Source organism: Chlorocebus sabaeus, chromosome 16 (genome assembly GCF_047675955.1).
Source record: "Chlorocebus sabaeus isolate Y175 chromosome 16, mChlSab1.0.hap1, whole genome shotgun sequence".
In the NCBI taxonomy this organism is placed as follows: domain Eukaryota; kingdom Metazoa; phylum Chordata; class Mammalia; order Primates; family Cercopithecidae; genus Chlorocebus; species Chlorocebus sabaeus.
In genome coordinates this window covers 15905201-15977289 of record NC_132919.1, presented here as the reverse complement: position 1 = coordinate 15977289, position 72089 = coordinate 15905201, and the positions used below count along the sequence as shown (strand labels likewise).

General features: G+C 40.9%; 1 protein-coding gene and 1 long non-coding RNA gene across 3 annotated transcripts in view; one reads left to right on the top strand and one right to left on the bottom strand.

Annotated features, from left to right (window-relative positions):
- Positions 1–13214, top strand: part of LOC140708606 (uncharacterized) — a 13415-nt gene extending 201 nt beyond the window's left edge. The window contains exons 1-6 of one of the 2 annotated variants that reach the window (XR_012088753.1): positions 1–213; positions 1892–2003; positions 8454–9111; positions 9929–10077; positions 11970–12119; positions 12931–13214. The exon at positions 1–213 is cut by the window's left edge and continues 201 nt beyond it. This is a non-coding gene — a long non-coding RNA (uncharacterized lncRNA). Of the gene's footprint in view, positions 214–838; positions 2004–8453; positions 9112–9928; positions 10078–11969; positions 12120–12930 lie in introns of those variants that run through there. The other variant, XR_012088752.1, reaches the window with a different exon arrangement.
- Positions 13215–16212: 2998 nt separating this feature from the next.
- Positions 16213–63643, bottom strand: LOC119620356 (uncharacterized). Its single transcript, XM_037987911.2, has 6 exons — positions 63562–63643; positions 59113–59201; positions 56790–56855; positions 37007–37133; positions 35929–36024; positions 16213–25873 (listed from the first exon to the last, which is right to left on the bottom strand). Exons 2-6 carry the CDS (start codon positions 59143–59145, stop codon positions 22056–22058), a joined length of 4140 nt encoding a protein of 1379 aa, XP_037843839.2. The 5' UTR covers positions 59146–59201; positions 63562–63643; the 3' UTR covers positions 16213–22055.
- Positions 63644–72089: the final 8446 nt, after the last annotated feature.

The window sequence follows — 72089 nt, the reverse complement described above, 5'->3', positions numbered from 1 at the left end:
CAGAGGGCAAGAGTCAGAGAGGGGACATGCACAGTGTCTCAGCATCTCTTTGCCTGACTTCTGAAGAACACAAGTGTGGACAGACTCCAATTAGTACAAAGAGAGAAAATCACAGCTGACACTACAGCCATCTTCTGGGGTTATAACCGAGAGTGAACTGAAGCAGAGATTCCAGGGCAGCATGCCGCTTATTTGCAAGAGGAAGTTGTACAAGTAAGTGCACTTTTCCATGGGGTTTGACATGGGGCAAAAGAGGGCAGACAGTTTCACGGTACTCAGTAGAGGAAGTGGTTTATGTAGAAAAGTGAAAGTCAAACAACTCTATGTTTCCACAGCTGAGATGTCAGAGAAGCCTAGGAAAAACAAAATTCCCCCAAAGAGGTCACGTTCCAATTGTGTTTTAGTCCAAAGAAAATGACTTAAAATACTCATTGGATTAAAATATCTGGGTAGTGCCAGGCGTGGTAGCTCACACCTGTAATCTCAGCACTTTGGGAGGTTGAGGTAGGCGGATCACTTGAGTTCGGGAGTTTGAGACCAGCCTGGCCAACATGGTGAAATCCTGTCTCTACTACAAATACAAAAGTAGCCGGGTGTGGTGGTGCATGTCTGTAATCCTAGCTACTCGGCAGGCTGAGTACCAACCCAGGGTTACTGGGTAGGATTAAGTAAGCAAATGTAGCAGGAGAATCGCTTGAACCCGGGAGACGAAGGTTGCAGTGAGCTGAGATCGCACCACTGCACTCCAGCTTGGGCAACAGAGTGAGACTGTGTCTCCAAAAATAAATAAATAAATAAATAAATAAATAAATAAATAAATAAAAAATATCTGGGAAGTATGAGGTGAACCCAATTGTGGAAAATGAGGGGAAAAGGAGAGGATTTGTGAGATTTAAAAAGCATGGGGACAGTCTGAAATATTTATGAACCATGGAAAGATGGTTCGATTATCAAGGCATAGTAGGATGCCACATATTTATATTTATTTAGAAACAGCCATTGGGAATTTAGTTGACACTGTAATTAGACTGGGTCAGTAACCTAATCATGTGCTCTGACAGATACAGCCTTGGGGAGGGGAGATATTTGGAGTCATCTGGGGTTGGGCTTGAACAGTGACCTTTCCCTGTGAAGAAATAACATTAGAATTGTTGGCTCTGCCCTGTATGTGCTGAAATGAGTGTCAGTGAAGCTGTGCACTGAAAATAAGGAGAGGTGGGGACTGGTGTTTGGGATGTGGGGTCAAAGCACTGGAGGTCCCCCTGTGGTGGGAGAAAGTGGGCTTGGGGAGTAATTGTGTGAACAGGCTAAAAGAAGCCGGGCTGTGGGAAGAGGCAGTATCTATAATCATTCATCTGAGAGGGGAAATATCCTGGTAAGAGCTGGCTCTGGCACCTACCCCTCAAGATGAGCATGGTTAGGAATCTGAGATTCAGAGAGAACACTAGTTTTAGTTTCAACCTTGTTTATTTTTTAGGCATTTAATTTTGTTATTGAGCCCAGAGTTCCAGACTAGCCTGGGCAACATAGAAAGACCCCATCTCTATAGAAAAGAAAGAAAATTGTGTCTATCTCCAATCCAATGGTGAAATTAGGATGTCTATAATCTCTTCTTAACATCCTGGATCATACATTATTACAGAGCTAGTTTGGTCACATTACTTGTCATGAGGAACCAATCCATAAACAACTGGGTAGGATTAAGTAAGCAAATGCATGTAAATCTCATTTTATATACACTGTTGATTACATTGAGACCTTAGGTAGGGTCTCAATGAATACTACTAGACTTTTTTCTCTTTTTAGGACTTGAGGGTGAAACGGTCATAATGCTGCCTCTGTTCCTGACACATTGTCATTATTTGTCCATGCAATGTCTTTATTGTTTTAGGTGGTCCTCTACAGTTCACACATTTTCATCTGTGTGTGTTATGAGATACAGGGATATTGCTGTGGCTGCTTGTTACTATGCAGAAGTCCAGCTACCATCTCACCAGAACATAGTGAGTCAACCAACCTTCCCTAAACTCTGATTTTATAAGCCTGTCTCCCCTATGGGCCTTGTGGGTCACAACAGCAGCATAATGACATAGGCACCCCTGCTTCTCTTATGTGCTAGATTTATGTCATGAGAATTGCTGAATGTGCAACATGGAATGAGTCATGACACTGTTCCATCCCACCAATAACAGATTCCAGTGTTGCCTGGCCAAGTGTCCAAGGCCATATGGGGCATAGCTAGGATGGAGGTGCTGATGCTGCCTGAATCCCAGAGGTGGAGGGGCCAAGATGACTGAAGGCAGGTTACACAGAGGGTGGGGCGTGGGTACTGCAGGGAGGGGTGGGAGACTCTAAAGGACTGGATGGGTGTTGGAGAACCAGTGCTCATGCACCTAAACAAGAATAAGCAAATGAGAAATTTCAGATGGTATCTGCAGTTGTGGAGTCAGGAATCCCCATGTGACCACTCTGAGGGGTTCCTAGGATTTGGTGTCAGAGGAGGAATGAAATTAATACCTCTGGACACAAGGTCTAATGAGAGTATAAACCCTCTGACTTTCATTTCATTATCTGTAAACTGACTATGTGGCTACCTCCATGTGAGCAGCAGTGGCGGGAGCCTTCTCACCTTTGACCCTGGGAAGGGAGCCCCCTCCCTCACCCCCACTGTGTGTGTGAGATCGCTCTGCATGTGCACATGGGTGGAGATGGGATAGGGTCACTCTCAGGTGAATGTCTGGGGGTTCATGACTGGTGTACCTGAAAAAAGATGGTATTGCATGGTTTTTTGTTTTTTGTTTTCCTCAGCTTCATCTGCTTAGTTATTGAACTGTCCCTGAGTGTGAAAAATAAATCCACTCACTGTTTCTCTTGCTTCATCTTAATTAGAAACGAAGACTAGGCTGGACGCGGTGGCTCACACATGTAGTCCCAGCACTTTGGGAGGCCAAGGCCAAGTGCTGATCACGAGGTCAGGAGTTTGAGACCAGCCTGGCCAATATGGTGAAATAGAGTCTCTACTAAAAATACAAAAATTAGCCGGGTGTGGTGGTGCATACCTGTAGTCCCAGTTACTCGGGAGGCTGAGGCAGAAGAATCGCTTGAACCTGGGAGGTGGAGTTGCAGTGAGCCGAGATCCCGCCACCATATTCCAGCCCGGGCGACAGAGCAAGAGCCCATCTCAAAAACAAACAAACAAAAAGACTAATTTGACCACGGCCTCCTTTTGAGATCATTCTTTTGCCAGACTCCTCTGACATCTCAGGCTGTCTTCAAACCTGTCTACGAACACTCCTTGCTGGTGTCCTGTGCAAAGCCCCCCTGAACAGTATCAGGGAACATTCTGAGACCCAGTCCCTGTCCCCGTGTGCCCCTTTCACTATAGCTGCCTTGGAAACCTCCTGCCTGTCTTCAGTTGCTGCAGCAATTTCTCCTATCATTATCTTGATGATGATGGCATCTGAAAGCTCCATCTAGATTTCATTTGAGGCACAGTCTGTGCGTGTTATAGGCACTTAAGATGTAATACATTTCAAACTGAGGCCCTCAACTTCCTCCCCAAATAAAAAGTTACATGTCCTCTTATCTCCAACTTCAGATAATGGCTCCACTAGGACCCAGTCATGAATCTCTGACATGGCCTCTCAAAACCACTGTCAAGCATAGCTGTGATCTCTACACGGAGCGCCACAATCGTCATTCACTTCCACACCAGCACCCAGACAGTATTCCCACCCCGCACTCACACTGCTCAGTGCCAGTTTAAATGTCAATTTTTCAGATGATACAATAGTTGGCATTTTAAAAACCAAACCAAACAATAATGTCTCAATGTCCAAAACTGACGAACACATTTTGCTTAGTTCTTTCCCAAATGTGGAAGTGGATCTGATATATATTTTCTCCCTCTGCTTCCCAACATGTTCTGATACATAATTTTTAGCGATACCAGTCATAATGGGGGTCCCGCAAAAGAAGTTTTTGTAAGCTGAAATTAATTGACAGCTATTTAAGACTGTCACTGTGCCATGAGGAATTGTTGGACATGTTCAAATGAAAATGAGATAAGCTAAGAAGTGTATTTTAACGATGTTATTGATAAGTTTGCTTTCATTAAAGCCAGGAAGGCAAATGTATTCAAACTTTCCTTTGGTACAAACTAAGGTTAAAATGATGTGAGTTTTAACATACTCACTTTACAGTTTCTTATGTTTTTAAACTACTTTCACGTTGCAGCAAAAACGAACCTTAAAGGCTTCATAGAGGCCGGTCCACGGGAGGGGAACGCCCGTCTCGCGGTCCCGCCGGGCTCACAGGGACGGAGCGGCCTGGGATTCCGCCCACCCCTTCCCGCCGACAGCGCTTCCTCCTCCTGGGAGGGTCTGGGGACTTCTCCCAGAAGCCGCCACCTCGCGCGAGGACACCGGGCGTTCGCCGCTCCCTGCGGCAGGGAACTGGCTTGGGGCCCTGCCGGGCACCGCGCGCGAGTGAGGCAGAAACCCACGCACCATGCAGAAAGCCCAGAAAAATGTCCCTGGAGAAGCCGGGGAACGGCTCCCTCCACAACTGTCAGGGCCCGAACAGGCTGTTTCCTCACGGAGGTCTCCGCCCCAGGTTGTCACGAAGCCGCCACCACGCCTCCCCCGGGTCCTGAGGGAACCCAGCGCTCTGCCTCATTGCACACAAGGCAGTCCGCAGGCGAAACACGCTTGCGCGCCGGCGAGTCCGCCAGGGCGGGTTCGCGCGCCCTCTTGCGGCCCTCTCGGCGCAGTGCAGGGAGCTTTGCGTTTTAGGGACTTGTGCTCCCTCAGGCCATCCTCTATTGTGTTTTGGTATTTTGGTTTGGAACTCCTGACCTCAGGCGATCCACCCGCCTCGGCCTCCCAAAGTGCTGGGATTACAGGCGTGAGCCACCATGCCTGGCCCTGGCCATCCTCTTTAGTTACTGAACTTCAGATTATTCAAAGCCATCATACTCCACTCAAGGGCTTCAGAATATCCTCTAGTATTCTCCAACACACATGGAACACTCTCCAGATTAGACCGTAAATTAGGTCACAAAGCAAGTCTCAATCAGTTTTAAAAGACTGAAGTAATACAATATTTTCTATAATCACAATATAAGGAAACATTAACAGAAGGAAAACTGGAACATTCACAAATATGTGAGAATTAAACAACACTCTTAACCAATGGTCAAAGAAAAAATAACATGGGAAATTGGAAAATACTATGAGACAAATGAAAATGAAGCATAACATACCAAAACTATGAGAATCAGTGAAAGCAGTTTCAAAGGGAAAATTTTACGAGTAAACATTTACCTTTAAAAACCAGAGATACCCGCCAGGCGCGGTGGCTCAAGCCTGTAATCCCAGCACTTTGGGAGGCCGAGGCGGGCGGATCACCAGGTCAGGAGATCAAGACCATCCTGGCTAACGTAGGGAAACCCTGTCTCTACTAAAAATACAAAAAATTAGCTGGGCGTGGTGGTGGGCACCTGTAGTTCCAGCTACTCGGCAGGCTGAGGCAGGAGAATGGTGTGAACCCAGGAGGCGAAGCTTGCAGTGAGCCAAGATCGCGCCACTCACACTCTAGCCTGGCGGACAGAGCAAGACTCCGTCTCAAAAAAAAAAAAAAAAAAAAAGATATCAGGTAAATAACCTAACTTTACACCTTAAAGAGCTGGATAAAGAAGAGAAAACAAAACCCAAAGTTAGGAGAAGGAAATGCCATAGTTTAAATGTGTCCTCCAATGTCCATGTGTGGGAAACTTAATCTCCAGTGTAACAGGGGTAAGAGGTAAGACCTTTAAGAGGTGATTAGGCCATGAGGACTCTGTCCTCATGAGTGGATTAATGCCATTATTAAGGGAGTGTATTCGTTACAAAAGGACAAGTTCAGCACTGTCTTGCTCTCTCTCTTCCCTTTTCTTGACCCTTCTGCCTTGTGCCATGGGATAACATAGCAAGAAGGCCCTCACAAGATGTTGGCACCTTGATCTTGGACTTCTCAGCCTCCAGAACTATAAGAAGATAAATTTCTGATTTTTGAAAAATAAATTATGCAGTCTGTGGTATTTTGTTGTAGAAGCACAAATGGACTAAGACAGAAGGACATAATAAAGATTAGAGCATAGTTAAACAAAATAGGGGATAGAAAAATAGGGAAAAATCAACAAAACCCAAGGCTGGTCCTTTGAAAAGGGCAAGCTCTCTTCTCACCCCACACACCCTTCCCCCAACACATGGGCACATATACAACTGCCACTGTGTCTCAGTCCAACGATATCCACCCGGACTCCAACCCAGGCCGTCCCACCTCTGCGTCAGCCCTCAAAAGGCTTTCAGCACAGGCTTGTTGATCTTGTTAAATGAAAATGTGTTTAACAAACTGGGATTGCAAAATCAGGTTGATTTATAGAGTAAAATGCTACCTGTGGCTAGGACCTTCCAGGGCTTTGTGCACACATGTATGGATGCCACAGCTCCCTGAAGCCACATAGCTGGAGACAAGAGCCAATCAGGTTCATCTGGTCAGGCGGGCAGCAGCAGGTGTTCCTGAAACCCTGCTCCTGAGACTCCTTAGTTCCAACACAGAAAGTCTGGCCAAACTGGTCTACCTTGGATGGAGCCCCTCACCTACTCTGGGTCCTTACTCTCAAGTCCTTCCCAGACCTAGGGTATGAAAGGCCAGAGTCAGACCCAACACCTGCCCTGGTGTGGAGACTGCCCCACCAAGAGGCCCTTCCTTTCCATTCTATACCCTCCACCTTTACAGCAAAGACGCCATTCCTCAGCCGCATAAGCGGCAATGTCCCCACATTCCCAGCCATGGTCAGCTTCTTAAAACACAGGAGCCAACCTTCTCCATAGCCTCAGGGGAGGAGAGCATGCAGGACCCTACAGATGCTCCACTTTAGGGCATGTGACAGAAGGTGATCGGGACAGAGCTCAGCTCTGTACTGATTCTTTGTGAATGGCTTGGTGCTCTCCGTCTGGTGATAAGTGAGTTCTCACACTGTTGGTTCTCATGAGAACTGACTGTTGGAAAGAGCCTGGACCTCCTCGCTAGCCATGTGGTGCCAGCTCCCCGTCTCCTTCTGTCATGAGTGGAAGCAGCCTGAGGCCCTCAGCAGAAGCAGATGCTGGCTCCATGGTCCTTGGAAAGCCTGAAGAGCCATGGGCCAAATAAGTCTCTTTTCTTTATAAATTACCTGCTTCAGACATTCCTTTTTAGCAACACAGACGGACTGCGGGGGGAGAGTGACCCAGCCACACATCCAGGCTTCTCCCCAGCTTGCTTTCCTTCCTTCCTTCCTTCCTTCCTCCCTCCCTCCCTCCCTCTCTCTCTCTCTCTCTCTCTCTTTCTTTCTTTCTTTCTTTCTTTCTTTCTCTCTCTTTCTTTTTCTTTTCTTTCTCAGAGTCTTGCTCTGTTACCCAGGCTGGAGTGCAGTGGTGTGATCTTGGCTCACTGCAACCTCCACCTCTGGGGTTCAAGCAATTCTCTGCCTCAGCCTCCCGAGTAGCTGGGATTACAGGTGCCTACTGCCATGCCTGGCTAATTTTTTTGTATTTTTAGTAGAGACGGGGTTTCACCAAGTTGGCCAGGCTGGCCTTCAATTCCTGACCTCGTGATCCACCTGCCTCTCAAAGTGCTGGGATTATAGGCGTGAGCCACTGCACTCAGCCCTCCCCAGCTTTCTAAAGAGGGACCTGGGCTCCTCCCCTCTGCAGCTGTGGGTATTTAGGCCAGGCATCTTGGCAGGCATTAAACCAGTATCAAACCTATCAGGGGTTTCCCCCATGAGGTTTCAGCCCTTCAAGAGACTTAACACTCATATTGAAATTTAATCCCTAATGCGGCAGTGTTGAGAGGTGGGCCTTTAAGAGGTGATTTGGGTCATGAGGGCTCTGCTTATGAATTAAGGGATTAGTGGGTTAATGGATCAATGGGTTATCATGGGAGTGGCATTAGTGACTTTATAAGGAGGAAGAGAGACCTGAGCTGGCACCATCGGCCCCCTTGCCACGTGATGCCCTGTGCTGTCTCAGGATGCTGCAGAGTCCCCACCAGCAAGAAGTCCCCACCAGCAGCCCCTTGGCCTTGGACTTCTCAGACTCCATAATTTTAAGAAACAAAAGCCTTTTGTTTATAAATTACCTAGCTTCAGGTATTCTGTTACAAGCAACAGAAAACAGACTAAGACAGCCGAACTAGTAAGCACCCAGAATGCTCTGACATCATGGGCCAGCAAGTGTGGCCAGGGGAACCCAGGCACACATTTGGACAGAGCCCAAAGGGACAGAGGATAAAAGATAAAAGGGGCAGGACTCTGAGTTGGAGACAGTCCTGGGGCTGGGCTGACTGACCTCGCTTCATCAAGAGGGCAGGTTCTTGTTGCCTGGAAACTGATTTTAGGGCAACACAGGATTTTCACCCTTTGCCTGCAGGTCACTGCAAGATGAGCGCATCAATAAAGGCTGAAGATCACAACCGGTGCTGAGTTTCTGAATATCAAGCATGTAGACCTCAGGAACCATCGGGTCACCGTCTCAATAGGTTCTTTTAGCATCCAGGGATGTCTTAAAGCCCCTTGGTGCAAGGCAAATGCATTTATTGATTCATAAAATGTGCAGATTAGTACTTTTCAAGAAAGGAACATTTTGAGGAAGAGCCCCTTTTATGGGGTTCTCTGTGCTGTCATGCTGTGCAGTAACTCATCTGCCTGGGGTGAGGGTGGTGGCAGAGTGGAGGAAGCCACTACTGTTATCAGGGACTCGACTCGGGGTCCACTTGATCCTAATCCTGTTGGAGAGAGCCTTGACCTCTGACCTCCCAGGCGGGGTCGGAGGATTCTGGTGAACTAATTCTGTGTAAAACCCTCACAGGCCTGTCCCCGCCCTTTCCCAAAGTGCCCGACTGTGGGAAGGACTCTTCCTGCATCCAAGGAGTGCTGTCCCCTCCTGAAAGGGAGTCTCCACTATCCGTGCTTCAGGCTTTCGCCTTCTACAGTAGAATTTGTGCCCTGGGCTGCACCTCTCCTCTCAGTTGGCCTTTCTGCTTGTGTGGACTCACAAAGAGCGCAGGAAGAAGGACGAGGCCCACCGGGTGTGTTGCAGGGGGGCGGCCTTGCTCTGTGCTCCATCCAGCGCCATGTTCACCCCCAGGCGCCTGGGCGTTTCGGTTTCTTCTGGCTCACATGGGTCATGCAGGGACCGCAGGCTGCTGTTCATTGGATTTGGCAGGAATGTTATCACCCTGGGCTTTGGGGAAACCTCTTCTGCCAGCCCCCTATGGTTGTGCTTTGGCTTCCTGATTTTGCCAGGCCTGTTCCACGCCCACGGCTTTACCATCTGTGCCACCATCTTGGCACAACTATGCAATGACTACCGCCATGAGATGCTGAATCTTACTTACTACCTCTTTGTAAGGCATTTACTTACTACCCCTTACTACCTCTTTGTAAGGCATTTCCTGAGGGCTCAGCTGGGGAAGGGCGGGCAATGTGAGCCCTCGGGCATCCTCAAGTCCTCTCACCCTGGGTTCTGCCCCCAACCCTGGGTTCTGGGTTCTTCTCATCAGAAGTTGGTCTTCTGCTGCCCTTGCTATGAGGCCAGTCAAGGGAGGAGTCTCGGTTCTCCAATCACAGGTGCCTTCTCTTGAACCCCAGTTTCTGAGAGCCTGGACCCATCTTTGGCGAGTCCCAGGGCAATTAGAGCAGTTCGGACCTTTCCAAAGGAGCACCCAGCAGCGCCTGATCCTTGCTGAGCATGGTGGGGAATGGAGGAGTGTGGTAGTGATCTGAGGACCAGAGTTGCTCTGGGGACTCGGCAACTGTCCCATCTCCTCTTTGAGCCTCTGGGGTATGGCGGCCGATTGAGAGCCTCCCATCTCTCTGGCTGACTGCCTCTCTCTGTCTCCACAGAAGAATCATGCCGACCTTGTTGAAACCATCATCCAGGTGCTCTGGAGACAGCACCTGCCTGGACCAGAGCAAGCTCAGCCATGAGCCCAGCCTCCATGGCTCCCTGCTTGGGATCCAAGTGCTTCCACACTGCACCCCTGGTGGTCAAGGTAAAGATGAGGGTGTTCCTCGACTTGGGGAGGGCACTGAAAGGGAAGGCCAAGGGAGCGCTGAGACTCAGCAGTGTGCCCTGTTTAGAGGCAACTGGGGGAACGGCGGTGAAGCACAATGATCTGGTACTGGGCTGGACAGAAGTGTGTGCCCAGCGACAAGGCACTTCTCCTCTGAGCTCCAGCTGCTGCCTCTGGAGGGTACGAGACAGAAGCAAGGTGTGCTGCACTGAGCACACACAGATCATGTATGGGGTTGCAGAGAGTTTTTGAAAGTTTTTCCTTGTTTTGTTTTTGTGAACTGGGGGACTCAAAATTTTTACCTATGGTTTTTACTGGCCATTATTTAGGTGCTTTAATGTTCACCAAAATTCTTGTCTCATTTCCTCCATAAAGCCATTTGCCCATAACTGTTAATGCATTCTTTGGTATCCATTTTTGTTTTCATTTTTAATTTTCTTTGAGAATAAGACTGAAAGTACCTCAAGAGAAAAATATAAAGAAATTTTAAGATGACAGCACCTAAGGATGCATGAACAATAGGATATTATGCAATGCAAAGTTTTCAAGCATAAGAATATTACAGTGGACACTAATATACTCTATAACCAGATTCATCTAGACTGATTTATTATCTGTGCACACTTAAGGTCTCTTTTCCTTTTTTTCTGTCTGTACACAAAGACACACGTACAAACATATATGTGCACATGATATTTTTTCTCCCAACCATTTGAGGCTATTTAAATACTTCAGCATGTTTTTACTAACAATGGAGATATCCTACTACACAACCACTTTACAATTATCAGCTACTATATTAGGGTTCTGCAGAGAGACAGAACTCATAGGATAGAGAGATACAGATAATAGGTATAGATATAGATACATGAAAGGGGATTTATTAGGGGAATTGGCTCACGTGATTATAAGGGCTGAGAAGTCCCACTACAGGCTGTCTTCAAGCGGAGCCCCTGGGATGCCAGAAGCATGGTTCAGTCAAAGGCTAAAAGCCTCAGAACCAGGGAAGCTGATGGTGTAATTCTCAGCCCGAAGTTAAAGTTCTGAGAACCCAGGAGGCTGTTGGTATAAGTCCTAGTGTCCCAAGGCTAGGGAGCCTGGAGTTCTAATGTCCAGGGGCAGGAGACAGAGTGTCCCAAATCATTTTCTTTCCTTTTTGTTTTATCCAGGCCCCAAGTCATTGGATGTTGCCTTCCTACATTCAGGGCAGTCCCTCCCCACTCAGTCCTGTCACCATTCACTGTAGAGGAGTTTAAAAACCGTGGGAATTCCAGGATATCCTGCGGAATTTCTGGGAGCAAGCTCTTGGGAAATTGGACAGAGCTAGCCAAGGGCGGGGCATTTTCTCATCACTTTTCTCTGTGCTCTAGTTTCACTGGTCACATATCCCCAATGGACACAGCGTTCCCAGAGAGTGTGGAAGGAATCAAGAACCCCAACTCTGTGGGCTGGATCCAGCTTCAGCCTGATTTATACTCTAACGTCCTTCCCTCTGACTTGTATCGCTGTGAGCACAGCCACACAGAAAAGCTACCAGGAGGAAGATAGCAGCTTTTTCCTCAGAAAACATAAATCTAGAATCTGCCCAGAAGCTGTTTCTCAGCATTGGAAAAGAATAGTGATCCTGCTACACTGATCCTCCGCTCACATTTCCAGATAGACCTGGATTGTCCTGGGACTCCCACAACCCAGGGAAGTGGAGCATCAGGATTTTCTATGGCAATAATATGGCCGTAAGGGACAGAGTAGTACACTGCTCCTGTGAAAAGGTTAGGAGAAACTGCTGGTGCAGATGGGATGACAGAGTTGGAAAGTTTTGAATCCTGCTTACCTCAATTATCATGAGGTAAAAGCTCATTTTCTTCTTCTAGGGATTTTATATGGAAAGAATAAGCCTCCTCTGATTTCTATGGGATGCAAAAATTCTCAAATATAGAGAAGGCAATGTCAAAATCGCAAGGATGTGATTGCCCAAGGCAGGCAACAGATGTGGGAGCAGGAGGTACTCCCACATGCAGCTGGTGAGTGTGCAAAGGTTTTGGAAGGCTTTGGGCATGTGAATTAAAAAGCCTTATCAATATGTGTCACTTTGCCTAAGAAATTCCATTTTTTATGATCCCATGGAAACAATTAGGTTGTTTGCAAAGACTTTCCTGCAGGGTTATCAAAATTGTATTTATAATAGTGAAAAATTAGAAGCAATTTTAGCTCTTGGTTCCATAAATAAAGTCTAGATTTTTGAGGTATGACAGGTGGGGAAGAACACTCAGGTTGGGTTCCCCAGAAAGTTGTGAGATGGGATTTGTATGGAGGCTTTCACATCACAACCTGCAGGAGAGAAGGAGGTGGGATTGGGTAGAGGGAGAAGGTAGGCTGCTATGCAGTCTCAGTAAGGGCACTAGTTGACCCCAGGAAGAGCTGCAGAACTGAGACAGCCCTTCAAAATTACCCCAACTTTGAGTGGAAGGGCCAGAACTTTGCCCCATGTCAACTAGTCATTGGCTGTGGCTGTCCCAGGAACAAGATGTGTTCCAGGGCAAGGGGATGCTCTTCGGCTGAGGGCTGTCTGCCAGCCACACTCCCAGCAGCTGGAGAACAAATTCCTCTGTTCTGAAAGGGGGTCCTGGGTGGCACCACCTGACAGCCGCTGCAGGCCACACCTTCCACCACTTGGATTCACTTCTTCATATAAGTTTTGGGAGAAACAATTCTAGGATTCTGGTGGGTCTCTTTTTCCAGGAAGAAACTTTAAGAGGCCGAGGGATGGACTACAGCCTCCCATCCCCCCTGCAGTTGACATTGATTGCCGCTCTCCTCTGCTATCCATTCCAGGTGCCCCTCAACCTCCGCTGGCACCTCTGCTGGTCTTGGTGGCTTCCCGGTGGCATGATCCAGACATTCATCCCTGAGCCCCTGGTCACCATGTGCCTCTCAGGCCATGGCTGCTGCACTTATCTATTTATCAAATGTTACTATCAAAATGGGGCAAGGTAGTCCAAGGAGCTTTCCAGTATTAAAGTGCATTACCTGGGTGCCAAACATATTTCTCTCTCCCCCCACTGTGTGTTAATCACCCTACTTCCTTCTAATAATCAGGATCAAATACCCTTGTTGGGATGGTGACTCCTCTGCTTGCTGGCTGGTTCCTTGGCAGCAGCTGTAGTTTACAGCTCAAAAGAACTCTTGATGTGTTTCCCAAGGGAATTGTTTCACCCTCTAAACCTACAGAATGGAGGTTTGTGGGATAGGGAAGTACATAACCCTCAGCTGGGCAGCTGGGAGTGATGGTGGGCAAGGACTCTCCTGTTTACATTCCTTGATTCCCAGGCCGCGGATGCTGCTTATCAGGAACACAACCATGTAAAGGCACGATGTCCTTTGACTTACAATGCAATTACATTCCAATAAACCCGCCTTAAGTTGAAAATAAGTCAAAAATACATTTAGTACCCCAATAAACCATCGTAAGGTTGCAAAATTGTGAGTCAAACCATCATTAGTTGGGGACCATCTGTAGTTGATCAGCGTGATCTACTGGTATTTTAGCTCTCTGCTAAAATAAGACTTAGCTCTATTTAGAGGAAGATAAGTCAGGAATATCTATAATTTTTTCAACTATAATGTTTGTCATCAAATGAAATGTTAGAAGTCATGCAGGGGAAAAGAAATAATCTACTGGCCAGATAGCAACATACCCAAAAGCAATTCATTTATGGCAGTTAACACCCAAGGATTTTAAAATAAATATTATTTAAAATAAATAATATATTCAAAAAAGAAAAAAGAAGGAAGAATTTTAGCAAATAAATAGAATCCATATAAAAGAGTACTAAGATTCCAGAAATAAAACATCTGATTAAAATGAATAATTAAAAATATGGTTTTAATAGATTAAAAACAAGATAATAGCAGAAATACAGGTAAGTGGAAAGTACCCAGGTTGATGCACAGATAGATAAAGAAGAACGGGAGATACAGAAAACTGTAAGAGCCATCTGGAACATGATGAAAAGTCCTAAGCTATCTATAACTGGAAACCTAGAATTAGAGACAGAGAAAACGAGGTAAAGCAATATTTGAAGAAACCCGGGTGAGAATTTCCCCACGCTGATGAAAGACATCATAACACTATCACAAAAAGCTCTACAAACCCTCAGTATGAGTCAAAAGCAAAGAAAACCCCTGCACACACAGGCACATTGCAGTAAAACCTATGACAGCTAACAGCAAAGAGAAAATCTGACAAGCAGCTACAGAAAAAGAAAACAATGGGACTCACAATTCACAACAGCCTTTTTAGTAGAAACTCTGGAAACTGAAGACAATGGGATGTCATTTTATTTTAGATGCTTTAAAAAAAAAAAAAAACCAGCCGGGCTTGGTGTCTCACGCCTGTAATCTCAGCACTTTTTGGGAAGTCAAGGCGGGCAGATCATGAGGTCAGGAGATCGAGCCCATCCTGGCTAACATGGTGAAACCCCGTCTCTACTAAAAATACAAAAAATTAGCAGGGTGTGGTGGCACACACCTGTAGTCCCAGCTACTTGGAAGGCTGAGGCAGAAGAATTGCTTGAGCCCAGGAGGCAGAGGTTGCAGTGAGCCAAGATCTCGCCACTGCACTCCACTCCAGCCTGGGTGAAAGAGTGAGACTCTGTCTCAAACAACAACAACAACAACAACAACAACAACAAAACCTGACAATTCAGTTGGCAAGGCTGAAAGTACCTGAAACAATCATACATTGTTGGTGGGTTGTAAAATGGTACAAATACTTTGGAAAACAACCGGCTGTTTCTTATAAAGTTTTACATATATTTATCATATGAACTAGCAACTCCAAACCTAGAAATTGATGCAATATAAATGAAAAAAATATGTCTACACGAAAAGTTGTATATGACTGTTCATAGCAGATTTATTCATCATAACCCCAAACTGGAAACAACTGTCCATCATCGAGTGAGTTAATCAACTGTGGTCATATATTAATATAATGGTATGCTACTCGGCAATAAGAGAATGAAACACTGACACACACCAAATTAAGGGATCTCAAAACTTTATGCTGAGAGAAAGAAGGCAGACACAGGAGAGTATGCTGTATCATTCCATTTATATGAAAGTCTAGAAAAGATAATTCTAATCTATACTGACAAAAAGTAGATTTATGGTTTCTTGGAGTCAGAGGTGGGAAGTATTGTCTGGGAAAGAATACAGGAAATTTTGGGGTTGATGAAAATGTTGTTTGATTGTGGTGGTGGCTATACAGGTGTATAAGTTTGCCAAAATTTATCAAAATGTAAAGTTAAACTGGGTACAAATTATTATATATAATTTATGTCTCAATAAAGGTGATAAAATCTATTTGATACAGCTAAATAGGTACTTTAAAGAAATGTATAGTGTTAAACACAAATATTAGCAAAAAAGAATTGAACATTGCTTATCTAAGATTTCATTCCAAGAAGCTAGAAAAAAACCCCAATAAATCACACCCAAATAAAATACATAGAAGAAAATAAAGGAGCATAAATTAGTAAAAAAGAAATTAGCTCTATAAAAGTAGGTGGGTTTTTTTTTTAAAAAAATTAAATGTTAAGTCCTAGAAAACCTAATCAAGAAAACAAAAAGAGAGTACATAAATTACCAACACCAGGACTGAAGAAGGGAACATCACTTTAGATCCTAAAGATATTAAAAACAGAACAGATACTATAAACCATTTAAAGCCAGTAATTAGATATTTTGGTGAAATTATATGGACATAATTTTTAAAAGAATTTACCAAAATGTACACGAGATAAAAAATCTGATTAATCCTATGTCTATCAAATCATTGAATACATAGTTAAAATTTTTCCAACAAAAATTTTCCCAGGTGTTACTCTGGTAATTTTTACACACAAAATTATAGCAAATGACACCAAAACCAATAATACCAATCTTACACATCTTACCCACACTCTTCCGGAGGACCAAAAACAAACAAACAAAAAACCAAAAACAAAATAAAGGGAATTCTCAACTCATGTTATGAGTCCATAATTCTGCTACAAAGTCAAACAAGGTTATTACAAGAAAGAAAACACAGAAAATATGGACATAGACACAAAATCCTATACAAAATTTTGACAAATTTAATTCAATAACATATTAAAAATATTACCCACAATGACCAAATGAAATCTATTCCAGGAATGCAAATTGCTTTAATATCTAAAAATCAATTTGTATAGATGAATCTTGAGGACATTATGCTAAGGGAAATAAGCCAGTTACCAAAGGACAAATACTGTATGATTCTACTTATACGAGGTATCTAGAGCAGTCAAATTCATACAGACAGAAAGTAGGATGGTGGTTTCCAGGGTTTAGGGGGTGAAGTGGGGAATGGAGAGTCATTGTTTAATGGGTATTCAGTTTCAGCTTTCTAAGATGAAACAGATTCTGGAGATGGATAGTTGCACAATATGACTTAATAGCACTGAACTGTACACATAATAATGGCTAGGATTATAAATTTTATGTGTATTTTATGACAATTTTTAAATGTTTAAAATCAAACCACATAATTTAAACACATTAACAGAATGAAAAACTATAAGCATCTCAATAGTGGCAAAAAATGTATTTGATGAAATTCTACACCCATCCTGATAACAAACCTCAGAAAAGTAATTTGAGTGATAGAGACTATCTAAAATTTACACTTCAAGTCATACCAAATGGTAAAATGTTTTGTTTTCCTTTAGATTCTGGGAAAAAGGCAAGGATGTCTACAAATCCTATTTCTGGAGGTCCTAGCCAGTGCAATAAAGCAAGAAAAACGTGGTATAAAGATTATAAAGAATGATGTAAAACTGACTTTACCACAGATGACATACTGTGTACACAGAATGTGAAAAAGAATGAACGATTATAAATAAGTGAATTTAGCAAGGTTAATGGATATAAGATCAACTTTAAAAATCTATTCCATATATATATATGATATACCGTATACCTATACTGTGGCAACAATCAGAAAATGAAATTAAAATAATAGCATTTATAGCATCAACATCATCAAATACATAGTACTAATCTAACAAAACTTCTACAATTGAAAAAATACAGTAACTTCTATAATTGAAAAAATTGCAAAACATTGCAAAAATATAAAAATTGGTGAAATTTTGAGGTCAGTTCCGGAGGCGGGTGGATCACTTGAAGTCAGGAGTTCAAGACCAGCCTAGCCAACATGGGGAAATCCCATCTCTACTAAAAAAAAAATACAAAAAATTAGCCAGGCGTGGTGGCAGGCACCTGTAATCCCAGCTACTCAGGAGTCTGAGGTTGCAGTAAGCCGAGATTGTGCCACTGCACTCCAGCCTGGGTGACAAAGCAAGGCTCCATCTCAAAAAAACAAAACCAAAAACAAAAAACAAAACCCCCAAATGTTTAAAGTATCTATATAAATGAAATGTTTTGGAATACTCATAAATCTCTCAGTATTAATGTTCATACATTCATTTTTCCAGAATTAATCTATGTATCTGATGTAATGCCAACAAAATCCTAGCTTTTTGGTATGGGGTAATTGAAAAAAAATCATTCAACAATGTATATGAAAATGCCAAGGACCTAAAATAGTGACAATTTTGAACAAGAACAAAATTAGAAAACATACCGTTGACCCGTGAGCACAGGTTTTAACTGTGTGGGATCACTTATACATGGGTTTACTTCTACCTCTGCCACCTGAGACAGCAAGACCATCCCCTCCTCTTCTTCCTCCACCTTAGCCTGCTCAACGTGAAGACGATGAGGATAAAGATCTTCATGATGATCCACTTCTACCTAATGAATAGTAAATATTATTTTCTCTTCCTTATGATTTTCTTAATCATATTTTTTCTCTAGCTTATGTAAGAATACAGTACATAATACATATACAAAATATGTTAATTGACTGTTTATGTTATTGGTAAGGCTCCTAGTCAAATGTAGGTTATTAGTAGTTAAGTTTTTGAGGTCAAAAGTTGTACAATGATACTTGATTGTGTGAGGGCTCAGTTCCCCTAATCCCCGAATTGTTCAAAGGTCAACTGTACTATCAGTTTTCATTTAAAATACTTGGTATTATTACAACAATAAACGCACAGAACAATGAAACAGAGTATAGTCCAAAAGACCCTAACATGCATGATCATCGGATTTATCATAAATGTTCAACTGCAAAACAAGGGAAAGAGGGAAAGATGGCCTTTTCAATAAATGATGTGGATCCAATTGCTTATTTGTATGAAAAATATTTTGACCTCTACTCCATACCACACATAAATATTAATTTCAGATGGATCATACGCATTAAATAGTAGATATGTGGAAGAGAATGTAGAAAAACATCTTTATGACCTTGAGTTAGGAAAGTATTTCTTAAACTGGGCAAAAAAGCACTAATCAAAAGAAAAGTTATTCTTTATCAAAATTTAGAACTTCTGTTCATCAAAGGACATCATTTGGAGAGTGAAAAGGTAAGCGGCAGATGAGATATTTGGTATTTGTAATACAGACATCTAAAAAACACCCATCTCCAGAATATATAAAGAATCCTACAAATGAGCAAATATCAGTTCCCACTAAAAAATAGCAAAAGTCTTGAGGTACTTCTCAAAGAAGATATTTAAAAAGCCAACACATATCGAAAGGGGGGCTCAACAGCATTATCCACTGAGGAAATGCAAATTAAAGCCATAATGGAACAGCGGCATGCACAAGAGCCAGGCCCTGGGAGCTCACGGTGCCACTGAAACTGCTCTCGTCAGGTTGGTGTGGGTTATCCCCAGCCCCTTACCCAGTGGATACTTTTCAGTTCTTTTGTCATTTGAACCTGCTGACCATGTTCCTCTTCTTGAAGCGCTTCCCTCTAAGGCAGGAATGGGAGGAAGGGTTTAGATGTAGTGAGGATTTGGAGGCAGAATGGAGGGACCAACAGAGTTGCATTATGCCATGTCAACTCTGTGACAGCAGAGCTTCTTAAAGGTCTCTCAAACTTTTCACTCAGAAAGTGGCACATTAACTATCCTCAATGAGGACGGGTCTCTTAGTAATAGTTAATAGGTTTCACTATTAAACCTCAATCAAAAATGGTCATTTTAACCAGAATGTCAAACTGTTCATTCATGATGGAAGATAATTCACATCATTCATCCTTTACCTCCTTCCCAATGTTAAATACATATTTACCCTGGCATCGTGAAATAGGTATTTGATTTTCTTAGCCTCCCTGAAGTGTAACTCATCATGCCTTGCTCTTTTTGGATGTCAGGTGTGTGGTCTGTTAAGGGCTTTCTGGTATTAGGGACACAGCTTCTGGGTTCCCATTGTTACCCTAGGCCCCTCCTAGCAGAAGTATTTCATAGTGTTCCCAGAACTTCCAAGCCCTCATTTATAGACTTGGGAGTTATTGGCTATTTTCTCTCTCTACACTTCATCATGAAAAGTTCAGAGGCTTTACATAGCCTCTTCCATAAAGACACCTGCTGTTGCCATTATGACCTTTTCTTTGGTGACATGTTGAAAGTGGAACTTCTTTCTGAGGCTTGTGGTCTTCTGGTCTACAGCCTGGGCAGAAGTTCGAGATATTCTTGGACATATTTTTCATCTTTCTGGAATTTCTATCACCTCCTACAAAGGAAACTCAGTGGGTGGTAGGAATAAGGTGCTAAGTAACTTTTTTTGGAATTTAGGTAACATCAGAACCAACTTCCATGCTCTCAGATGCATGAGCACCTCTCCCCCTCATTGTACATCCGGCACTGAGGGTAGGTCCTGGCACATTGAAGGTGTCCAATAAATAAAATGCACAACAAAAAGATTTTTCCTTTTTATGTAAATATTACAGGTTCATTGCAAAGAAAAAAATTAACTTAAGAACACAGAAAAGAAAGTAAAAACAAAAAAATCTGATACTCCACTAAAACAGAAATAACCATCATAAATTTTTTGGAGACCATCCTTTCATTCATCTCTCTCAAAAGTTCACATAAATACATAATATTACATATATAGTTTCATACCATACATGCAGCATTTACATTTTTCTGTTTTTATAGTCTCCCCTCCCCTTATTGCTAATTCTCCTTTTCTCACTCCCCTCAAGGTAATCAATATTAACAGCCTGGTGTATATTCTTCCATACCTGTCTCCATGTGCATCTAACCACACACACATAAAAACAAAATAAATGGGTGTGATTATTTTAACAAAAATGATATATTGTATATATACATTTCTGTTATAAAGCAATTATTTATCAATACATTGTGGAAATACAGTGAAATCAGCTAGTATAGATATAGTTCATTTTTAAAATTACTCTCACACTGTTCCATAATAAGCATATGTCAGAATTTATCTAACCATTTCTCTATTAATAGGCATTCATTTGTTTGCAGTTGGGGCTTTGCCCCCCTCTACAAACAATACTTCAACAAACATGTTTATTTATATTCTTATGCATTGATGCCGCTTTTATTTCTATGGGACAGATCCCAAAAGTGAGACTGCTGGGTCTAAGAGTATGTTTTAAACTTTTCAATATATATTATTGGACTGCTGGTGGAAGTATGTTATATAACCTTTAGGTAATAGTACATGGTTTCCCAAATCCCAATAGCAAAAGATCTCTTAATTTCTGCCAAATCCATGAAGGGAAAGTTTCATCTCACTGAGCATTTCAATTTGCATTTCCCTGAGTAATTTTGAGGTTCGAAATCTTTTCATAGGATAATGATCACCTACAGTTGCTCTCCTATGAAGAACCATCCAGTCCAGAGGAATTAAAGACTTAAGTGTAAAAAATAAAATCATAAAAATCTTAAAAATAAATTTAGGATACTATGTATAACCTGGGATTAAGGAGATCTCTTTTAAGTAAAATGAGTAAATAAAAAATCTAAAAAGGAAATGATATAAATATTTTCTGATAAAAATGTTGTGCCATTACTATAAAGTATAAAGACAAATGCTAGATTAAGAAACACATCTGCTACATCATGACAAAGGATTAATATCTAAAATATATAAAAAGCACCTCCAGGTTTATAAGACAGATAAATGAATAGAAATATAGGTGAATACATATATAGGCAATTAACCAATGATAATTTGTTAAATGAGTAATGTATGAAATCTGGATGAAGGCTTTCATTTGTTCATTATTTTCCTCTAGTGAGAGTTTCCTTATAACTTCTAAGATTTAATGTTATTAACTAGATGTACCATATGACCCAGCCATCCCATTACTGGGTATATACCCAAAGGATTATAAATTATGCTGCTATAAGGACACATGCACACGTATGTTTATTGCAGCACTATTCACAATAGCAAAGACTTGGAATCAACCCAAATGTCCATCAGTGACAGATTGGATTAAGAAAATGTGGCACATATACACCATGGAATACTATGCAGCCATAAAAAAGGATGAGTTTGTGTCCTTTGTAGGGACATGGATGCAGCTGGAAACCATCATTCTTAGCAAACTATCACAAGAACAGAAAACCAAACACCGCATGTTCTCACTCGTAGGTGGGAACTGAACAATGAGATCACTTGGACTCGGGAAGGGGAACATCACACACCGGGGCCTATCATGGGGAGGGGGGAGGGGGGAGGGATTGCATTGGGAGTTATACCTGATGTAAATGACGAGTTGATGGGTGCAGCACACCAACATGGCACAAGTATACATATGTAGCAAACCTGCACATTGTGCACATGTACCCTACAATTTGAAGTTTAATAATAATAAATAAATTTTAAAAAAAAATGATTTCCCACATAATTGTTTATAGTTTCTCTATATACTTTCTGATGAATTCCTAATGAAGATTTTCCTATATTCATAAAATACAGTTTATAAGATTCATCTTGTGGAGTTGACATCTAGGTGAATGACTTATTGTTCTTTATATTAATTTACTTTCTCTCTGATGTATTCTTTGATGTAGAGTAAGGCCTGAACTACTCCTGAAGGCTTTTCCACATTCATTACATTTATAGGGTTTTTCTCCAGTATGCATCCTCAAGTGTACAGTAAAGTCTGAGTTAGTTCTGAAGGCTTTTCCACATTCTTCACATTTATAGGGCCTCTCCCCAGTATGAATTCTCTGATGTAGGGTTAGCCGTGATAGAGTAATACAACCCTTTCCACATTCCTTACAGGTGTAGGGTTTTTCTCCAGTGTGTGTTCTCCAATGCACTGTAAGGTAAGAACCCCTCCTGAAGGCTTTTCCACAGACATCACACTTATAGGGCTTCTCTCCACTATGGATTTTCTGATGTTCTGTGACATGTGCCATCTGGCTAAATGCTTTCCCACAGTCATTACATTTAAATGGTTTCTCTCCAGTATGTGTTCTTTGATGTGTATTAAAGCCTGAGTTACTTGTGAAAACCTTTCCACATTCATTACATTTATAGGGCTTCTCTCCAGTATGCGTTCGTTGGTGCACAGTAAGCTGTGATGTATTAGTGAAGGCTTTCTCACATTCATTACATTTATATGGTTTTTCCCCAGTATGGGTTCTCTGATGTACAATAAGGTATGATTTAGTCCTAAAGGACTTTCCACACTCATAACATTTACAGGGTTTCACTCCAGTATGAATTTTCTGATGCTCCTTGAGATGTACCATTTTGGTGAAGGCCCTCTCGCAGTCAGTACATTTATATGGTTTCTCTCCAGTGTGAATTCTCTGATGTACAGTTAAGTGTGATTTTATTCTGAAAGACTCCCCACATTCATTGCACAGGTAAGGTTTCTCTTCAGTATGAATACGCTGATGTATAATTAGCGAAGAAGGACGCATGAATGCCTTTCCACATTCATTACATTTATAAGGTTTCTCTCCTGTATGCATTCTGTGGTGCACAGTAAGGCATGAATAATTAATGAATGCTTTCCCACATTCATTACATTTATAGGGTTTTTCTCCTGTGTGAATTCGCTGATGTTCTGTGAAATTTGCAATGCGGTTGAATGCTTTCCCACATTCATTACATTTATATGGTTTTTCCCCAGTATGGGTCCTCTGATGTACAATAAGGCATGATTTAGTCCTAAAGGACTTTCCACAGTCATAACATTTATAGGGTTTCACTCCAGTATGAATTTTCTGATGTTCCTTGAGATGTACCATTTTGGTGAAGGCCCTCTCGCAGTCAGTACATTTATATGGTTTCTCTCCAGTGTGAATTCTCTGATGTACAGTTAAGTGTGATTTTATTCTGAAAGACTCCCCACATTCATTGCACAGGTAAGGTTTCTCTTCAGTATGAATACGCTGATGTATAATTAGAGAAGAAGAACGCATGAAGGCCTTTCCACATTCATTACATTTATAAGGTTTCTCTCCTGTATGCATTCTGTGGTGCACAGTAAGGCATGAATAATTAATGAATGCTTTCCCACATTCATTACATTTATAGGGTTTTTCTCCTGTGTGAATTCGCTGATGTTCTGTGAAATTTGCAATGCGGTTGAATGCTTTCCCACATTCATTACATTCATAGGGTTTTTCCCCAGTGTGAGTTCTTATATGTACGACAAGGCTTGAATTACTTCTATAGGCTTTTCCACATTCATTACATTTATAGGGTTTTTCTCCAGTATGCATCCTCAAGTGTACAGTAAAGTCTGAGTTAGTTCTGAAGGCTTTTCCACATTCTTCACATTTATAGGGCATCTCCCCGGTATGAATTCTCTGATGTAGGGTTAGCTGTGATAGAGTAATACAACCCTTTCCACATTCCTTACAGGTGTAGGGTTTTTCTCCAGTGTGTGTTCTCCAATGCACTGTAAGGTAAGAACCCCTCCTGAAGGCTTTTCCACAGACATCACACTTATAGGGCTTCTCTCCACTATGGATTTTCTGATGTTCTGTGACATGTGCCATCTGGCTAAATGCTTTCCCACAGTCATTACATTTAAATGGTTTCTCTCCAGTATGTGTTCTTTGATGTGTATTAAAGCCTGAGTTACTTGTGAAAACCTTTCCACATTCATTACATTTATAGGGCTTCTCTCCAGTATGCGTTCGTTGGTGCACAGTAAGCTGTGATGTATTAGTGAAGGCTTTCTCACATTCATTACATTTATATGGTTTTTCCCCAGTATGGGTTCTCTGATGTACAATAAGGTATGATTTAGTCCTAAAGGACTTTCCACACTCATAACATTTACAGGGTTTCACTCCAGTATGAATTTTCTGATGCTCCTTGAGATGTACCATTTTGGTGAAGGCCCTCTCGCAGTCAGTACATTTATATGGTTTCTCTCCAGTGTGAATTCTCTGATGTACAGTTAAGTGTGATTTTATTCTGAAAGACTCCCCACATTCATTGCACAGGTAAGGTTTCTCTTCAGTATGAATACGCTGATGTATAATTAGCGAAGAAGAACGCATGAATGCCTTTCCACATTCATTACATTTATAAGGTTTCTCTCCTGTATGCATTCTGTGGTGCACAGTAAGGCATGAATAATTAATGAATGCTTTCCCACATTCATTACATTTATAGGGTTTTTCTCCTGTGTGAATTCGCTGATGTTCTGTGAAATTTGCAATGCGGTTGAATGCTTTCCCACATTCATTACATTCATAGGGTTTTTCCCCAGTGTGAGTTCTTATATGTACGATAAGGCTTGAATTACTTCTATAGGCTTTTCCACATTCATTACATCTAAAAGGTTTCTCTCCAGTATGAATCCTCTGATGCACATTAAAAATTGTGGTGTTCTTAAAAGACTTCCCACACTCATTGCGCTGATACGGTTTCTCTTCAGTGTGGGTCTTCTGATGTACACTAAGATATGACTTGTTCCTAAAGGCTTTCCCACAGTCATCACATTTGTAGGGTTTCTCACCATTGTGAGTTTCCTGATGTCTTGCAAGTTTTGATTTATCACTAAAAGCTTTCCCGCATTCATTACATTTATAGGGTTTCTCTCCAGTTTGAATTCTCTGGTGCTGATTAAGACAGGCACACTGGCTAAAAGATTTCCCACACACATTACACTGATAAGGTTTCTCTTTAGTGTGAATTCTCTGATGTACCATAAGTGATGAGGAAGCAATGAAGGCCTTTCCACATTCATTACATTTACAGGATTTTTCTCCAGTGTGGATTTTTTTGTGCTGACTGAGATATGAAGGCTGGCTGAATGTTTTCCCACATTCATTACATTCATAAGGTTTTTCTTTAGTATGAGTTCTTTGATGTTGAATGAGCAATGACCTATAACGAAAGGCCTTTTCGCATGTACCACATTTGTAGGGTTTTTCCTTATTATTGGATTTTTTCCCCAAAGTAAGTTCTGAAGTCTGCCTTATGGCTTTGCTGCCTTTCATCTCCTTACAAATTATCTTCCCCAAACGGGTATCTATAACCAAATTTAAATTCTCTGTGAAATTTTCCTCTTGTGTTTGGCATCTGCTGTGAAGCTCTTCGGTGGCAATGCCTGGTTCTGGAATAAGAATAGATTCAAATCTAAAGCCTCTTTGACTAGTGGGAGTCTTCTTGAGTGGAATTATTCTTTGACTCAAATGATTCTCCTGATTATTTTGTAATCTCAATATCCTATCATTCCATTTCCATAACCCTTCCACTCTGGAATCCCACAGACCATTCTCCGTAAGTTTCTCTAGTACGGCATCCTGTGATAAATCTTCAGATATATCCTTTGTTCGTGTAGCATTCTTGGTTGCAGGTTTGGGCTCCATGTCTGGAATAAAAAAGAGATAAATCAAGTAATTCCTTTCCTAAGCTGGAGCAATCTCACTAAACAGAACAATAAAAATAATAAATACATGGATAATGAATATATGGTTTTAATTGCTTTCACACTGACTTGTTTTCTAGCGAGAAGAAGGTAGGGTTAAGGGAGGCTGGTTTGGCAAAAACTAAAGTAGAAAATTCACTGAAACTTTCCTGTTAAAAAAGTCCATTCAGCTGGGCACAGTGGCTCATGCCTATAATCTCAGCACTTTGGGAGGCCAAGGTGAGAGAATTGCTTGAGCTCAGGAGTTCGAGACCAGTCTAGGCAATATAGCAAAACACTGTCTCTACAAAAAAAATACAAAAATTAGCCAGGCATGATGGTGTGCACCTGTAGTCCCAGTTACTTGTGACGCTGAGGTGGGAGGACTGCTTGATTCCAGGAGGTGGAGGTTGCAGTGAGCCAAGATTGTGTCACTACAGTCTACCCTGGGTGACAGAGCAAGACTGCCTCAAAAAAAAAAAAAAAAAAAGTGTTGCAGGAAGTCAGGGACCTCTAATGGAGGGACTGACTGAAGCCCTGGCAGAATGTGAAGACGTCATGGACATTTATCACTTCTCCAACCAATACTTTTGTGATTTCCTATACCTGTCTTTAATCTCTTAATCCCACCATCTTCGTAAGCTGAGGATGAATGTTGCCTCAGGACCTTGTGATGATTGTGTTAACTGCACAAATTGTTTACAGAGCATGTGTGTTTGAACAATATCAAATCTGGACACCTTAAGAACAGGATAACAGCGATTTTCAAGGAACAGGGGAGATAACCTTAAAGTCTGGCTGCCTGTAGGCTGGGCAGGACAGAGCCATATTTCTCTTATTACTGAAAACAGGTAAGAGAAGTATCGCTGAATTCTTTCCCCAGTAAGGAATATTAATAATTAACAGCCCTGGGAAAAGAATACATTCCCAGGGAAGGCCTCTGAAATGGCCTCCCTGGGAGTGTCTGTCTTTATGCAGATGTAGATAGGGATGAAACATGCCCTAGTCTCCTGCAGCACCCCCGGCTTGCTAGGATGAAGAAATTCCAGCCTGGCAAATTCTAGTCAGACCGGTTCTCTACTCTTGAACCCTGTCAAAATGTTTATCAATGACAATGTGTACACAGCGGGACACAGAAGTTCATTAGTGATTCTAGTTTTGCCCTGACCTTGTGATCTCACCCTGACTTCCTGCCTTGTGATCTTTTGTTGCCCTTAAGCATGTGATCTCTGTGACCCACACCCTATTCGTACACTCCCTCCCCTTTTGAAAATCACTAATAAAAACTTGCTCATTTTGCAGCTTAGGGGGCATCACGGAACCTGCTGACATGTGATGTCTCCCCCAGACACCCAGCTTTACAATTTCTCTCTTTTGTACTCTTTCCCTTTATTTCTCAGACTGGCCGACACTTAAAGAAATAGAAAAGAACCCACGTCAAATTATCTGGGGCAGGTTCCCCCAATAAAAAAGTCCATTTGTGGTTTAGAGCCAACTATTTTAGATGGTATTCTTCAACTTTTGACAAGCTCAAACACTGTCATACTCTCCTGCTATTTACTCCACAAACCAGACATTAGTCCCCAACCATACTTTCTATTTGTTCTTTTTTTATTTTTTTGAGACAGAGTCGTGCTGTGACACCCAGGCTAGAGTGCAATGGTGCGCTCTCGGCTCACTGCAACCTCCGCCTCCTGGGTTCAAGCAATTCTCCTGTCTCAGCCTCCTGAGTAGGTGGGACAACAGGCATGTGCCACCACGGCCAGCTAATTTTTGTATTTTTAGTAAAGATGGGGTTTTGCCATGTTGGCCAGGCTGGTCTTGAACTCCTGACCTCAGGTGATCCACCCACCTCAGCCTCCCAAAGTGCTGGGATTACAGGCATGAGCCACCATGCTTGGCCTCTATTTGTTCTCATTCTTGATTGACTAGCTTTGTTGTGAGGGCTTTCTCAAATTTCACTGGCAGAATAGTTTATTCAAGTCTTTGTATATACCTTTTAATAAAACTTTTATGGAAAAAAACACTTTGATTTTCAAAAAGAGCTAAACAACAAACTAATCAAAAGTTAATATTTATACTTACTATTTCATATAGTGATAATTATTATTTAATTAAGGGTAGATTTAACAACTTTTTTATGGCCCTAAGAACTTTTCTGCCAGTTTGTCAAAAATTCATTACAAATTACACTGTGGGATACTGGTCTTAACAATGTGTTTGTGTATGCAATTTAATATTTTATTTTTAAGACACTTTAATGCTTTTTAAAACTTCTTTTTTTTTTTTTTTTTTTTTGAGAAGGAGTCTCGCTCTGCCGCCCAGGCTGGAGTGCAGTGGCCGGATCTCAGCTCACTGCAAGCTCCGCCTCCCGGGTTCACGCCATTCTCCTGCCTCAGCCTCCCGAGTAGCTGGGACTACAGGCGCCCACCACCGCGCCCGGCTAATTTTTTGTATTTTTAGTAGAGACGGGGTTTCACCGTGATAGCCAGGATGGTCTTGATCTCCTGACCTTGTGATCCGCCCGTCTCAGCCTCCCAAAGTGCTGGGATTACAGGCTTGAGCCACCGCGCCCGGCCTAATTCATTTTCAGGTAATTATGCCTCAATGTTTAAATATAAGTTCAATAAAAACTCTTGTTGATGGTAGAATGGTTTTATGACTTTTTTTTTGTTTTGAGGCAGTGTCTCACTGTGTTGCCCAGGCTGGAATACAGTGGCACAATCTCAGTTCACTGCAATCTCCACCTCCTGGGTTCAAGCGATTCCTGTGCTTCAGCTTCTGAAGTAGTTGGAATTACAGGCATGCACCACCACACCCAGCTAATTTTTCTTATTTTTAGTAGAGAAAGTATTTTGCTATGTTGGCCAGGATGGTCTCCAACTCCTGGCCTCAAGTGATCCACCCTCCTCGGCCTTCCAAAGTGCTGGGGTTACAGATGTGAGCCACTGTGCCCAGCCAATTTGATGATTTTAAAACTCATTTTTAAACAGTATGATTTGTCTACGTTATTTTACTTTTATAACATTTAAATTAATATTTTGTCATGTTGTTGCTATTTATCACTCTTACTTTTAAATAGTTTTAATTAGTTTGAGCATATTTTTTGCTGTCGTAGGATATTATATTGCCAATATCTGATAAAAGAAAACAAAACTTTTGCTGTCAGAAAAAAAGCTATAAGGCTGAGTGTGGTGGCTCATGCCTGTAATCCCAGCACTTTGGGAGGCTGAGGCAGGAAGACTGCTTGAGCCCAGGAGTTTAAGACCAGCTTTGGCAACACAGTGACCCCATCTCTACAAAAAATTAAAAATGAGCTGGGCATGGTGGCACACACTTGTAGTCCTAAATATTTGGAAGGCTAAACCTGGAAGATCCCTGAAGCCCAGGAGGTTGAAGCTACAGTGAGCTATGATCTACACTGCACTACAGCCTGGGTGACAAAGTGAAACCCTGTCTCAAATAAATAAATAAATAAATAAAAGAAGGCCGGGCATGGTGGCTCATGCCTGTAATCCCAGCACTTTGGGAGGCCGAGGTGGGCGGATCACCTGGGGTCAGGGGTTCGAGACCAGCCTGGCCAACATGGTGAAACCCCACCTCAACACAAAAATTAGCTGGGTGTGGTGGCACACGCTTGTAATCCCAGCTACTCGGGAGGCTGAGGAAGGAAAATTGCTTGAACCCGGTCAGGAGGTCAGGAGGCGGAGGTTGTAGGGAGCTGGGATTGTACCACTGCACTCCAGCCTGGGCGACAGAGAGACACTCCATCTCAAATAAATAAATAAATAAATAAATAAATAAATAAAATAAAAGAAGAAGAAAAGCTATAGAAAACATGTGTAGCACCAATTTGGAATTCAGAAACTAATAATAAATGTAAAAGGCCAAAAGAATATGAAGTTGGAAAGCAGAAAAATAATGAAAAACTTGCAAACATTAGAAAAGGAGACATCCAGGATAGGGTGAAAAGGTCTATCACAGATGTAACCAGAGTCCTAGAAGGTTAAAAAGAGAAGTGAGAGAGAATGGAGAGAAGCTAAGTCAAAGAAACAATGTATTAGAATTTTCCACAACAGATAAAAAAAAAAATCAAGTCACAAATCATAGAAGCCAAATGAATCTTCAGCATGAGAAAGATGAAGAAAACTATACTAAAGTATACAGTAGTAAAACCATTGAAAACTAAACTCTTAAAAGCAGCCAAAAAAAGAGAGACAGGGCCAGGAACGGTGGCTTATGCCTGTAATCCCAGCACTTTCGGAGGCCAAGGTGGGCGGATCACCTGAGGTCAGGACTTCGAGATCAGCCTGGCCAATACAGTGAGACCCCGTCTCTACCAAAAATACAAAAATTAGCTGAGCATGGTGGTGGGTGCCTGTAGTCCCAGCTACTCAGGAGGCTGAGGCAGGAGAATCACTTGAACCCGGGAGGCAGAGTTTGCAGTGAGCTGAGATCACGCCACTGTACTCCAGCCTGGGCGACAGAGCTAGACTCCATCTCAAAAAAAAAAAAAAAAAAAGAGAGAGAGATATCCGGTTTTGTTTTTTGTTTTTGTTTTTTTTTAAAAAAACAGAGTCTTGCTCTGTCGCCCAGGTTGGAGTGCAGTGGATAGGATTACAGGTGGGTGCCACAATGCCCGGCTAATTTTTGTATTTTTAGTAGACATGAGATTTTGCCATGTTTCCCAGGCTTGTCTTAAACGCCTGACCCCAAGTGATCCACCCACCTCGGCCTCCCAACACCTGGTCAAAGACAGATGTCCTCTAAGGAGCAACAATTAGATCAGAGGTTACAAATTATAACCAATTTGGCCCATTGTCTGTTTCTGTATAGCCAGCAAGATAAGAATGATTTTTTATATTTTATTTATTTATTTATTTATTTACTTTCTTACTTATTTTGAGACCGAGTCTTACTCTGTCACCCAGGCTGGCGTGCAGTGGGCAATCTCAGCTCACTGCAACCTCCGCCTCCTGGGTTCAAGTGATTCTTGTGCCTCTGCCTTCTGAGTAGCTGGGATTACAGGCCAGTGCCACCATGCCTAACTAAAATTTGTATTTTTAGTAGAGACGGGGTTTCACCATGTTGCCCAGGCTGGTCTCAAACTCCTGGCCTCAAGTGATCTGCCTGCCTTGGCCTCCCAAAGTGCTGGGATTACAAGCATGAGCCACCACGCCTGGCCAAATTTTACATTTAAAGTGGTTGAAAAATATATGAAAAGAATGATGCTGTGACACATTAAAAATGTATGAAATTCAAATTTCAGAGTCCATAAGTGAAGTTTTAGTGGAGTACAACCACACTACTTGGTTAATGTGTTGCCTATGGATTCCTTGGTGCTAAAATGGCAGAGTGGAGTAGTTGCAGCAGAGAGTCCTTATGATCCAGCAAAGCTGAAAATGTTGCTGCCTTGCCTTTTATATAAAAGTTTAGACAGATGGTTCACTTCTCAACAGGTTCTACATAAGACAGAAAACAACAAATGATACCTTTGAAATGCTGAAAGAATGTAAATGCAAATCTAAAATTCCAAGCTTACCAAAAATATCCTCCCAAAATGAAGGTCAAATGAAAATATTTTTAGGAAAAAAAAGAGAAGAGGCTAGGCATGGTGGCTCACGCCTGTAATCCCAGCACTTTGGGAGGTCGAGGCAGGCAGATCTCATGAGGCTAGGAATTCGAGACTGGCCTGACCAACATGGAGAAACCCCGTCTCTACTAAAAATACAAAATTAGCCTGGCATGGTGGCATATGCTTGCAATCCCAGCTACCTGGGAGGCTGAGGAAGGAGAATCGCTTGAACCTGGGATATGGAGGTTGTAGTGAGCCAAGATCGTGCATTGCACTCCAGCCTGGGCAACAAGAGCAAAACTCCATCTCAAAAGAAAAAAATAAAAAAGAAAAACAAAAGAGAGTATGGCACAAGTATATCTGAGTAAAAGGAAACATTAAAGAGTGTTTTTTAGGCAGAAGAAAAATAATCTCAGATACAAGCTCAGCCTTGAAAAAAACAAAGAGAAAGGAAAGGCAAAAACGTGGGTAAGTTTAAATGAACATTGACTGCATAAAGCATAATAATAATATTTTACGTGATTTGACATATATAGAATTAAAATACATAATTTCAATAATGTATGTGAGGTTAAATGGAATAAGCTGTTCTAAGATCCTTTTATTGCTTGGGAAGAGGGTAAAACCTATATATAACTATTGAATCACGGATGCAGACTTTCATCTCAGGGTTAATCATTGAACAAATAATTTAAAATGTTACGATTACCAAGTGATCAGAGAGGGCAAATAGAACAATAAAAGGTGATAAATCTAAAGGAAGGCATGAATGGAAAGAAAAAGAATACAGAATGGGCAAAATGCTTTCACAGTTAAATGTAAATGTACTATGTATAAATAGACTGAACACTCCAAAAGACAGGAACTGTCAGATTGGTTAAAATATTAACAATAGGCCAGGCGCAGTGGCTCACGCCTGTAATCCCAGTACTTTGGGAGGCCAAGGCGGGTGGATCACTTGAGGTCAAGAGATCGAGACCAACCTGGCCAGCATGGTAAAACCCCGTCTCTACTAAAAATAGAAAATTAGCTGGATGTGGTAGCAGATGCCTGTAATCCCAGCTACTTGGGAGGCTGAGGCAGGAGAATCACTTGAACCCAGGAGGCAGAGTTTGTGGTGAGCCGAGATTGCGTCATTGCACTCCAACCTGGGCGACAAGAGCGAAACTCAGTCTCAAACAAACAAAAAAAAAAATTAACAACATACTACTTATAAAATAAAGACAAAAAGTACAAGAATACACAGAAGGTGAAAGTGAGCAGATGAAAAAAGATATACCATACAAACAACAACCAAAAGAAAGATGCTGTAGTGATATTAACATCAGACAAAACTGACTTTAAGGCAAAAACCATTAAGAAATGAGATACTTCATAATGACAAAAGCCAATTTACCAAAAAGGTAACAATTATAACTTTGTATTTACATAATAACATAGCTTCAAATACAGAAATAAAAAAATTAAATGAACTAAATAGGAAACAAATGTATAGTCTCACTAGCAGACTTTAAAAAATCTTTCTCAACTGATAGAATAAGCTGTAAGTACACAGATTTTAACAACGTAATTAACAAACTTAATCTCCTGACACATCTAGAAATTGTACTTAATACGTAGAGGCTATACATTTTTTTCAAGAGCACAAAATACTTACAAAATTCTGCAAAGACTGACATAATTCAGAGCATCTTGTCTGACCATAATAGAATTAAAGTTAATAAGATTGCTAGAAAATTCCCAAATGGCACAAAATTAAGAAAAACATTTAAAAATAACTGAAGGATAAAAGATATCACAATAGAAATATAAAATATTTTCCACTCAAAAATTATGAAGATGCTACATAAAAAAGTGTGATACAGTTCTGAGAGCCCTAAACAATTAGAAAAGAACAGCTGAAAATCAATGATATAAGTTATCTAATTCAAGAGGTTAGAAAAGATCCACAAATTAAGCTCTAAGAATGTAATAAAATAATAAAGAACAGAAAGTAATAAAACTCAAACAAAAAGGACTAAAAACAGTAATGTTTTTAAAAGCCAAGTAATGTCATGCATGGTGGCTCACATCTGAAATCCCAGCAATTTGGGAGGCCAGGGTGGGAGGATAGCTTGAGCCCAGGAGTTCAAGAACATCTTGGTCAACATAGTGAGACCCCTCTACAAAACATAAAAATCTTAGGTGGTGGTGTGTGCCTCTAATCCCAGCTATGTAGGAGGATGAGGCAGGAGGATCACTTGAGCCCAGAGGTTCGAGGCTGCAGTGAGCTATGATCATGCCACTGCATTCCAGCCTGGGTGACAGAATGAGACCCTGTCTCAAAGAAAAAAAAAAAGTCAAGTAAGATTGATAAACTCTAGCAAGACTGAGTAAGATAAAATAAAGAAAACACAAAAAACCAGTATCAGGAATAAGAAGTGGCACATCACTTCAGATCCGTATAAACATTTAAATGATAAGCAGAGGATAGTATGCCAATAAATTTAAAAATTAAACAGAACAATCCCTAAACATAATTTGCTAAACTAAAACAAAAATAGGAAATATGAAAAGTCCTAAGTACTGAAGGTACACAAGCTATAATTAAACACTTTTCCCAATAAAAGCTTCAGGCCAAGATGGCTTCCCTCCTGAATTCCACTACCATAAAAAATAACTTTCCCTCTCTCACAACTTTTTCTTCCCTCACCATAAGCTGATGATCTTGCCTCACATTTTAGAAAATATGGCAGCTATCATAATAGTGGCCTCAATCTTCCTGCCCTCAACTGACCTGCAGGTGCACCCATCTTCTCCACCTTTCTCAGTATTACAACACAGGAGGTGACCTCTCCACCTATTAAAGGTAAATCCCCCTTTCCATTCTAGATTTTATCTCCTTTAACCCTGTCAAACACTTTAGTCCTTCATCTTTGTCTTGCAACATCAATGTCGCTCTCTCCATTAAGGCGATCCTATCAGCACTCAAACATGTCATAGCAGCTCCCATCTCAAAAATAAAACAAGTGTTTTTTCTTGACTCCATTCTTTCCTTTAGCCACTGCTCCATTTCTCTTTCCCTCTTCACAGGGGAAAAAAAAGTCCCTCTCTAAAAAGTTATCTAAAACTATCTCTAATGTCTACTTTTCACTCAATCTTTTAAGCATAAATAATATCTGATATATAAAAATATGTAATGCATGTGTGGGTTGTTCATGGCATCATAATAAAATGAATCAGAATCTATTTATTTCTTTCCATCTCCACTACCATCACCCTAATCAAAGTTCCTCTCATCTCCTGGATAGACTATTGTAACAACCTTTTAACTTACTGCCTGCTTTATGCCTCAAGTTTAATCTCCAAAAACAGGGTTATTTTCTAAAAACCCTGCAGTAAAATCTCTCCATGCTTTGGAATTCACTTAGATCATCTACAAAGCCCTGCACAGGCAGGCTCCTACATCTCTAATCTTATTCTGTACCAGTTTCCGCTCACTTTAGTCACAGCAGCTTCCTTTTGATTTCCAGAGTACATGACCTTCTTTGCTGTATCAGATCCTTTGCATTGTTGTTCCCTTAGCCTGGAATACTTCCTTTTTCCTCTTCCCCTCCCTGGCTGCTTCTTCTGACCCTTCAGGTCTCAGCTCAAATGTCATCTCTTCAGAAGCTCCCCTGACCACCCTGTTTGAAGGTGACCTCATCCCACCCCAGTTACTCTTCCCTATCCTCCAATTTATCTCATAGCTGGGAGGTATGGCAACCACCATTTAGTTTGTTTTTATTTATTTGCCAAATTTCTGTTTCTCAAAATTTAATCTTCATGAAGGCAGGGACCTGGTCCATTTTATTAGGTGCTGTAGCCCTTGTACCTAAGCCAGTTCACAGCATATAGATGTATAATATTGATTAAATACATCAATACTATATTTTGATTCTCAACTGATTTCTTGTTTGTATTCTCAATTAGTTAAGAACCTGGAGGACAGGTGGTGGGTTCCTCCAAAGTTTCTGCAGCCTTGCAGGTGAAGAAAACTAAATAATGAGTAAATAAGTTTGCCTTAAGAGAAATCAGTGGGGACCCTTATGAAAGCATTTTCAGGTAAATGAAGGAAGAAATGTCAGATAATGGTGAAACAAATGAGAAACATAAAGTTAACTGGAGAAGATAGACCTGAAAGGGATATTTTGTGTATGTTTGAATGAAGAACAAAATAATAATTATGAAAAGCATGTCCCCAGGAAAGCACAATAGGATGAGATGGTTCCCAAAAGTGGAGGACAGAGAGAGAGGATAAGAGAAGATGGGGGTGAGAGAGACAGGCAGCGAGATGGGGGATCTCTTCCTCTGAGACAGCTTTGAACAAATATATCTTTAAAATTTTTTCAGATGTTGTGTTGAACATCCCCCTATAGTCTGTTACTTCAAATAAATCCCATCTTCTTGGTTCTGTTTAACTCACCAGGATAGGGAATGCTTGAAATTTCTCTCATTGTCACCCATGGTCCTTTCCCATTCTCCAAATGAGATATCATGTCCGGTTTGGAAACTGCAAGCCCTGTCCAGAGAAAAATAAACAGGATTTGATTGGAGCCATGAGCAAGAACTCCTGCCAAATTCAGTCTCAGTTCTTAATCTTCCATGCAGAATGACCATTACAGGAGGTTCTGGAGCCGCACTGTCCAATACAGTTGCCAGTTGTCACATATGGCTATTTAAATTTGAATTTAAATTAAATAAAATTAAGTAAAATCTAAAATTCAGTTCTTCAGATGGACTAGCCAAATTTCAAGTGCTCAAAAGGCACAAGTGAGGCCAGGTGCGGTGGGTCATGCCTGCAATCCCAGCACCCGAGGCGGGCGGATCACGAGGTCAGGAGATCAAGACCATCCTGGCGAACACGGTGAAATCCCATCTCTACTAAAAATGCAAAAAATTAGCCAGGCATGGCGGTGGGCGCCTGTAGTCCCAGCTACTTGGGAGGCTGAGGCAGGAGAATGGCGTGAACCCGGGAGGCGGAGCTTGTAGTAAGCTGAGATCGCGCCAATGCACTCCAGCCTGGGCAACTGAGCGAGACTCCGTCTCACACACACAAAAAAAAAAATAGGCACAAGTGACTAGTACCTGCCATATTATATAGTGATGTTTTAGACAATTAGAAAGACATCCCAAAGGAGCTCAACACTATGATTCTGGTTTGGTGGGATAACAGATTATGGGAATAATCTAGTGAGTTTAGAAAGAAATTGAATACATTTGTTTCTTTCTTCTAGAGGTACTGATAACTTCCATTTAAGGAAGTGACTAGAAAATACTTCGGTCCAAAATCTGTGGGGTTGTCAACAATCTCCAAGATTCCAGAGAAGTATGTTTCTTACTCTACAATGGGCAGATCATGTAGTTAAAAGTGAGGAATAGCATAACCCAACAATGTGCCCCTAAGATCAAGTACTTCAGTTAAATACTTTAGAGGCCTTTTATCTTTGGCAAACCCGGTCAAATGGGCAGATCAATCAACACAGAAGAGAAGTTATCCTTACCCAGGGAGACCAGATTCCTGTAATTCTCTAGCATCACATCCTTGTGCAGGTTCCTCTGTGTAGGGTCCATCAATCTCCACTCCTCCAAGGTGAAGTCTATAGCCACATCCTTAAATGTCACTGATTCCTAAAACAATTACATTGTGATCATTTAGAGACTATACAATTAGACTTGCTAGGCAGAATTATACATAACAAACTGGGGAAGAGCCCCAGAAACCAGAATCACCAAATGATTATGTAGGTCAACCAGTTCATCCCTTATAGGATGTATAAATCTCTCTAGTGACAAGAACTTGAAGCCATAATATGCTGCCTATATAATCTTCAGAGTTTCATCTGATAGCAGAATTTCTTTTCAGACCAAGTCTGGCTTCCTATAAATTATAAATATTGGCTCCACTATATTATCTGGAGTCAAACAGCATGGTTTCCTCCTTCCCTAGGAAGTATTTAAAATATCTGAAAACAGCGAGCAGTTTCTACCCAAATCATCTTTCTTCCTTAAAACCCTGGCTTATATAAAATATCAATTTTCTTTCAGTTCTAATCTATAGACTATGACTTACTAAAAGATATATTTTATCATTTGTATTATGATATAGAATACTATAAGCTTTCTCTTTGAAAAAGAAAAATAAAAAATCAAGGAACTTTGGGGAAGTTCTTTGGTCAGGATATGTACACATATTAAAAAATGGAAGACTAGGCCATAAACATTTTTAATGGTTACCTACTGGAGAAAAGAGGGAGTAGAGAGGACTGGAATGAAGGCTAGACTCATTTGGCTATTTGTTTTGTAGATTGGACTTTTGGACCATTTAAATTCTTTATATTATAAATTAAATAAAATTTTAAAAAAAATCCTTAAAAATTAAGAGTAACATGAAACTACGTGGTAGCATACTCATTCATTAGAGAGGAACTATTTTGAGTGATTTTAATAGACTAATTTTTCTGTATATACCTCACAAGATACACCCTGAGAAAAATAACTGCAAAATAACAACAAAACCAAAATATTTTCAGTAAATAATCATATTAATTATAGTGACAGACATGCTATTATGTAACTGTTGTGTGTGTAGTGCTGGATAAAGCAAATCAGCATACTGATGCCATTGAGAACTAATACATTTGGCATGGGAGAAAGAAGACAGAAATGTACTATTGATAAGCTTAGGTTAAAAACTCCATAGTTTGGAATTTGAATAGGAAGTATCACTAGAGATTCATGAAGCATTTTAAGGGGAAAAAAATATTTCCTAGCTTCAGCCACTGAAAAGGCCCAGAAACCATAACTAATAAGATGGCATTATGCAAACCAGACTGTAGGCTCTAAATATTACTTCCGCCTAAAAGGAACCAGGGCCTAGAACACCCTGACACATCAAAAAGCAAGGAAGGTATCAAAGACTACTAAGATCATATATAAGACACAGGAAACACTTGAAGAGGCTTCCACTGGCGAATGATGTGACAATTTGCGCATCAATAAGGATAATAATTGCAATGGATTTCAAAAATATCTAATACAGTTATATTCATGATACATTATTTTAAAAATCTCATCTATCATTTTTGGAGAATACCTGGAAACTGGTAAGTAAAGAGAAAGAATCAAACTTTCATCCTTTCTTACCTATGCAAAGTATACATAGTTTGTATTATAATCAAACATAATTAAGTAGTTGATGAGGGAAGGCTTCTCTTTATGGAAGTACTCTAGCTAATAAATGAAGAAGGAACAAAAGAATTAGAACATCACAATTTGCAACTTCTCTTTTTTTTTTTTTTTTTTTTGAGATGGAGTCTGGCTCTGTCGCCCAGGCTGGAGTGCAGTGGCCGGATCTCAGCTCACTGCAAGCTCCGCCTCCTGGGTTTACGCCATTCTCCTGCCTCAGCCTCCCGAGTAGCTGGGACTACAGGCGCCCGCCACCTCGCCCGGCTAGTTTTTTTTTGTATTTTTTAGTAGAGACGGGGTTTCGCCGTGTTCGCCAGGATGGTCTCGATCTCCTGACCTCGTGATCCGCCCGTCTCGGCCTCCCAAAGTGCTGGGATTACAGGCTTGAGCCACCGCGCCCGGCCCACAATTTGCAACTTCTAATGAATTAAAGAACCATCAGCAGCTGCTAACATAAAAGAAAGGCCTCAGTTTGATGGTGTACGTCTTCTGGTGGTATATACCAGCAATATGAAATGACATTGCTGAAAATATTTTAAAAAATCAAAATCTCAGCCGGGTGCAGTAACTCATGTCTGTAATCCCAGCACTTTGTGAGGCCAAGACAGGACGGTCATTTGAGCCCAGGAGTTCAAGACCAGTCTAGGCAACATAGGAAGACCCCATCTCTACAAAAAATAAAATAGAATAAATTAGCTGGACATGGTGGTGCATGCCTGTGGTCCCGACTACTTGGGAGGCTTATATGGGAGGAGCTCTTGAGCCCAGGAGGTCAACAAAGAGACCCCGTTTAAAAAAAAAAATAAACAAAAAACATCAAACTCTGAATCTGATCAAGGATCTAACTAACAATTTAAAAGCAATACAGATAGGGGCAGAGGGGCATGTTAAATAATTCCATGGGGATGTAATCAGTAAAATCCATATCTTGTGAAATTCAAAATTAATGCTGTCCAATAAAAATAAAAAGCAAGCCATATAGGTGCTTTTATATTTTCTAGTAGCCACATTAAAAACAAAAAGAAACAAGTAAAATTAGTTTTAATAATGTTTTATTTAATCCAAATATAATAAAATGTTATTTCAAAATGCATCAATATAAAAACTCTTAATGAGATAGTTTACGTTATCTTATCATACTGTCTTTGAAATCTGGTGTGTATTTTAAATTGACAGACCATCTCAATTCGCACTAGTCATGTTTCAGGTGGTCCACTGTCACATGTGGCTAGTGGCTTCTGTATTAGACAACATAGCTCTAAAGTACCAATAACCTAGTTTCTTTAATAAACAGTTACAAAGCGGTAAAAGAAAGAGGGGGAAACTTCTGCATTAAAAGTGACCTAAGAGGCATATTAACCTATTGGGAGCAAGTCCCCCAAAATCTGGCCATAAACTGGCCCCAAAACTGGCCATAAACAAAATCTCTGCAGCACTGTAACATGTTCATAATGGCCCTAACGCCCGCGCTGGAAGGTTGTGGGTTTACTGGAATGAGGGCAAGGAACACCTGGCCTGCCCAGGGTGGAAAACTGCTTAAAGGTGTTCTTAAGCCACAAACAACAGCATGAGCGATCTGTGCCTTCACGACAAACTCCTGCTGCAGTTAACTAACCCAATCTATTCCTTTAATTCAGACCATCCCTTCGTTTCCCATAAGGGATACTTTTAGTTAATTTAATATCTATAGAAACAACGCTAATGACTGGTTTGCTGTTAATAAATATGTGGGTAAATCTCTGTTCGGGGGTCTCAGCTCTGAAGGCTGTGAGACCCCTGATTTCCCACTTCACACCTCTATATTTCTGTGTGTGTGTCTTTAATTCCTCTAGCGCCGCTGGGTTAGGGTCTCCCCAGCTGAACTGGTCTCGGCATTAACCAATTACACCATATGAATCAACTGGGGAGACAAATACCAAATGAGTATTTGGTGAAACAAAGGCTCAGTGTTCATTTTTTTTAGCTGTAATAATAGTAATATTATATAACACTAAGAATTTTAAAAATTGTCAGAGATATATAATAAAATAGATTAAATAATATAATGTTTTGTATTTGTATCAAAATAATTAGTGAGAGAAGGGTTACAGATGAAATGTGATTGTTCATGGGTTAACTGGTTAAGACGGCAATAGGTTTAAGGGATTCAAACTACTCCCCACTTCTGTGACTATAATGCTTATTAAGTATCAGAGACTGCTCTAGGGGCTTACAATGTATTGAATGAATCATCACAATAAGGAAGGTGCTATTTACAAATAAGGAAAGTGAGGCACAGAGATGCTAGGTGTCTTGCCCAAGGTCAAAGAAGCAGAAGAGTCTAGATTCAAATCCAAGCAGTCTGTATTGAGAATTCCAGCTTGTAACCTTGTAATCATTCTGATCTATGGTCTAGTAAACTAAGAGCCCTGAGTAGCTGACTACTCAGGCAAAGAAGTCAACTTAGATCATATCTGGCTAAGGTCTGTTCTAGATCAGAAGAAAGATTTCCTCTGGGGTGTTTTACTACCACTTAGATATGTATGCTTGTCATACATGTCTTATGTATACATATCCCTTTGGCGTTTTCAACCTTAGGTTTTTGAAGCATGTTTTAGATAATACTGCTAATAATAAAACATGGCAAATGTAGGAGATGATGAGTTCATAAACTTTATTGCTAATCACTTGACATGTGTGTAATTCAAACTGTAACCAATATAGTGGGTTTTGTTTTCTTTTTCCACCAAGAACTCAGCCCCAGGAAAAACCTGAAAAGGCCCTAATCTCTCATCTATGGTTCACCTTGAGGCTCTGTACAAGCAAGAAGTAACTAAGGCGGAGTTGTAACCTGCCTGCCTAAGAGGAAAATGTATGCCCAACACATACAAAGATCCCTCTGGCAGTTGCTGAAGACTTACTGGTTTAAGGTATAAAGAAATCTGTCTAATCATTAACTAATCACCATGTTAACCAAGCAGATATTTTTGTGGCTATACATGATAAAGAATACAGACTTCACAGATTGGTCCAGGAAAGTTTCTAAACAAAAATAGCAGCAGTGCCACCAACGACTGCAACAACAAACCCTAAAGAGGGGAGAATCTGATTTCCAGAGTTACCACATTATTTAAAATAACTAACTAGTTTTCAACCAAAAATTATTAAAACACACAAAGAAACATGAAAGCATGAACCCACACACAGTAAAAAATAAAGCATCAATGGAAACTACCTCCAAGGAAGTCAAGATGTTGTACCTATTAAACACAGACATTAAGCCTGCTATTATAAGTATGTTCAAAGGCCTAAATAAAACCATGTATAAAGATTTAAAAGAAATTATGAGAATGATATTTCACTAAATGGAAATTTTTGAGTTGAAAAGTATAATAATTGAAATAAGTGTATCAGTAAAACATAACAAATTTAAACATATACTCACCTAACAAAACAGTCCCATAATATAGGAAGCAAAAATGTATAAAATTGAAGGGGCAAAGAGATAATTCAACAGTAGTAGCCGGACAAAGTGAAAGCAGTGCTCAGAGGGAAATTTATAGCTATAAAGTGTCTACAATTTAAAAAGAAGAAATCAATAACCTAAAGTTATACCTTAAGGCGCTAGAGAAGGAAGAGTGAACTAAATTTTTTAGAAAGCAGAAGGAAGGAAATAATAAATATTAGAATGGAGATAAAATAGAGAACACAAAAACAGCAGAGGAAATTAAAAAAGGCAAAAGTTGGTTATTTGGAAAGATTAAAAAATGGCAAACCATTAGCTAGAGGGACTAAGAAAAAAAGAGAGAAGACACAGATTACTAAAATCAGAATGAAAAAGAAGACATTCCTACTGACCTTAAAGAAATAAGAGGATTATAAAGGAACACTATGAATAATGGTATATGAACTTAGATGAACCGGACAAATTCTTAGAAAAGCATTAACTAGCAAAACTGACTCAGTGTAACAGGAAATCTAGATAGATCCATAACAAGTAAAACTTCCCACAAAGAAAAGCCTGGGTTCAAATGGCTTCATGTGAATTATACCAAACATTTCAAGAAGAATTAATACCAATCCTTCACTAACTCTTCCAAAAAATGGAAGGGAACAATTCCAAACCCACTTTATGAGACCAATATTACCTAAACTAGACAAAGACATCAGAAGAACACTACAGACCAGTATCCTTATGAATACAGACACAAAATTCTCAACAAAATACTAACAAAGTGGGTTCAGCAACAAATAAAATGCAGCATATACTACAGCCAAATGGAAATTATCTTAGGAATACAAGGTTTTGTATTTCATGTAATACAAAAAATCAATCAATAGAATAAAGAACAACTGCACAATCATCTTAATAGATTCAAAAATGCATTTGACATAATTCAACAAACTAAAAATAGAAGCAAACATCATCAACCCGATAAAGACTCTCTGTGAAAAACTACATCTAACATCATACTTAATGGTAAACAGCTGAATAGCTGAATGTGATCATAAACAGGACAACAATGTCCCTTCTCACTTTCCTTTTTCTCTTTTTTTTTTTTTTTTTTTTTGGATACAGGATCTTGCTTATCACCCAGATTGGAGTACAGTGGTGCAATTTCGGTTCAATGCAACCTCCACCCCGCCAGTTCAAGGGATCCTCCCATCTCAGCCTCCCAAGTAGCTGGGATTACAGGTTTGCGCCACCACGCCTGGCTAATTTTTGTATTTTTTAGTAGAGTCGGGGTTTTACAATGTTGGCCAGGCTGGTCTCAAACTCCTGTCCTCAAGTGAGCCACCCACCTTAGGCTCCCAAAGTGCTGGGATTACAGGAATGGGCCACCATGTCCAGCCATTCCTTCTCACTTCTATTCAACAGTATATTCTACATTTTTGCAAGGGAAATTAGAAAAGGAAAAGAAATACAAAGTATTCAGATAGGAAAGGACAAAGCAAATTTCTATTTGCAAATGATACAATCTCTCTATATAGTTAATGTTATCTTGCATATAAAAAACCCTAAGAAATCCAGGCGCACACACACACACAATTTAGTTCTATTAGAACTAATAAGCTAGTTCAGCAAGATTCAGGATACAAGATCTATATGTGTGTGTTTAAGTCAATTATTTGCATACACTACCAGTAACTATTTCAAAAAGAAATTAAGAAAAAAAATCATTTATAACAGCAAAAATAAGAAAACAGGAATGAAGTTAACAAAAGATGCGTAAAATATGCACACTGAAAACTATAAAACTACAAAACTGAAAGAAACTAAAGAATACATAAATAAATGGGAGGACAACCCATGTTGAAGTATGGAAGACTTAATCTTGCTAATATAGCATTACTCTCCAAATTGATCAACAGATTCAATACAAGACTTACGTAAATTCCATCTGGCTTGTTTTTTCTGAAATGGAAAAGCTGATCCTAAAATTCATTTGGAAATGAATTTGTTTTTCAAAACAATATTGAAAAAGAAGAAAGCTGAGGCACTCACACCTCCTAATTTCAAAACTTACTTCAAAGATACTTTCAAAACTTACTTCAAAGCTATAGTGCTCAAGACAGTATGGTACTGACATTAGGATAGACATTTCCATCAATGGAATAGGACTGACAGTCTAGGAATAAATCCCTACTATAATGGTCAGTTGGTTTTCAATAAGGGTACTAAGACAATGAGTAGAGAATGGTCTTTTCAACAAACAGTGCTGAGACAACTGAATATTCACATGCCAAAGAATGAAGTTGAATCTCTACCTCAGACCATAAACAAAACTTAACTCAAAATGGACTATAAACCTAAATGTAAGTTGTAAAACTATAAAACTGTAAGAAGGAAAGAGGAACATCTTCATGACCTTTGATTTGGCAATGAATTATTAGATATGACACCAAAAGCACAATAGAGAAAAGACAAGAACAGATCATTTGCACTTCATCAAAATTAAAAACTTCTGTGCTTCCAGGGACATCATTAAAAACTCAAAAAGGCAACCAAAGAATGTGAGAAAATATTTACAAACCATTTATATGAAAAGGGATGTGTGTTTACATGTAAACAAATAACCCAATTAAAAAATGGTCAAAGGATTTGAATAGACATTTCTCCAAAGGAGATATACAAATGACCAATAAGTATGCTCAAGAGAAGATGCTCAAAGTCCTTAGTAATTGGGAAAATAAAATCCATAAGATACAGTAAGATACCACTTCACACCCAATGAGATGTCTATAATAAAAAAAGCCAGACAATATTAAGTGTTGTTGAGCAATTGCAACACTCATACATTGCTGGTGGGAATGTAATATGGCCCAGCTGCTTTGGAAAGCAATCTGACAGTTCCCCAAATGGTTTAACATAAAATTATCATACGATCCAGCAAAATTCCAACCCTAGGTATATACCAAGAGAAATGAAAACATATGCTCACACAAAAACATATACACAAATGTATTAGCATCATTATTAATTGCCCCAAAGTGGAAACAACTCAAATGCTCATCAACTGACAAATGGATAAGCAGTATGTGCTATATCCATACAACTGGAATACTATTTGGCCACAAAAAGGAATACAGTACTGACACAGGCTACAACACACATAAGCCTTGAAAACATGAAAGAAGACAGTCTCAAAGGACCATATATTATATCATTCCATTTATATGAAATGTCCAGAATAGGCAAATCTATAGAGATGAAAAGATTAGTGGTTGTCAGAGGCTATAAGGTGGGGGAATTGAGTACTGCTAGTGGGTATGGGGCTTCTTTTTGAGGGTGATGGAATATTCTGGAATTCCACACAGTGATGGTTATCTGGGGATATATTTAAAAACCACTGAAATGAATACTTTATGAATTATATGAATTACAACTTAGTAAAACTATCATTAAAAATACTGCCAGAGGGGTGGCTCCAAGATGGCCGAATAGGAACAGTTTCAGTCTACAGCTCTCAGCATCAGCAGCGCAGAAGACAGGTGATTTCTGCATTTCCAACTGAGGTACTGGGTTCATCTCACTAGGGCTTGTCGGACAGTGGGTGAGGGTCAGTGGGTGCAGCCCACCAAGTGTAAGCCGAAGCAGGGCGAGGCATCACCTCACCTGGGAAGCGCAAGGGGTCAGGAAATACCCTTTCCTACCCAAGGGAAGCTGTGACAGATGGCACCTGGAAAATCGGGTCATTCTCACCCTAATACTGTGCTTTTCCAACGGTCTTAGCAAATGGCACACCAGGAGATTATATCCCACACCTGGCTTGGAGGGTCTCATACCCACGGAGCCTCGCTCATTGCTAGCACAGCAGTCTGAGACTGAACTGCAAGGCGGCAGCAAGGATGGGGGAGGGGTGCCCGCCATTGCTGAGGCTTGAGTAGGTAAACAAAGTGGCCAGGAAGCTCGAACTGGGTGGAGCCCACCACAGCTCAAGGAGGCCTGCCTGCTTCTGTAGACTCCACCTCTGGTGGCAGGGCATAGCTCAACAAAAGGCTGCAGAAACCTCTGCAGACTTAAATGTCCCTGTCTGACAGGTTTGAAGAGAGTAGTGGTTCTCCCAGCACGGAGTTTGAGATCTGAGAACGGACAGACTGCCTCCTCAAGTGGGTCCCTGACCCCTGAGTAGCCTAACTGGGAGGCAACCCCCAGTAGGGGCAGACTGACACCCCCCACGGCCGGGTACCCCTCTGAGATGAAGCTTCCAGAGGAACGATCAGGCAGCAACATCTGCTGTTTAGCAATATTCGCTGTTCTGCAGCCTCCACTGCCTGATACCCAGGCAAACAGGGTCTGGAGTGCACCTCCAGCAAACTCCAACAGACCTGCAGCTGAGGGTCCTGACTGTTGGAAGGAAAACTAACAAACAGAAAGGACATCCACATCAAAATCCCATCTGTACATCACCATCATCAAAGACCAAAGGTAGATAAAACCACAAAGATGGGGAAAAAAACAGAGCAGAAAAGTTGAAAATTCTAAAAATCGGAGCACCTCTCCCCCTCCAAAGGAACACAGCTCCTTGCCAGCAACGGAACAAAGCTGGACAGAGAATGACTTTGACGAGTTGAAAGAAGAAGCCTTCAGAAAATCAAGCTTCTCCAAGCTAAGGGAGGAAGTTTGAACCCATCGCAAAGAAGCTAAAAACCTTGAAAAAAGATTAGACGAAAGGCTAACTAGAATAACCAGTGTAGAGAAGTCCTTAAATGACCTGATGGAGCTGAAAACCATGGCACGAAACTATGTGACAAATGCACAAGCTTCACTTGCCGATTCGATCACGTGGAAGAAAGGATATCGTGATTGAAGATGAAATGAATGAAATGAAGCAAGAAGTTTAGAGAAAAAAGAGTAAAAAGAAATGAACAAAGCCTCTAAGAAATATGGGACTATGTGAAAAGATCAAATCTACGTCCGATTGGTGTACCTGAAAGAAATGGGGAGAATGGAACCAAATTGGAAAACACTCTGCAGGATATTATCTAGGAGAACTTCCCCAACCTAGCAAGGAAGGCCAACATTCAAATTCAGGAAATACAGAGAACGGCACAAGGATACTCCTCGAGAAGAGCGACTCCAAGACACATAATTGTCAGATTCACCAAAGTTGAAATGAACTAAAAAATGTTAAGGGCAGCCAGAGTGAAAGGTCGGGTTACCCACAAAGGGAAGCCCATCAGATTAACAGCGGATCTCTCGGCAGAAACTCTACAAGCCAGAAGAGAGTTGGGGCCAATATTCGACATTCTTAAAGAAAAGACTTTTCAACCAAGAATTTCATATCCAGCCAAACTAAGCTTCATAAGTGAAGGAGAAATAAAATCCATTACAGGCAAGCAAATGCTGAAAGATTTTGTCAGCACCAGGCCTGCTCTACAAGAGCTCCTGAAGGAAGCACTAAACATGGAAAGGAACAACCGGTACCAGCCACTGAAAAACATGCCAAACTGTAAAGACCATCGATGCTAGGAAGAAACTGCATCAACTAACGAGCAAAATAACCAACTAACATCATAATGACAGGATCAAATTCACACATAACAATATTAACCTTAAACGTAAATGGGCTAAATGCTCCAATTAAAAGACACAGACTGGCAAATTGGATAAAGAGTCAAGCCTCATCAGTGTGCTGTATTCAGGAGACCCATCTCACGTGCAGAGACACACATAGGCTCAAAATAAAGGGATGGAGGAAGATCTACCAAGCAAATGGAAAACAAAAAAAGGCGGGGGTTGCAATCCTAGTTTCTGATAAAACAGACTTTAAACCAACAAACATCAAAAGAGACAAAGAAGGCCATTACATAATGGTAAAGGGATCAATTCAATAAGAAGAGCTGACTATCCTAAATACATATGCACCCAATACAGGGGCACCCAGATTCATAAAGCAAGTCCTTAGAGACCTACAAAGAGACTTAGACTCCCACACAATAACAATGGGAGACTTTAACACCCCACTGTCAACATTAGACAGATGAACGAGACAGAAAGTTAAAAAGGATATTCAGGACTTGAACTCAGCTCTGTACCAAGCAGACCTAATAGACATTTACAGAACTCTCCACCCCAAATCAACAGAATATACATTCTTCTTAGCACCACATCACACTTATTTCAAAATTGACCACATGGTTGGAAGTAAAGCACTCCTCAGCAAATGTAAAAGAACAGAAATTATAACAAACTGTCTCTCAGACCACAGTGCAATCAAACTAGAATGCAGGATTAAGAAACTCACTCAAAACCGCTCAACTACACGGAAACTGAACAATCTGCTCCTGAATGACTACTGGGTACATAATGAAATGAAGGTAGAAATAAAGACGTTCTTTGAAACCAATGAGAACAAAGACACAACATACCAGAATCTCTGGGACACATTTAAAACAGTGTGTAGAGGGAAATTTATAGCATGATATACCCACAAGAGAAAGCAGGAAAGATCTAAAATTGACACCCTAACATCACAATTAAAACAACTAAAGAAGCAAGAGCAAACACATTAAAAAGCTAGCAGAAGGCAAGAAATGACGAAGATCAGAGCAGAACTGAAGGCGACAGAAATACAAAAAACCCTCAAAAGATCAATGAATCCAGGAGCTGGTTTTTTGAAAAGATCAACAAAATTGACAGACTGCTAGCAAGATTAATAAAGAAGAAAAGAGAGAAGAATCAAATAGATGCAATAAAAACTGATAGAGGGGATATCACCACCGATCCCACAGAAATAAAACTGCCATCAGAGAATACTATAAACACCTCTACGCAAATAAACTAGAAAATCGAGAATAAATGGATAAATTCCTGGACATACACACTCTCCCAAGACTAAACCAGGAAGAAGTTGAATCCCTGAATAGACCAATAACAGGCTCTAAAATTGAGGCAATAATAGCCTACCGACCAAAAAAAGTCTGGGACCAGACAGATTCACAGCTGAATTCTACCAGAGGTACAAGGAGGAGCTGGTACCATTCCTTCTGAAACTATTCCAATCAATAGAAAAAGAGGGAATCCTCCCTAAGTCATTTTATGAGGCCAACATCATCCTGATACTAAAGCCTGGCAGAGACACAACAAAAAAAGAGAATTTTAGACCAATATCCCTGATGAACATCGATGCAAAAATCCTCAATAAAATACTGGCAAACCGAATCCAGCAGCACATCAAAAAGCTTATCCACCATGATCAAGTGGGCTTCATCCCTGGGATGCAAGGCTGGTTCAACATATGCAAATCAACACACGTAATCCATCATATAAACAGAATCAAAGACAAAAACCACATGACCACATGATTGTCTCAATAGATGCAGAAAAGGCCTCTGACAAAATTCAACAGCCCTTCATGCTAAAAACTCTCAATAAATTAGGTATTAATGGGACATATCTCAAAATAATAAGACCTATTTATGACAAACCCACAGCCAATATCATACTGAATGGGCAAAAACTAGAAGCACTCCCTTTGAAAACTGGCACAAGACAAGGATGTCCTCTCTCACCACTCCTATTCAACATAGTGTTGGAAGTTCTGGCCAGGGCAATCAGGCAGGAGAAAGAAATAAAGGGTATTCAGTTAGGAAAAGAGGAAGTCAAATTGTCCCTGTTTGCAGATTACATGATTGTATATTTAGAAAACCCCATCATCTCAGCCCAAAATCTCCTTAAGCTGATAAGCAGCTTCAGCAGTCTCAGGACACAAAATCAATGTGCAAAAATCACAAGCATTCTTAAACACCAATAACAGACAAACAGAGAGCCAAATCATGAGTGAATTCCCATTCACAATTGCTTCAAAGGAATAAAAAACCTAGGAATCCAACTTACAAGGGATGTGAAGGACCTCTTCAAGGAGAACTACAAACCACTGCTCAATGAAATAAAAGAGGCCACATACAAACAGAAGAACATTCCATGCTCATGCATAGGAAGAACCAGTATCGTGAAAATGGCCATACTGCCCAAGGTAATTTGTAGATTCAATGCCATCCCCGTTAAGCTACCAATGACTTTCTTCACAGAATTGGAAAAAACTACTTTAAAGTTCATATGGAACCAAAAAAGAGCCCGCATTGCCAAGACAATCCTAAGCAAAAAGAACAAAGCTGGAGGCATCACGCTACCTGACTTCAAACTATACTACAAGGCTACAGTAACCAAAACATCACGGTACTGGTACCAAAACAGAGATATAGACCAATGGACCAGAACAGAGCCCTCGGAAATAATACCACACATCTACAGCCATCTGATATTTTACAAACCTGACAAAAAATGGGGAAAGGATTCCCTATTTAATAAATGGTGCTGGGAAAACTGGCTAGCCATATGTAGAAAGCTGAAACTGGCTCCCTTCCTTACACCTTATACAAAAATTAATTCAAGATGGATTAAAGACTTAAATGTTAGACCTAAAACCATCCTTATAAACCCTAGAAGAAAATCTAGGCAATACCATTCAGGACACAGGCATGGGCAAGGACTTCATGTCTCAAACACCAAAGCAATGGCAACAAAAGCCAAAATAGACAATTGGGATCTAATTAAACTAAAGAGCTTCTGCACAGCAAAAGAAACTACCATCAGAGTGAACGGACAACCTACAGAATGGGAGAAAATTTTTGCAATCTATTTATCTGAGAAAGGGCTAATATCCAGAATCTACAAAGAACTCAAACAAACTTACAAGAAAAAAGCAAACAGCCGGGCACGGTGGCTCACACCTGTAATCCCAGCAGTTTGGGAGGCCAAGGCGGGTGGATCACGAGGTCAGGAGATCGAGACCATCCTGGCTAACACGGTGAAACCCCGTCTCTATTAAAAATACAAAAAATTTAGCCGGGTGTGGTGGCGGGCACCTGTACTCCCAGCTACTCGGGAGGCTGAGACAGGAGAACGGCGTGAACCCGGGAGGCGGAGCTTGCAGTAAGCTGAGATCGCGCCACCGCACTCCAGCCTGGGCAACAAAGCGAGACTCCATCTCAAAAAAACAAACAAACAAAAACCCCAAAAAACAAACAACCCCATCAAAAAGTGGGCAAAGGATATAAACAGACACTTCTCAAAAGAAGACATTTATGCAGCAAACAGACACATGAAAAAATGCTCATCATCACTGGCCATCAGAGAAATGCAAATCAAAACCACAATCAAAACCATCTTGCACCAGTTAGAATGGCAATCATTAAAAAGTCAGGAAACAACAGGTGTTGGGGAGGATGTGGAAAAAGAGGAACACTTTTACACTGTTGGTGGCACTGTAAACTAGTTCAACCATTGTGGAAGACTGTGTGGCGATTCCTCAAGCATCTAGAACTAGAAATACCATTTGACCCAGCCATCCCATGACTGGGTATATACCCAAAGGATTATAAATCATGCTGCTATAAAGACACATGCACACGTATGTTTACTGCAGCACTATTCACAATAGTAAAGACTTGGAACCAACCCAAATGTCCATCGATGATAGACTGGATTAAGAAAATGTGGCACATATAACCATGGAATACTATGCAGCCATAAAAAAGGATGAGTTCATGTCCTTTGTAGGGACATGGATGAAGCTGGAAACCATCATTCTCAGCAAACTATCGCAAGGACAAAAAAACAAAAACAAAAACAAAAAACCGCATGTTCTCACTCATGGGTGGGAACTGAACAATGAAAACACATGGACCCAGGGTGGGGAACATCACACACTGGGGGCTGTCGTGGAGTTGGGGGAGGCGGGGCGGCGTAGGGATGGCATTAGGAGATATAACTAATGTAAATGACGAGTTAATGGATGCAGCACACCAACATGGCACACGTATACATATGTAACAAACCTGCACGTTGTGCACATGTACCCTGGAACTTAAAGTATAATAAAGAAAACAAAAAAAAAAAAAGAAAGAAAAGAGCTTCAGGATCAAGAGTGGCCTAAAGTACAGCGGTCTGGATAATTCAAGTGTTGAATCAGATCTTTCCCTGCTGCTGTGTTCCCCAAATAATAATATGGGCCCTCTGTACAGATGCCAACTCCACTGGCCCACCAGTATTTGAAAAGGATGCCATGGGGAGTTATTTCTGCTACTCTTTTGAAAAAATAATTCACTTATGAGATGGAGGTGGAAATTCACAGAGAATTGACAGGTATGGGTTATTTCTTGTAGGGCCTCAGAATAGAGCAATGCCAAGCACCCTTTGGGGGCCTGGTCTTGTGCTACTGATCTTACTGGTCGTACAGAAGGGCTGCTCCCATTGGCTCTTGGGTGGGATGGTAAATTTGCTAAACCAGGTTCACTGCACCTTCCCCTCACAAAGGAGTATATATGCCTGGAGTGGCTCCATTGCTAGGCTCCATTTCCAGCACCTACCAATTGGCACTGTGTATTTTTAAAAGAACAACATTGAGGCTCCTTGCCTCCTTTCAAACTGTGAGAGAGAGAAAGTTTCTATTCAGTGTTCTAAATGCTATCTGCTTAGTTTGATAGGGTTGTAGTGACTATCATAGGTGTTTTATTGAAGTCCAAAGTATCCCAGAAAATGTACATTCCTCTCTTTTCTTATTAAATGGTGCACAGGAAAAAAAAAATACTGCCAGAAAGACAATCTTTTTCTTCTCTCCCAGGGGAAAATCAGGTAAATAAATAATTATAAAAAATCAGAGGTTTGTGTGGCATGAAGAACGAATGAAATATTGATTGTAGAATGTGGAGGTGTGAATTAAGCTTTGAAACATAAAACTGCTGCAAGAGTTTTGATGCGTTCCCCCCAAAACCTCATGTTCAAAACTGATCCCCATGTTGGAGATGGGGCCTAATGAGAGGTGTCTGTGTCATGGGGCTGGGTCCCTCATGAATGGCTTGGTGCCATCCTCACGGTAATGAGTGAGTTCTCTCTCTATGATTAATAGTTCCCATGAGAGCTGGCTGTTAAAAAGAGCATGGGCCGGGCACAGTGGCTCACATCTGTAATCCCAGCACTTTGGGAGGCTGAGGTGGGCAGATCACGAGGTCAGGAGATCAAGACCATCCTGGCTAACACAGTGAAACCCTGTTTCTACTAAAAATACAAAAAAATTAGCCGGGCGTGGTGGCGGGCACCTGTAGTCCCAGCTACTCGGGAGGCTGAGGCAGGAGAATGGCGTGAACCCAGGAGGTGGAGCTTGCAGTGAGCCAAGATCGCACCACTGCACTTCAGCCTGGGCGACAAAGCGAGACTCCGTCTCAGAAAAACAAAAAAAAGAGCATGGCCCCTTCTCTCTCCCACTCTTGCTATGTGGTCTCTACACACACTGGCGCTCTTTCCTTTTCACTGTGAATGGAAGCAGCCTGAGGCCCTCACAAGATGCAGATACTGGCAGTATGCTTCTTATACAAACTGCAGAACTGTGAGCCAAATAAACCCTTTTCTTTATAAATTACCCACCCTTGGGTATTCCTTTATATGGCAACAAACAGACTAAAACAACTTCTAAGAATGTTGAGGGCATTCTGATCTTGGTGAAAGTAAATTCACTTAAGTATCCTTTATTCAGAAACTGAACTTTGTTAAACTGAAGAAACTATTACTATAACTAAAGTTTTATTTTTATTGCAAAAAGTTCCTAGGGAGCTAAAAGAGTACCCATTTATTTCAATTGCACCATCCCAGACCAACTCTATTCATAATTTAGACAAAATTGGAAACCTAATACATAATACCCGGAAATTGTTGATTCTAAGATAACACACTGATGCATGCAATGGAAACCAGAAATCATAAGCCTCATATTCTTTACCTCAAAGACACTGAGAAAATAACATTAAGCCAGACTGATGTAAAAGTTTCTTTTTGATGGAGTTCGAGAAAGTAAAAATTAGCTTATACTGAGAAAGCAAAATTCTGCCCTTCCACACCTCAAGCTAGAATAGACACAAATAAAACCCACTGAAAAGTTAACAGCAAACAATATTTCTTCTAAGGTCATTCTGCAGCTGTAAAATGTCATAATTACCCGTTTTGAGCAACTACTGCTTTCTTACTCATTATGACACCTCATCTTTTAAAGTCATAGGCTGTCAGAAATTGTGTAGTCTGAAATCATATCAGAAAGAACGAAAGTAACTTTGATGCTGAGAAGCAGTTATCTGCAACTCAGATGCAGACTTTCACATGAGGGGTTTCTGAATATGTAATTTTACATTTAACTTTGTATTTTCCAAGGAAATAGGATCCCAGGTCCATTATGCAGTCTGGACATGGCATTGACTCTTTTATACAGAGCCTATTTTGCTTTCAGTCTATCACATCACTGATCTCACTGAAATTTCATCAGAATTCCCTCCTTCCTCAAGATTATATGATAACCCAGTCGGGTGCCATGGCTCATGCTCGTAATCCCAGCATTTTGGGAGGCTGAGGTGGGCGGATCACTTGAGGTCAGGAGTTGGAAGACCAGCTTGGCCAACATGGTGAAACCCCGTCTATACTAAAAATCCAAAAATTAGCCGGACATAGAGGTGGGTGCCTAGTCCCAGCTACTGGGAGGTTTTTAAAGGCTTCTTATTATCTCCTGTTCATCTTGAGGTTATGCTTATCTAGTTGTTTGTTGTTGGGAAATTAAGTTGTTCACCAAAAGTTACAACATACATACTGGCACTATGATACTCACTGTCCATGACCTCACTGGTTTTAGTTTGTGACTTCACTAGCATGTAAGTGTCTTAATCTTACATATGTCAGAAAATATCAAGACTCTTTGTCTTGATGTGTTCCTTTTGGGTCTGATTATAACAATCATGCAATAAGAGTTCTTCATCAATCTTCTATAGTTTCTTTGTTAGACCTTTGCACTAAAAAACATGTACCTGTAAAATAAAAGACATTTAGCATTGAAAGTTCTTCTTTTAAAGGACTATGCTACAAACAAACAAACAAACAAACAAAAAAAAAAAACCACTAATTGAAAATGTCAGCCGGGCACAGTGGCTCATGTCTGTAACCCAGCACTTTGGGAGGCTGAGGCAGGCAGGTCACCTGAGGTCAGGAGTTCAAGACCAGCCTGGCCAACACGGTGAAACCCCATCTCTACTGAAAATACAAAAATTAGCTGGGCGTGGTAGTAGGTGCCTGTAATCCCGGCTACTTGGGAGGCTGAGGCAGGAGAATCGCTTGTACCTGGGAGGCAAAGGTTGCAGTGAGCTGAGATTGTGCCACTGCACTCCAGCCTGGGTGACAGAGTGAGACTTCATCTCAAGGAAAAAAAAAAAAAAAGAAAATGTCAACAATAGTTATAAGAAAATCAAGCAAATAAAAAACCAATTAAATTAAATTAATAACTTATTGATAGTTATCATCAAATCATTGGTTCTATTCAAACTAACATTAAACTAAGCTATGTTCAGTATGTATAAAAAAAAGGATGCAGAATTTAGGAAAGAGCCAGACGGAATTAATCTTCTACCAGGGACTCCCTGTCAGAACAAAAATAAACCATACGAATTGTACACCATGCCAAAAAGTATGGCATTTTCCTAAGGTTCATGGTTCAAAGTCTAAAACTATGAATATTTCTACCTTAAGTTTTTAAGAATCTAAGTTATCATATCTTAAAAAAATTGAAAAATCATTTCAAAAATATTATGTATAAAACTGAATCTCAGAATGTATTTTCTCATAGAAGCAAAAGTAAAAACCACATTTTACATAAAACATCTCTGGAATAAAACCAACCTTCAAAGGATAATCTTAAAAAATTTAAAAACATAATTCTTCTAAAAGCATAGTGAATACTTGTCAAAGATTTACTTAAGTCATTAATGAGGGATCAGCAGCTAGACAAGACAAGTTTAAAGGAGATGCAAGAAACCGATATACAGATAGTGGAAAAAAGAATGCTGGAATAAGACTGCAAAATTAGACACAAACCTGATTAATGTCCTACAGGACAGTAATACCATAGCTTTGGGGATTATCTTTTATCCTAGCAAAAATAATTGCAACGTTTCAATCTTGTACAAGTTAATATCTTTCAGGATCTAAATATTAATTAATAGTAAATGGTAAGTCAAACAACATAACCCTCCCCTGCTATGTCAGATAACCCTTAGACAGGCTTGTTAATACAGTGGTCTAATATGACTCTGAAATGGCCTACATTTATCTTTTATTTATTTCTAAGTTTTGGATAATTTTTCTCATCACAACAAATTTCTGATTTTTACTTTTTCTGGAAAAATCAAGTGGATTCAGTACTCACAAATAAGAAAGCCTTAATAAATAAAATGAAATAAAATATCTAAACCAATTTAAACTCATCTTAACACGATTTCCACAATGTTGATGTACTCTTGGTATTTTTTAATGGCACAGCACTGGGTCTTACGATGCAGCACAAGCATCAGACTATGTGATGATAGAATATTTTACCATTAGTAATCATGATGTGACTGTCTGGCTAGATTAGCGCTGCCACCTCTGAGAGAAATGAAATGTTAAATTGATGCCACCAGCCCTGGGGCTACCATACCAATCAAATAATCATTGTGAACTCGCAATTAACTGGTAACATTGAGAATCAGAGGCAGTAAAATAGGCATTTTCTCTGTATTCACTGTATGTACAACTGTAGGTATTACCTTTACCAATTTTGTTTCTTCTGCATGAAGGTGAAGATCTTCATCTGGCTGGGTAACTTCAGGGCTCTGAAAGGATACAGGATAAGATCACTCAGTGATAGGCTGCCTATGACCTACAGCAGAGCCTCAACGAGCACCACCAATCCACTGTGGATGCAGTGTATATGGGATGACCTCGTCTACTGTTTAACTTAGGGCTGAAATCAAAGTCCCATTGTAACATGCAATCATAATCTTTCACTTTGTTTGGGACAATGACAAACACATGTAAGATTGAGAAAGATATAACTGCTTTTAACAAAGAACCTATTGAAACAAAAATAAACTTACAATAAAGGGCCTTCAGACACTACGCAAGTCTGCTTTTTCATATTGGGATGAAATCTATTTCTCAGAAAGTATTTATCTTGCTCAAGAATAATATTCAAAACCTACTATCTGTTTTCTACAATTGAAAAATCATTATAGTGTTTGGTGGGGGGATATGGCTCAGCAGTCACTCAGGAAATATTTCAGCAACCTCTCATAACATTGTTTCCTTCCAAAACTTAGAAACTGTATCTCCATGAGGGCCTTATTTATTTATTTATTTATTTATTTATTTATTTATTTATTTTTGAGACAGAGTCTCACTCTGTCACTGCCTAGGCTGGAGTGCAGTGGGGCAATCTTGGCTCACTGCAACCTCTGTCTCCCAGGTTCAAGTGATTCTCCTGTCTCAGCCCCGAGTAGCTGGGACTACAGGCACGCACCACCATGCAGGCTAATTTTTTGTACTCTTTTTTGTAGAGACAGAGTTTCGCCATGTTGCCCAGGCTGGTCTTGAACTCCTGGGCTCAGATACTCTGCTGACCTCAGCCTCCCAAAGCGCTAGGATTGTAGGCATGAGCCACCACACCCAGCCCATGAGGGCCTGATTTTATAAATGAAATGATATTTTACTTTATCTTCTAGTAATAGTTATCCATTTCAGATTTTGTGCCATTTAAAAAAATTATGGATAATAAAACTACATATTTAAAGATCATTATGAAAAAATGTCAGACTAACTCTCCCTCAACAACTTCTTGCCTAAAAATGCACAAATATTCAGATTCCAGAAAATTAATGATGATGTGAATCTTCAATCTCTGATAGAGACGGGTTGATCCGGTGATACATGACTAGACAAATACGGTTGTACCCAGTGATCAAGGGCAACATTTTGGTTTTATTTATCTTTTCAAGGGTATGTTTTAAGCACTATTTACATGTCACATGTTCTGGCTACAAAGAATAAAAGACCAGAATCACAGGTTATTATAGATCATTACTATAACAAACTATTTTTGTTGGTATTCTCTTTCTTCGGAATCTGTTTTAAAAAGTCACTGCTAAAGCACAGCTTTTATCACATTAATACTAATCCCAAGGACACTCAAACACACATACACATTTCAATGCCTTCAGGGAAACATTAAAAGATTCATCTCAAGTATCTAAGTTCCAGCCCTATCTGTCACAACTTTCCAGCTTGAATCACAAGCTCACCCCCTGTTCTCTGCCTCTGAAGCCTTGCCCTTAAACCCCTTTCTCACCTGAACTATCTTCACAAATACTTTATGACAATTAAAATCCCATTTGTAATTCAGTACCAGCTTAAATCTAGCTATCCTCATGAACTTTCTATGACCAGTTTAGCCCACACTATCGTCCCATTTCTTTCTTTTCATAGTACTCATCATCTTTATCATACTGATAAGCAACTATTATTCACCTAAATAATGTAATTATTACTTTTGTACATTTTACCTCAATGAAACTGTAAATTCCCTACAGCCAAGCACTGTCTTAAACATATTCTCTCAATATAATCTATTAAATCTGATCACTTCTTAATGGGTAGAAAAGAGATCACTGACAGTGGCACAAGGAGAATGGCTCCTATAAATCAGGGCTGGGGTATGTGTTTGTGTACATATATTTTCGCCAAAATTTCCTAAATAAAATTTTCCAATTGAAAAATATTCCACTCTGCTGTCCCATAAATAACTGAAATTTCCCGGGAACAATACAAATTTAATATCAAAATTAAAGATGCCTGTCATAACTAATGACAGCTCAGATATTTTCTGAAAGATCATGTGTCCTGATATTTGGTTAAGTAAGTATAGTGAATCCTCCCATAGTTTACTGCCTTTACTGTGAACTCAATTTTCATGGGTCTATTTAGTTGAGTTCCCAGAAGCGGTGTCGGGGAAGTAGAGAAGTCACAAGCCTTCGGGAAAAGTAAACATGCTCTCAAACCAAGAGAGTAGGTCAAAAACAGGGAATCCCAACTTACCAGAGGTCCAACTGAAAAAAACACAGCAGCCATAATCTCTGCCTCTGGCTTCCCCTCTCTGGAAAGAGTGGAGTCTTACAAAGACATATCTAAGGAAGAGAATAAGCCATGAAAACCAATCCTGCCTGGGGAATTTCAGACTTACTAAGTTGGAATCCTGACATAGAAGTAAGCATGGCCTCCCTAAGGAAGCACAAGAGTAACCCTTAAGATTAGTGAAGGACAAAGACCCTTGCTCCTGTAGAGCTCGAGATTTTAGCACTGTTAACTATAGTCACAACTAACAGGCTAGCCATTGTACAAGGAGGTTTTAAAATATTTTCTCATGTTATTTTCACATCAACCTAATAGGAATAATATTCTCATTCCATAGATGAGGAAACTGAGTCTACAAAAATTAAACTACCCACGGCCATGCAAATACATGACTCCAAATCAATCTAATTCCAAAGCCCATACCTTTACCACTGAATCAACATGCTGTGTGAAGTACAACAAAATAATACGTCAATCTTTCTTTGCCATAATTACTCACTCATCTAACAATTACATATTCTAAGAATCTCCTTTTCTTGCCTTTCCCACGAAGAGTCAATTTCTTAATATTTTCAGAGATCTGTTTCGTGTAAAGAGAACACTACAACTTCAAAATTTAAATGATATTGGAAGTCTTGACTTACCCCCTCCCAATCTGATATTCAAATAGATCTTTATCCTTTCTATATCAGGCAAACTTAAATAAAAAGGAAGCAGGTATAATAATAATAATAATAATAGAAGAGACATGAAATTCAGTGCACAAAGCATTAAGCTGTAGTCTTTCTATACTGAAAAAAAGTATATACCTAATAAAAGTTTTATACTATGGAGGAACAGGGTGACAGAGATCTTTTCCAGGGATGCTTGGGCACTGCTTTTCTACCTTTGGCTAATGGTATGTATGGCCTTGCTGAGGCTGAGTTTGGTTCAAGAACCAGGAGTGCCTGATGTAGGATATCAAACAGTCCAGATTGTTAATGTAAATTCTTCTAGGATGGTAATATTAGCCTCATGAATAAAAGGGCAGTGACATAGTAAGTATTGAGTTTTTGAGAAACTCTGCCTTGTGCAAAAAGTGTTATAAGCAATTATATGGTCCTGCAGCTAGGGCCTTTGTTATGCTTAAACATGTGGAATCTGCTCCTTCCCTGAATGTGCACCTTGCTTCTCATAAGGTTCAGTAGCTTTGCTCAATAAACATAGCAGAACTCAATCTAACCTTACAGTGTCTAACAATCAGAAGCTCATCTGAAAAGGTATTTGAAGTACTTAGCCATTATTCTTTGAAAAACAAGAATATTAATATATAAAGCAAGGTTATCATGAATGCAAAGAATATTAGAGATACAAAAATTAAATAATTAAATAGATATGGGTATACTGAAACTTATACTGTCAGATTAATGTACTAACTCAAGGAGGAGACCAGGGTTTAGTTAAATCAAGAAAACACGTAAATATCTTGGCTGGGCATGGTGGTTCACACCTGTCATCCCAGCACTTTGGAAGGTTGAGGCAGGCAGAGCACCTGAGGTCAGGAGTTCGAGACCAGCCTGGCTGACATGGTGAAACTCCGTCCCTACTAAAAAATACAAAACAATCAGCCAGGCATGGTGGCGCACACCTGTAGTCCCACCTACTCGGGAGGCTGAGGCACGAGAATTGCTTGAACTTGGGAGGTGGAGAGACTGCATCACTGCACTCCAGCCTGGGCGACACAGCGAGACTCCGTCTCAAAAAAAAAAAAAAAAAAAAAAAAAAAAAGCGAGTATCTTAAAAATGTAGAGTGGTTTCTTTCATGACACTGGGGCTTTCTTAGGCAAAATGAAAAGGTTTTGGTGGAAGAGAAACAATGAGAAGTTGAGGGAGGAAAGCAGTGCAGTGTGGAGATAAAAGAGGTAAAGAAAGAATAGTCTGAGGGGATTCCTGTATTGAAGCCTCAAGGTAACCAACCAGTAAGTGGTTCTGCCTTATACCAGTGTTTCTCTAGATTTTTCTGTTATACAGCCTTTTGCAAATCTAATGAAAATTATGACTCCTCTCCCATTTTCTAATGAAAACACTCCATGTATAATTAGAGGGGTCTCAAATAACTAAGAATGCAAAAAACTCACTGGATATTCTTATTAAAAAAGAAATTCTTTGGCTCCATCCAAGATCAAAATCAGGATCTCCAGATGTGAGGCACAGAAATACACATCGCTTGGTGGCCGGGCGCGGTGGCTCAAGCCTGTAATCCCAGAACTTTGGGAGGCCGAGATGGGCGGATCACGAGGTCAGGAGATCGAGACCATCTTGGCTAACACGGTGAAACCCTGTCTCTACTAAAAAATACAAAAAACTAGCCGGGCGAGGCGGCGGGCGCCTGTAGTCCCAGCTACTCAGGAGGCTGAGGCAGGAGAATGGCGTAAACCCGGGAGGCGGAGCTTGCAGTAAGCCGAGATCCGGCCACTGCACTCCAGCCTGGGTAACCGACCAAGACTCCGTCTCAAAAAAAAAAAAAAAAAAAAAGGAAATACACATCGCTTGAACAAGTACACCTCAAGAAATATTTAGTTTAATATGTTAACATATTAATTATATAAAATGGAATATGTTAAATTATATAATGTTTTAGTTTTAGTGTAGTATTTTAAGAAATACTGTCCTGATACACAATAGGGATTCTGAAGGGTGAAGGTGGGTGGAGAATAAGGAATTACTTAATGGGTGTAATGTACATTATTCTGGGGATGGATACCCTGAAAGCCCTGATCTCACCACTACATAATCTATGCATAACAGTAAAACTTAACTTTTTTGGGGGTATGGACCCATCTGAGAATCTGACCTTGTCCGCAGAATAATGCACATGCATATATGATGTTGCATATTACTTCAGAGAGCTTGAAAACTGACTTTCCCTCCCAAGCCCATACACTGACCCCCAAGTTTTACAAGGTTGCAAAGAAAAAAAATGAGCCAAGAATATTGCACACCCCCAAGCCCCCGAACACTGAAGTAGACGTACAAAGAGCAACATAAGGCATTTTCAATTCCTCAGGTCTAGAGTAACGGTTTTCTGCATCTTTAACATTTATCAAGAGTGAGCTCATTTAAAAAATACTTGTAAATATTAATAAACTCCGTGAGAATACTTCATCTAAATTATGCTAGTAATATATGTTTAACAACCAAACTGCAATAAACACCTTGTTTTATTTTATAATCAGAATGAACAATATTTAACATTTAATATATTCAGCTTGATCTCAATTGTGTAAATATAATGCATAGAAAAAAAGACTGCGAGTAAGCCAAAACTCTACTGAGACCTCTGACACTTGGGGCTGTGATGCTTACCCTTCTTTCTGCTTTTCTGTACTTTCCAAGTAGACAAGAAGCAGTATCTACATATACATAGGAGTCTGGAATAGGAATAAAATCCCAGAGCGGCTGGTCACAGCCCCAGGTTCTAACCGTGGTTTGGCTACTGTAGAACTGTGACTACAGGCAAGTCACTTGAGCACAATGAATCAGCTATTAGTACATGAGAGTAACCACATTATATATTTCTACTATCCCCTTTGTCATTATGCAGAAGATATCTAGGCCAATATTCCCCAGATATAATTTCCCTAGATATTTACAAGCTCTGTCTTTCCAGCTATTGCAAAAGTATCCAGAGACTGAAGGAGAAACTTTACTTGTTTAGCTTCCTTGGCCAGTGTAGTTATTTAGAAATAACGAAGGGTCCATGTTTTTGCTAAGAATCTCAGCGCCATGCACCAGTCCAGCATTTCCCAATCAATGCAATAACACCATTGTCATGACAGGGAGTGACAAGTGATTAAAAGGTGATTACAGTATTTGAAATGCTACATTTCAGGAAAAGCTGCCTCGGTTACTGAGTAGCGCTGGTCCCCCGATGTGAAACCTAGTTTCATCCCTGCCAGTTCAGAAGCCAGAGCGGGCATGGACATGCTTCTGCCAACCTCGCCCTCTTTCCCTAACTGCTCTCCTCTACCCACTCCGGGTATGCCCTCCTCAGGGCCAGCAAGGCGCGGGGCTGGGAAGACAGGAAAGGTCGGGTCAGGGGCCCGCCCGTCCTACTCGAATCCCAGCTCACGCCCCGCACCCGGCTCTTTTTAACCCCAGCGCCGCCAGGCCCGCCAGGGAAGAGGTTCCTGGGTTCGGACCCGGGTTAAGAGGCCTCAGAGGGCACGGGGCCCGACCTATGAGGTGGGCCGGCTGGTGACTGAACCCACACTCGAGAAGGAGGCCCAGCCCCAATCGCCTCTCAGGGGTGGGCGGGTCCGCTCAGGGTCTGGGGCTATAGAGGGAACGGCCACGCCCCAGACGCCGCCGGGAGCCAAGCGCCAAGGGAGGGGCGGCGGGCAACCGAGGCCAGGCGCCCGGGACAACGAGTACCTGGCGGCAGAACTGAGGACAACTGAGGGCACTCGCAGAGCCAGGCACGGACGCTTCCAGCAATGGCGGCGGTTCGGCGGGGCCGGCCTCCAGGCAGGGCATTGCGCCTGCGCAGCCGGAGCGTCGGAACTACAGTGCCCAGAATCCTCAGCGCCTGAGCACCCCCACCCCTTTTGTCTGCGTTAGTGAAGGAATTGGCTCTTTCGGGGTGCGAAAAAATGCCAATTGGATATACTTCTGTTGAGAAGCCTTGACTATGTGTCAAAAGCAGTAGCACTAGAGATACAAATAATGACACAACCCTTGCCTTGGAACATTTAGGTGGGACGAAAGAAAGCCATTGAGAGAACAGATAGATGTGACCCAGACAAATATGTGAACAAGTGCTCGGAAACACTATTTCTGAACAATTCCCTTTATGACAATTTCCTCAGAGTTGGAAGAGATGGCAATTGATGACAACAATACCAATTAAGTAGAATGGATATGAACACCTGAAAATACAAATTTGAGGCCAAAATTATTCGAAATACAAAGAAAAAATCTTTTTGAAGACAAATAGCTGTAGAAGTTCTCCTCGATGCGTAGAAATGATAATTCTTAAAACACAATGACTGAAAGTATTTATTTGCAACAAATTTATTTGACCACTTATTCAAGGGCTGCTTGTCCAAGAGCTATATTAAGATTTCTTTACTTTCTTCCCTACCAAAGACGATATTTTTTGATGATAGAAACTACGTCTCATGGAGTTTATTACTCAGAGTGCCTACTTAGGAGACTGCTCGCATAATGAATGAAACGAAGGAAGAATGAATGAATAATTTAGGACCCTACCTCCCAACAAAATGCACACGGAATTGTCCACATCACTATCAGCATTTTGGTCAAAACCATTCAACAAGTCTCTAGGAAGCTCCAAATGTTCCCACATCTTCCTGTCTTTTTCTGAGCCTTCCAAACTGTTCCAACCTCTGCCCATTACCCAGTTCCAAAGTTGCTTCCACATTTTCCAGTATCTTTATAGCAGTGCCCCAAACTCTTGGTACCAATTTCCTGTATTGGTCCATTTTCACACTGCTCTAAAGAATAACTGAGACTGGGTAATTTATAAACAAAAGAGGTTTAATTGACTTACAGTTCCAAATGGCTGGGGAGGCCTCAGGAAACTTACAATCATGGTGGAAGGCAATCGGGAAGCAGCAACTTCTTCACAAGGCGTGAGGAGAGGGAAGAGCTGGGGAAACTGCCACTTGTAAAACCAACAGATCTTGTGAGAAGTCGCTCACTGTCACAAGAACAGCATAGGCGAAACTGCTCCCATGATGCAGTCACTTCCCACCAGGTTCCTCCTTTGACACATGGGGATTACAATTTGAGATGAGATTTGGGTAGGAACACAGAGTCAAAGCATATCATCATGGTTGCTGGTGGATTCGTCGATATTCTGAGGTAGAGATACGATAATCTATCAGTTTGATTAGGAGGTCTGGGTTTTGCTTTTCTATGGTAATGTAAAAGGGCAGGAATATCAGTATGTTACAAATTCACTGCAATTACAAATCAGTCTCTGTGCATATAAGGAAGCACAAAATCACAGACCTAGGGTCTTGATAGATATGAAAGAAACCCTATGTGATATCATGCCCTCATCTTTACCTCAAACTCTCACCTAAAATTACTAGTGAGGACTTTTTTGTCCTGCTGTTAATATTTGATAATTCTAGGTAGCATGCAATAAGATATGGAATATATGAATAATAACTTGATTTTATAATATTAATAACAGCCTAATTTTAAATATATATGTTGTGCCTTGTACTCTACAGAAAATGCGCACTTTCCTTTTTTCTCTAAATTAGGTTTAATTTATTTCAGAAGTTTCTAGATTTTATTGTCTCTATTTAGTCAAAGCTACAAAACAGGTCAAATTCATATCTTTAAATGCTTTTATTATCAATCAAGAGAGTGAAATGAACAAAGAATTTTACTCAAGAAACTAGTGAGAAATCAAAGAAATGTACAAAATGTAGAATACAAGAATTAATAAAAACAGATTAACAGTGGAATAAATAAATAAGTCCAACTGGTTCTTTGTAGTGGAATATGGAAAGACATACTCTATTCTTCTGGATAGGAAGATGAAATATCATAATCATATCAATGCAAGTTTTATGCATGCTCAAACATGTATAAACTAAGAAAAAGTCTGAAAGGAAATACAGCAAAATGTTTGCACGTTTTTTCCTTTAAGTGGTGAGATTAAAAGTAATACTTTTTTTTTAATGCTTTTCTGTATTTTCTAAATCTTCTGTAAAGAACAAATAATTTTATGATCAGGAAAAAATAAGACATTTCTTAAATGCCAAATTACCTCTCATTAATACATATAATGCAAATGCCAATCAAAATACCAGAGAGACAGATGAGGGACTGGGGAAGAACTTCAAAAAGGGCCACAAGGGAGATTAAACATTATGCAAAAGAGTAATGAGGAATTTTAAAGCAAAAAAAGAGAAAGTAATCCTATTCTACAAGATATTAAAACCTAATGCAAAGTCTGGCTAGTAACTTCTAATCAAATTGCTTCCATACTTTAAATAAAATACCTGCAAATTTAGAACACAGACAAAGATAGAAACTCCTCACATGACCCAGCACTAAGCCCATCGGATGGCAGAATGCAGAATCAGGTGGCAATGGACTGATCTTAAGACAGATGAAGCAGTGGAGAAAAATCTTCCTGGAGCTGATGGTATAATTTGCTTCCTGAAACAATGACAGTCCATGAAATAAGGTAGGAAGATGTTTTGAACCTCTCTCACCAGCAGATCCCTAAATCACAGGCCCAGAACTTGGAGGAAACAGGAAACAGGAAACAGGAAGCCATCTCTGCACCTCTCCAGCACTGCTCTGGTTGGCGGGCAGAATATCATAAAATCATCATGATTCTTATATCAAAAACCAAAATTCTAGACTGATTAAATAATTATTTTTTTAAATGAGAAAAGTTATTGTTTATTTGATCTTGGGCTAGGGAAGATATTTCCAAGCAAAAAGGGTAAAAAGAAAGAAAAAGAAATGATTAACAGATTGGAATGCAATAACGGTGTAATATCAAGTGTTGGCAAGAGCTCATGCAAGTGCGTGTTCTCATGACTGCTGGAACAAATTGGTGTAATATTTCTGAAGGGCATTCTGGCTGAATATATTAGAAGTCTTTAAAATGTTTATGCTCTGACTCAGTAATTCAACATCTATGAATTTTTCCTACATAAGTAATAAGAGAGAGATAAAAAAAGTATGTACAATATTGAAAGACTGGAAAGAACATAAATGTTCAACAATACATATATATTCAACAACAGGGGACTAGTAAATATGAATTATTTATATGATAAAATACTATCTAACCTTAAAATGATATTTTAAATAATATTTAATGATGAGAATATGCTGAGAAAAGTTTAATCATTTTTAAAAAGTTAAATGTAAAATGAAAGTTAATAACATGTACAAGATTATTCTAATTTTTTGTTTTTGAGATGGAGTCTCAAACTGTTGTCACCTGGGCTTGTAGTGCAATGGAGTGATCTTGGCTCACTGCAACCTCCACCTCCCAGGTTCCAGCAATTCTCCTGCCTCAGCCTCCCGAGTAGCTGAGATTACAGGCACCTGCCACCATGCCTGGCTAATTTTTGCATTTTTAGTAGACACAGGATTTCACCATGTTGGTCAGGCCGGTCTCGAACTCCTGACCTCAGGTGATCCAACCTCCACGGCCTCCCAGATTACTGGGATTACAGGCGTGAGCCACTGCACCCGGCCTATTCTAAAACTTTTTAAACTTATGAGATACACATACACACACATGTATCTGGAAGAAAACTCCAAAATAGTGGCAATGATTTGGAGGGAACATTGGGAGTGATTGTAATTGTCTGTTACTAGCAGCTAAAAGCATGCCAATAGACCTGGCAAACGCCCACTCAATCTTCAGAACTCAGCTCAGCTGCCACTTCTTCCAGGAAGACCTCCTGTACTACTCACTCCTGTATTATACTAGGTATTCTGCTTTGCACTAGACTAGACTCTGGGCATAACTCTATGATTTCCTCCCTTTCTTCCTTCCTTCCTTCATTCCTTCCTTCCTTCCTTCTTTCTCTTTCTTTCTTTCTCTCTTTCTTGATGGAGTCTTATTGTGTCACTCAGGCTGAAGTGTAGTGGCATGATCTTCTCAGTTCACTGCAACCTCTGCCTCCCAGGTTCAACTGATTCTCCTGCCTCAGCCTCCCAAGTAACTGGGATTACGGGCACCTGCCACCACTCCCAGATAATTTTTGTATTTTTAGTAGAGATGGGGTTTTGCCATGTTGGCCAGGCTGGTCTTGAACTCCTGACCTCAAGTGATCTGCCCACTTCAGCCTCCCGAAGTCCTGGTATTACAGGTGTGAGCCACTCTGCCCAGCTGATATTCTTTTTTTTTTTTTTTTTTTTTTTGAGACGGAGTCTTGCTCTGTCCCCCAGGCTGGAGTGCAGTGGCTGGATCTCAGCTCACTGCAAGCTCCGCCTCCCAGGTTTATGCCATTCTCCTGTCTCAGCCTCCCGAGTAGCTGGGACTACAGGCACCTGCCACCTCGCCTGGCTAGTTTTTTGTATTTTCTAGTAGAGACAGGGTTTCACCAGGTTAGGCAGGATGGTCTTGATCTCCTGACCTCGTGATCCGCCCGTCTCGGCCTCCCAAAGTACTGAGATTACAGGCTTGAGCCACTGCGCCCAACCGCAGCTGATATTCTTTATCACTGCATTGTACTCTCTGCTTTGATTCTCTACATCCCAACTACACTTTGAACGGTCTACCACCGGAAATGTGGGTGTTTCCTTTTTGTATCCCAGTGCCAATCTGTCTGCAGTCTAACAGGCCTTCAAGCTGGAACGCTGGCTTCATGAGTGAAATAGACAAGCAAATGCTTCTCTGTGCTCTGTGAATTTAGAGGTTAAGGGCAGAAATTTGAACAAGGACTGGCAAACACCAGTAAAAAGCTGTCTCTCCTCACCTTGGCCAGCAGGCTGGAAAGATGTTTAATTTCACCAATTGCCTTTAGTAATTCTTATCTGAACTCATTGCAAGACCGTTCCAGTAGATCCAGAATACCATGCTGCTTACTGATGCGTGAGACACATATGAGTTTCCTGTGGATCTGTGACAAATGACCAAAAACTTGGTGGCTTAAAACGATAGAAATTAATTTTCTCACAGTTCTAGAGGTGAGAAATCTGCAATCAAGGTGTTGGCAGGGCCCCACTTCCTACAAAGGGCCTAGGGGGAATTCCATTTCTCACTGCTTCCAGCTGCCGGTGGTTTCCTGTGTTTCTTCTGTGGCCACATCACTCCCCTTCAGTTTCCCAGCCCCTGCAGGACAGGAAGGCACAGGAGGAGGAGGTGGGAATGGGTGTTGCGGGAAGTCAGGGACCCTGAATGGAGGGACTGGCTGAAGCCATGGCAGAAGAACATAACTTGTGAAGATTTCATGAACATTTACTAGTTCCCCAAATTAATACTTTTTTTTTTTTTTTTTGAGACGGTGTCTCTCTCTGTCGCCCAGGCTGGAGTGCAGTGGCCAGATCTCAGCTCACTGCAAGCTCCACCTCCTGGGTTTATGCCATTCTCCTGCCTCAGCCTCCCGAGTAGCTGGGACTACAGGCGCCCGCCACCTCGCCCGGCTAGTTTTTTGTATTTTTTAGTAGAGATGGGGTTTCACCGTGTTAGCCAGGATGGTCTCAATCTCCTGACCTCGTGATCCGCCCATCTCGGCCTCCCAAAGTGCTGGAATTACAGGCTTGAGCCACCGCACCTGGCCCCAAATTAATACTTTTATAATTTCTTACACCTGTCTTTACTGCAGTCTCTGAACATAAATTGTGAAGGTTTCATGGACATCTATCACTTCCCCAATCATTACGCTTGTGATTTCCTATGCCTGTCTTTACTTTAATCTCTTAATCCCATCATCTTCGTAAATTGAGGATGTATGTCGCCTCAGGACCCCATGATGATTACGTTAACTGCACAAATTGTTCGTAAAGCATGTGTGTTTAAACAATACGAAATCTGGGCACCTTGAAAAAAGAACAGCATAACAGTGATGTTCAAGGAACAAGGGAGATAACCATTAGGTCTGGCTGCCTGAGAGCCAGGTGGAACAGCACCATATTTCTCTTCTTTCAAAAGCAAATAGGAGAAATATCACTGAATTCTTTTTCTCAGCAAGGAACAGCCCTGAGAAAGGGAATGCATTCCTAGGGGAAGGTCTCTAAAATGATCGCTCTGGGAATGTCTGTCTTTTACAGTTGCAGATAAGGGATGAAATAAGCCCTGGTCTCCCGTAGTGCTCCCAAGTCTATTAGGATGAGGAAATTCCTGCCTAGTAAATTTTAGTCAGACCAGTGGTCTGCTCTGAAACTTTGTCTCCTGATGAGATGTTATCAATGACAATGCGTGCCCAAAACTTTATCAGCAATTTTAATTTCACCCTGGTCCTGTGATCTCGCCCTGCCTCCATTTGCCTTGTAATATTTTATTACCTTGTGAAGCATGTGATCTCTGTGACCCACATCCTGTTTGTACACTCCCTCCCCTTTGAAAATCACTAATAAAAACTTGCTCGTTTTGCAGCTTAGGGGGCATCAGGGAACCTGCCGACATGTGATGTCTCCCCCAGACACTCAGCTTTAAAATTTCTCTCTTTTGTACTCTTTCCCTTTATTTCTCAGTTGACCCTAAGGCCAACACTTAGGGAAATAGAAAAGAACCAATGTTTAAGTATCAGGGGCTGAATTTCCCCCGATAAATGGGTGTGGAGGGCCACGCACCAGGCCAGGGCAGCAGGTGCTCAGAACACAGCCACCTAGAAGCGGGGTACCAGGAAGCCACACCAGCCTTCAGGGCCCCGGGCAGGCTCCCTCCTGCCAAAAGCCTTTGTGCATGTTGTTCCTGCCTTCTCAAATGTTCCTCCCTATCCTCTCTGCCTCTGCATAGCAAGGTAACTTCTACTCAGTCAAAACTATCACTGTCTAGCACAAGCTAAATATCCATGAACAGAACATGTCAACAAATGACAGTGTATTCATGCAATGAAATACTATACAGCAATGAAAAAGAATGACCTCCGACCACATGCAACAATATGAGAGGATCTCACAGATGTCATTGTTGAGCGAAGAAACCGATCTCAAAAGAGCACCTTCCGCATGCCTCTATAAAAGGCAAAAAGCTGCAGAATTAATCTATAGTAAAAGGGCTGAGAAGAGTGGTTACTTCTCGGGGAAAGTATTGGACGGGAGGGGACAAGGGAGCCCCCTAGGGTCTGGGCATGAACTTGGTCTTGTCCAGCCTCATCTGGGGGCTGAGCCTGAGTGCACCCATGGGTAAAAGTTCATCAAGTTGAACACTTAAACTGTGCGTTCTTCCTGCAATGAAAAAGTAAAAATAAAACAGGCCCCTTTCTCTAAGAAGCATTTTCCCAGACTAGAGCACCTTCCCCAGGATGAGCTGCCAGGGTTCTGTGCACCCCTCCTGCAGGCTATTGTCCAACTGTGACAGTCTGTTTCCCCATGGAGTGGTGGGTGGTCATCTCCCCTAGATGATAAGCTCCATGCAGGAAGTCTCTCTGTCTTTCTAGGGCCTGTGTCTCCCATGCTCAGATCTTAAGCATCTGCTGCAAGTGTGGGTGACCCCCATCGTGGAACGAGCCCACTCTCTGGTAACTGCAACATGAGCCTTCTGCTTGCAATGTGAGTTCGAAACCCAGGGCCAGTGACAGATTCATCAGATTTGTAACAGACGAATCCTGGACCTATTAATCCTGAACCAGCTCACGTTGTCCAGCTTCGAGGCCTTGGGAAGTTGCCACCAGGATGGGGGAGTGGATCAACTTCCTCCAGGATCCAGAGAGTATCCCAGCCAGCCTCAGGGTCAGGAAAACAGCCCAGCCTCTCCAGAAGCCAGACAGGCTCGCAGCAGGGTGGGTTAGGGGGATGTGGATCGCTTGAGCCTAGTGAGGGGAAGAGGAGAAGGCACTGCAGAGAGGGGTCTCACGCTGTCTTGCAGCTCTCCTGGGGCTGACGTTGAGTTCAGATCAGCTGGCTCTGGTCTACAGCACGTTGGGGCTCTGCCTGTGCACCGTCCTTTGCCACTTCCTGGTGACAGTGGCCTGCTTCCTCAAGAAGAGGGGGGAATCTCTGCTCCTGCCAGTCCCACTCAAGGCCCTGTCAAAGTCTGGCCAAGTCTTCCCATGGTGAGTGCATGAAACTGGGGCCCTCACCCTTCTCGCGCTTGGGTGACAAGACTCCTGCCATCCCTCGGTCCTGTCACTGCCCCTGCTTCTAGGTGGAGAGGCACGGGGCTCATCCCTGTTATTCGCTGTGGCTTCATAAAATCAGATTAAGACATCCTGGCAGGCAGATACCTAGCAGAGTGGCACCCGGGAAGGGTGGGTGTGGGGTGCCAGCCTTTGGGCTTGCCTGGG

What these genes read in the sequence shown, in the direction of transcription:
- LOC119620356 (XM_037987911.2), bottom strand. Translation starts at nt 59,145, where the DNA reads ATGGCTGCTGTGTTTTTTTCAGTTGGACCTCTG. An exon ending in AAGAAACAAAATTGGTAAAG is followed by an intron (nt 37,134 to 56,789) that starts GTAATACCTACA and finishes TAATTGTTTTAG; the next exon opens with GAATCAGTGACATTTAAGGA. An exon ending in CAGGAATCTGGTCTCCCTGG is followed by an intron (nt 36,025 to 37,006) that starts GTAAGGATAACT and finishes TTCTCTGGACAG; the next exon opens with GGCTTGCAGTTTCCAAACCG.